At 44.5% G+C, this 72,089-nt stretch overlaps 4 protein-coding genes across 4 annotated transcripts in view; 1 reads left to right on the top strand and 3 right to left on the bottom strand.

Annotated features, from left to right (window-relative positions):
* Positions 1-10,801, top strand: part of gmds (GDP-mannose 4,6-dehydratase) — a 140,307-nt gene extending 129,506 nt beyond the window's left edge. Inside the window, exons 10-11 of the mRNA XM_035177347.2 lie at positions 9,076-9,144; positions 10,272-10,801. Of these exons, the coding sequence (XP_035033238.1) occupies positions 9,076-9,144; positions 10,272-10,334 (132 nt within the window). The 3' untranslated portion in view covers positions 10,335-10,801. The remainder of the gene's footprint in view (positions 1-9,075; positions 9,145-10,271) is intronic.
* Positions 10,802-16,249: 5,448 nt separating this feature from the next.
* Positions 16,250-18,358, bottom strand: LOC118120646 (forkhead box C1-A). The gene has a single exon (XM_035175771.2). The coding sequence runs from the start codon at positions 18,071-18,073 to the stop codon at positions 16,667-16,669; it is 1,407 nt and encodes a 468-aa protein (XP_035031662.1). The 5' UTR covers positions 18,074-18,358; the 3' UTR covers positions 16,250-16,666.
* Positions 18,359-27,740: 9,382 nt separating this feature from the next.
* On the bottom strand, positions 27,741-31,562 carry foxf2b (forkhead box F2b). The gene is made up of 2 exons (XM_035176781.1): positions 30,122-31,562; positions 27,741-28,405 (listed from the first exon to the last, which is right to left on the bottom strand). The coding sequence occupies exons 1-2, from the start codon at positions 31,095-31,097 to the stop codon at positions 28,233-28,235; spliced, it is 1,149 nt and encodes a 382-aa protein (XP_035032672.1). The 5' UTR covers positions 31,098-31,562; the 3' UTR covers positions 27,741-28,232.
* A 4,351-nt stretch (positions 31,563-35,913) lies between these two features.
* Positions 35,914-37,504, bottom strand: foxq1b (forkhead box Q1b). The gene has a single exon (XM_035175746.2). The coding sequence runs from the start codon at positions 37,335-37,337 to the stop codon at positions 36,447-36,449; it is 891 nt and encodes a 296-aa protein (XP_035031637.2). The 5' UTR covers positions 37,338-37,504; the 3' UTR covers positions 35,914-36,446.
* Between the last annotated feature and the right edge of the window lie 34,585 nt (positions 37,505-72,089).

Raw genomic sequence — 72,089 nt, 5'->3', positions numbered from 1 at the left:
TTTGACTTAATCTTAACAGTATTTTTAAAGACGGAACAAGAAGTCGATCAATCATCATCATCGACCTGAACACTGAGGCTCGGTGTCGAGGCCCAGACCCTCACTTCTTTACTGAGATTGGACAACAATTAAGATAAGACCACATGAGATTTTCCTCTCTCTCTCTCTCACTTTCACTCATTTACTCCCCCCATCTCTCTCTCTCTCTCTCTCTCTCTTCTCTCCCTCTCTCTCTCCCTTCCTGCCTTTTTCTATTCCACTCATTCTCTTCCTCTCTCTTTCTTATTCTCGCTCTCTCACACTCATTCACTTTCGTTCTCTCTCTCTCTTCTCTCCCTCTCCCTCTCTCCCTCCCTCTCTCTCTGACTCTCTCTTTGTAGTGTGATTGTAAAGAATGTTGTTTAAAGAAGGGAAATTATATTCCCCTTTGATGTCTGCTGACATCACACACACACACACACACACACACACACACACACACACACACACACACCTGTATTGCACAAAGCGCTGCTTCATCCAAACTTTATTATACGAACACGCAAACAGACTAAACACACATTTCACTTTTCACTGGAAGTGACTCAACTGCTCAGTTTCAGTTTGACCTCAGTGGAAGTGAACAGTCACCTGAGTGCAGTCTATCCTTCTCTCTATCTCCTCCTCTCTCCATCTCTCTCTCTCTCCCCCCCCCTCTCTACCTATCTATCTATCGTTCTCTCTATCTCCTCCTCTCTCCATCCCTCTCTCTCTCTCTCTCTCTCTCTCTCTCCCTCTCTCTCCCTCAGTCTGCAGCTTTCTGCTGACTCCAGGAATTATGATCTGTTTCCCGTCCGCAGGAATAATAGAATAGAAGGGAGGGGGAGAGTGGGTCGGCAACAGCTCTGTGGAACAGTAGTAAGGAGTCCAGCTCCACTGTGGTTACACTCGGTGTGTGTCTGTGTGTGTGTGTGTGTGTGTGTGTGTGTCTGTGTGTGTGTGTGCACAAATGCATTTATATCCAGATGTGTGATTTTCCCTCTTTATTTCCATAAACTTCACACATTAAAAGATTACCCTTGGACGTGAACACACACACCGACTCACAGAAACATGACTGTAACTTCGATTAAAGGCCATAAAACCACGGCCTCCTCCCGTTATCTTGACAGTTCGCGCCTCACGTATACAAGCGGGCGGCGGGCGGCGGGCGGCGGATCGCTCTCTCTCCCCGACGCGCTGCCAGAGCCTCTGGGCACTTAACACTATCGGCAGTGAGATCCAGCGGCTCGAGTGTGTTTCGAGTGTGCGTGGAGTGTGTCCTCAGCCGCGTAAATATTTATCACATGGCTCCCCCAGGAATTTTAATGAGCACTGATGGAGGGCAATCGACACGGCTGAGCCCAGAGGAGAGAGAGAGAGAAGGAGGGAGAGAAGGAGAGAGGAGGGAGAGAAGGAGAGAGGAGAGGAGGTGAAGTGACAGGCTGTGATGTTTTGGGTTTTTAAATATCACAACTGACTTTTACTGTTTTCCTGTGGAGATTCACATCTTCCTGCTTTTCTGCTAATTGTTTCCTGTTGTTTCCAATCTCTGTGTGCGTGTGTGCGTGTGTGTGCGTGTGTGTGCGTGTGTGCGTGTGTGTGCGTGTGTGTGTGTGTGTGCGTGTTGCCACCTTTGGTCCTTTTGCAAATGGAGTTTACTCTTCTTAGAGTTTAGGCTGGCATACACGTTTGTGTTTTCTACGTGTGTGTGTGCGTGTGCGTGTCTGTGTGTGTGTGTGCGTGTGCGTGTCTGTGTGCAGTGTGTGTGTGTTGAGTGTACATACTCATCAGGGTGACAGGGCCACCCTTTAGAGGTCACTTAACACATTGTGTGCTGGCCAAGCTGCGTGGGGAGTCAGGGAAGGAAACCTGAGCTATAACTCACACAGCACTCCCTCTCTCTCTCTTTCTCAACACACACACACACACACACACACACACACACACACTGCGCCTGACCTCTGACCTCTGGTTGTAAATGGCAAATGACTGTCTTGGATTCCTACAGACACAGCAGCTCACAACTCACTGAAATGTACCTAAGTGATGCTCAATGAAAAAAGAGTGACACAAGGGCATGCACACAGTTGACCTTTGACCCCCATCATCGGCCCAGATTAGAATCAAACCCACACGAGTTAATTCCAGATTCTCCCAGGATTCGTAAAAGAAGCAGAAAATATCAGGTTTAATCTCAAATGGTGAAAAATATGTCAAACATTTCCCATAAAAGTTAGTTTCCTAACTTAAAAGTGGTTTAATGACATTCAACAATTTTAACTCATTCCAGTATCATTCATATAAAACTACAAATGTCCTTTTATTATCAAGCTGAGTAAACATGTTGCCAACGCATTGATTTAATAAATACAACTGAAATATGATGAGTAATAAATTGAATTAGTATTACTCATTTTATTAGTATTGAATCCAGTTGAGCTGCCAAAAGAATAAGTGACGGAAAATTATAGATCCAAAAGTTTATTCTGTCTACTAGAAAATAGAACAATAATAAAGTCTTATATTATTACAAAATCTTATATTATATTTTTTTATCATGTGAAACTCTTTGTCTTAGTGAAAACTCGTCGGGTTTCTTGTGATTAGTCCAGAGCAGAGTTTTGGATCCTGTCCATCACTTTGAGAGACGCTGCGCTGCCTCAAATTCAAAATACCTTCATTGCCACGGTCATATTTATGTCTTATAATAATGCAGAGTATTTGTGATAACAGACAGACCACGGAATGCACATTACACATAACCGCACAGGTCTCTGATTTCACCCCCACCTCCTCCGCACGTCCCTCCTGAAGCGGAGTTGTGTGCTCTAAAGGAAGTGATAAGTCGGGCGGAGGTGCGTTAGAAACTCACCAGTGACAGATCTGTGACTCCGGGACGAGGAAGCACTCTCCCTCTCTCTCTCTCTCTCTCTCTCTCTCTCTCTCTCTCTCTCTCTCTCTCTCTCTCTCTCCCTCTCTCTCTCTCCCTCTCCCTCTCTCTCCCTCTCCCTCCCTCTCTCCTCTCCCCTCTCTCTCTCTTTTCTTACTTTTCTTGTTTCTCTTCTTTCACCTCGACGCGCTCACAAACCAGGTGTCAGGGACATTTTGTGAATTTGGCCATGAAAGCTTTTGAAAACAAAATAAAACTGTACGTGTTTTGTTTTTAAGAAGATATTTAAATTTATTAACTTCTTAAAAGGCTTCGTGCTGCTTCAACTCGTTAAGTCTCTATCGTTCTAATTACACAATGTTTTCCTGTGTCAGAGAAAACAAGAGACCACAGTCTGCTGCAGTCGTTCGAGCCTCTGCCTTTCTAGTCGTCGTCCTTGTCCTCTTTAAAGCCTGTAGCTCATAATACTGTAACAGTAATTAACCTTGATCTGTGTCTCAGACTGGAAAGTCCTTGAAAAGTCCTTGAAGTTGACGTTTAAGACGTTGTGGGAAACGCTGATGTCCCTGCTGACAGACAGCAGATATTTTTTGTCTCCTCCTCACGTCCCCATCGCTCTCGTAATAGTAATTCATCCTGGGTATAAAAAGCGCAGGAACGGGGCGGAGCTCCTCCATCAAAACTTCAGCGAGGTCAAAGGTGGGCACATCTGGGTCTGGTCGGAACATCTGGGTCTGCTGGGGACACAGAGGCCGTGGGCTCCAGACTCTCGCTGCGTTCTCGGCCGCTTTATCAGATTTACTTTGAAGTCTCTGCAGCCTCATGTCCACTACTGTACAAATACCAGAGACGCTACTGGACTTCCAAAACCACATCACAGTCTCCCAGCGTGCAACCCTCAGAGAGATGAGAGAGAGGACAGAATTGTTTTTGCTTCGGAGAGTCTCTTGATCTGTCTCCCGTATACGAGGGTTCCCAGAAAAACGGAAAAACAAATGTAATTAAGGGACAGTGAGCTTTTTTTTTTTATTATTTCCTTCTACGTGTCCTCACATACGACTTAGCGTGTGCTGGTGTTTACGTGCGGCTACATGTCTGTGTGCGTGCCCTTGTGTGTTCGGGGGGTCAGCCTCGGTGTGGCGTGTGATTTATTGAAAGGCCTCGCAGTGATACCAGAATTCCTTTGCGTTAAATGCCTGCTCCGAGCGCCTTTTTACTGCCTGTGTGCTTTATGGAGCATGATCGCACTCTATTTGTCTCTCGCTCTTACATTTCCAAGGATTATTTTTTATGGCCTCTCGTCTTTATTAGAGTGGAGAGCGTCGGGAGAAGGGAAAAGACGGGAGATGTGGGAAAGGACATCGCACGTCCTCGGAGAGCGGGTCTAGAAAACGATTCTATTCTTTAACGTTCTTCTATAAGTGCAAGAACCGTGTAGTTACAGCAGCTGCAGTCCGAGAGTTTCAAATAGATTTTTTTTAAATAAAATCATAAAACAATTTAAAATACCTATTTCAGAATATTTTCGTAAATAAACTAAATTTGTATAAACAGAATATTATCAACAAAATCTCTGAGGTCACAAAAACTAAACTTAAGGTTGAAATAATAAAAGAATTGAATTAATTAAAGAGAAATTATAAGAGAGAGGGAAATAACCTAATTCAAATTTAAAATTAACCTTGTGGCAGATTTCAGTTCTTCATCAGACTCGTTGCTGATCTGTTTTCTGCTGGATGAGTGATTCTAGTCCTTCTCCCTCTGAAAGACCCAAGACCTTCACCTCAGACCTAGTTTTCTTAGATTGGTTAAAACAGTATCCAGTAACTGTCTGATGTCATCATCCCATTGATGCATTCAGTGTCTCCATTGATGATGCGTGATAGAACCATCTCCGTGCTGTGGAGGGTGTCCTCCTCCTCAGCTGCTTCCTTTTGTGTTCCAGCTCCAGTTTTCCAGCCTGAAACTCGTCAGACGCTCAGTCCTCATCCGACTTTGCAGACTCTTCTCGTTGAGTTTCTGTGTTTCATTGCGTCCTCGTAGCGTCTCGTCGGGCTTTGGAATTATGTTTTTTTGATAATCCCTGAGATTAGAATACCATCACAAAAAGAAAACACTTGTTGACGTGACTGTGGTCGACACCAGGAGCTGGACCCTTTCTGTGTTCTCTGCTTTTCTGGATTCATCCAGCTTTGATCGACTGTTGTCTCTCGTTCATCCTGCAACACGGCGTCAAATGTTCATCTTGTTCATATCGTCTGTTTGACTTGTTTAATGTTCAGGAGGCGACGGACACATTTTGTCACGGCCAAGTTTTCAGTTTTCTTCCACCAGTTGTTATTGTCAGCGCTACATATTTTCAGACAGAGGCCGAGCGCTGCTTTAAACAGGATGTACCAAAACGTTCGGTTTGGTTCCAAATCGGATCCATATGAAGATTATATTGTGCCCCCATCTGTTAGTAGTTCACGTTGAATTATTCGCTACATGCTCTGTTTGGGGTGAGTTCACTTGGCCGCCGAACGCTCTTGTTAGCAGTTTGGAAGCAGATTTTATTCCAGCGCTGAGCTGCCCTGCAGACGGATTTGTGAGGGTGAGATCGTCCGTCACCTGCAGAAATCCTGGGTTGAGAAAGACCAGGCGCAGGATTAACTTCCTGGATGCTGAACCCGTGTGGTTTGTTGCAACGACGACAGACTTAGCAGGCGAGCGTCCGATTTCAACAGATGTTCTCCTGCCAAGTTCAGGTGGAGATGGCCAGGCACGACGACGACGAGGAGGATGATGATGATACAAGACGCAGGCCTTCGTGCCTCCAGTTAGCGTTCTGTGTCTGACGCTGGTGCCAGAAAGATGCCAGCGCAGATACCAGAGCTCCTCTGGTTTGGAAATACCTTGATATTGGAAAGTTCATGCGGTTAAACTTTGTTCCATAGTTCTCGACATTGATTTCTCTGTGTCTTGGCTCAGCTTCGACTGGGCTGGTGATTTCATGCCTTTTATTGGAAAAGGATAAAGTCCAGTTTAGTTCCTGCGTGTGGCTTTAGCTTCGAGAGTTTGTCAGCTGCCCACTGATTGGTCAGTTGAGAGTCTGGTCTGAGCCTCGGGGACGTGTTGACCCTCACTCGTCCCCTCGTCCTTTAACGTCCACAAGCGCAGCTCAGAGTTTGTTTGACTTCATACACTTTATATATATGAACGCAGACAGAATCCAAACAAAGGCTCCTTCAGGGCTCTTTTCACTGCTCTGCAGCGCAGCCAACTTTTCATGCATGTCCCCCCCCCCTTTCCATTTTTGGCCTCTGCCTCCTAGAGGCTCATATCAGGTAGGAAACTGAGCCTCTAATCAATAATAGATGTATAGAGAACATGTCCCAGCTTCACACGAATCAGAATCCAGATTATTAACTTCAGATCAAACTCTGTGTTCGTGACAAAGCCAGTTGTTGTTTTAATTCTCAAAACCTGCAACCAAATTGTTCCCAGTGACTCCAGTAAATATGGTTATAAAACAAGTGGATTATTTAATATAATTGTGGGGTAAGTCGCTCCATGATAATTACATTCAGTCAGATAATAAATTACGTCTCGTTGCTGAAGGTAATTAGTCTGAAAATGTTTCCAGTTATAGCTCCGGAGCCAAAAAGCATGAATATGAGTAATGTACAGAGCTGCTCACATGAGAAGGAGCTGTTTGTCCTGCTGGTGCAGACGCAGGAGAAAGAAACGAGCTGCTGCTTTCATCTGCCCGTCTGCATGGGAGCCGTGTGAGCCTCACAATACAAAGACTGCTCGCCCCGGAAATGAACCAGGTCTCCAGCTCTGGCTCGGGGAGACCAGAGTGAGCGGCGTCGCACACGGAACCGGCCTGTGCTTGTTCACGATGTGTGTGTTCAGTGTTTCAGGCCTTTGTGTGTAATCAGACGAGTGTGATTAAAGCGCCGTGGAGCCTCGGTGCGATGTGGGTCCCTGCTCTCTAACAGGCTGAACTATGCCAGGGCTGCTGAGAGCGTTCCTCTGTAATAAGATCACCCACACAAGACATTTTCAAGAGGTCCAGCGTCAGATAAAACCACTTCTCTGAGCTCTTTATCGCCCCCAGTGTATTTTCTCCTGGGCTGTTTTTTATAGTTTGGGTCAGACGTCCTAGTTCCAGTTAATGGAAATCTGGTGTGTTTTTAACTTTATGCCAGGAACCCTGGGGAAGACCCCTTCTCTATTTTAACAAGACACTGCCCCAGTGTACTGGGTCCATAAAGAAACGTGACTGGTCTGCAACACCCCTGACCAGGACCCTGACCAGGACCCTGACCAGGACCCTGACCCTGACCAGGACCCTGACCAGGACCTGACCCTGACCAGGACCCTGACCAGGACCCTGTTCAGCACCTATGGGATGAACTGGAACGCAGACTGGGAGCCAGACATCAGTGTTGGACCCTCCAAAGCTCTTGTAGCTGAGTTGGAGCACGGAGTCTGTTGTGGCAGCAGATCCACACAAACCTCAAGATTTTAGCTTTCTTGTTGATTTGGCAAAAAACCTCCCGCGGTAACGCTGATCACGTAATCGCTATAAAACAAGTGGAAGTGACAAGTTTATCGAGATGTCTGACTTTCTGAGGGTTGTGTGGACCTGTAGTTGTTTGGACTTGTTTGGCAGGCGCTCACATTACGTGCCGTGTGCACATGCACTGGATCTTCGTCATCTGCCAAAGTCTGTCCAAAATGTGCATGTGTTGTTTCCTGTGAATTCCTGGTGCATGTGCACACCAGTTACACTTCAGTCCAGTTCAGCCCAGTATGTGTTAGTGGGTAAGACAATGTAGTTGATGGAAAAAGACAATCAAGGCTTTGAAGTATATGAGGATGATCGTTTTCTTTAATAGATAATTCATCCATTTCCTCCTTTATCTTTACTCTGAGGGTCACAGGAGGAGCTGGAGCCAATCCCAGCTGACATTGGGCGGAGGGGATTCACACTGGACAATAACTCTTAATATAATTAAAATTCTTAAACGTTACACATGTTGATGCATGTGTGTAGTCGTGGGCAGGGAGGGCGGACTCAGCCTCTGACGATGCATCTAATGGCGACAGCAGGAAACAAACGTGTGAGAAATTAGATTTAATATCAGGAATATGCTGGTTTCTGGTTTATATGTTCAAGTTTCCACAAACTGAGTTGCGTGTGTGTCCACCTCCCTTCGGTCGTGTGAATGATCTGAACCTCCGTGCAGAGAGAAAACACGGCCGGCACAGCAGGCCCAGTGTGAACGGTGCAGCAGAAAAGAGACATAAATAACAGTTGAAGTCTCTGTTTACCTTCCACAGAGGGATTTCCTCTGGTGGTGAAATTAGCTTCAGGATTAAGGAACATACAGTATCAGCTAATTGAAAAAAAAGGAGACTCTTCAGTATCGTGTTTCACCGCAGTGTTTTATTAGACCTCCGGAGGCCAACACATGTGTTTCTGACACAAACTGATGCATGAAAGATGAAAAAAAAAAATCCCCAGAAATACAGAGATGGAAATAGAACCAGCAGAAGGAGCCAGTGGAGGAAAGAAAGACTTTAAAAACACGGAGGACGTACGAGGAAAGATTTTTGCTTTCTCCTCCTCCTCCGGCTCTTTGGTGGTCTGAGGCCGGGTCTCATGGATCCTGAACCCGGTGCAAAACACAACAGGGGAAATGAGTGAGGGGGTGGAGGGTGCGGGGTGGGGTTTGGTGGGGGTCCTGGGGTGGGGGGTGGAGTGGGGGGTTACACCACCAGAGTCCCACAATTCATCATACTCTGGCACCGACGGGGGCCGTCTGGACAGATCGGTGGTGGGGAGCCGAGAGCGGGGATTGATGGCCAGTGAGACTCTGTGACCTCCCAGTTCCCCGAGAGGGGAGATACCTGTGTGTGTGTGTGTGTGTGTGTGTCTGTGTGTGTCTGTGTGTGTGAGACAGAGAGTAATCCCCCATGCCCTGCACCCTGTTGAAGACATCAAGTTCGGACATTGAGTTGAATCCAATGCTTGTTTACATCAGTAACAAATCAGCTGCTGCAGGATTCTCCTCCAGATCAGACATGACAGATGATTTGTTTTTCTTTCTCCCACCTCTCTCTCTCTCTCTCTCTCCCTCTCCCTCTCCCTCTCTTTCCTTTCTCTCTAACAGGAATACCTACAAGGTGACAGCACCAAAGCGTTTGAGAAGTTTGGTTGGAAGCCGAAAATCACTTTCGAGGTGAGCGTCACGTCGGATGAACACACACCTGGTGGCTCTGCAGGAAGTTTAACACCAGTGTTGAACATGTGAATAGTTTCACACCCACGTAGAGATGTGATGAAATATGAGGATAGAACACAGAGGATAGAAGTGAAGGTTTACTCATGAGGACGTAGAGGTGTCGGTATGTTGTTATGTATTTACAGGACATATTCAGAGAGCGGCTGTGATGATCACACTGATTTTTTTATTATTAAATCCAACATAACAAATAGGGAAAACGACCACAGAGGCCAATGTAATTCATAGAAAACCAACGTGTTCAGTTTCAGACTATTTTTTATTAGTTCCATTGAAATTACTCCTTTTGTTTAAAGCTCCAAACTAGATTTTATTAAATCTAATAAAAAAACACACACACAGAATAGAGAGATTACTGTTATACTATATGTTATAATATGGTAAATGTTAAAAATCAAAACTGTTAATTGTGTTCCACTGATATTACAATAATTAATAATAATGTCAGAAACCTTTGTTACCAAATTTGTATCTGATGATATTGTGACTAAAGCTGAAATGTATTTCCCCTGTTACCTGAGTTTCTGTCTCAGATATTAATATATATTACTTTACTTAATATTCTTCCAATGGAAGCTGAAGTTCTTAACCTCCTGGAGTCCGACATGTTGATAAACTAGTGTCAAAGTGATCATTTGAGAGAAAGACGCCAAACATTGGAAAGTTAAACACTTTTTAATGTGGTAAATAAATGTTGAAATAAAAAAAGCATTTAAAAACAGCAGATAGAGTCCAGGTCTCCTGAGGGTTAAACTTTTAAATGTGACGAAACCGGATCAACTTGGTTTGAAATCCTCATCGCCGAGTCTCTAACTGACCTCAATGAACCGGTGTGACACCAGAACACAGAGACACCAGTGAGACACCAGTGAGACACCAGTGAGACACCAGTGAGACACCAGTGAGATACCAGTGAGACACCAGTGAGATACAAGTGAGGTTATGAGTTTCACAGTGAAAGTTTCTCTCATCAACGTCAATGTAAACACAAACTGCTGAATTCACCTCTGCTGGTTACTTGTGGCTGAACTCTGACCTGTGATTCCCCCGCTGTGTCGCTGCAGGAGCTGGTGAAGGAGATGGTGACGTCCGACATCGAGCTGATGAAGAAGAACCCCACAGCCTGAGTGGGGTGGGGGTGTGGGGGGGGCTCCGTCCTGCAGGGAGGAAGCGCTGTAGCACTCCAGTGTCCTGAGTTTCAGTGTCCTGAATTCAGTGCCCTGAATTTCTACCTTCCCTGGCTTTTCCCCAAATGAAATGATCTGGGGTTTTTTTTTTAATCTTCACGAAGAGGTTTGATCGAACCCTTCGTTGCCTTCGTCCTCGTTTCTCCCTCGTGAATATGATTGATTTGGTTTTACTGACACACAGCGAAGAGGCCTTACATTCCACCGTATACTGTACATGTCTGTGTGGTTATTTATGCTTTTATGATTTCTGTTGTTTTTTTTTTTTATCGTGGTCCGACTTGATTTTAATATTCTGTCTTTTTAGAAGGTGAACATGAAGAACATATTTGATCTTTGATCGGAGAATGTGAATCCATGGGTTTTTATTACTGAAGCCGTCGGTGCAATAAAGAGATTTTCACATATCGGTCACTTGGTGTTTTTTTTTATTTCCACACAAAGCGGTGATGAAGACGAGTTCGTGTGTGTGTGTGTGTGTGTGTGTGTGTGTGTGTGTGTGTGTGTGTGTGTGTGTGTGTGTGTGTGTGTGTGTGTGTGTGTGTGTGTGTGTGTGTGTGTGTGTTTTGAGGTGGCGGCTCCTGCTTCTTCTTTGTTTGTGTGTTTTTGTTTCTTCAGAGCAGCAGAAGAAGAAAGCTGCAAAAAAACATCCTGCAGGTGTGTGTGTTTGTTTGTGTGTGTGTGTGTGTGTGTGTCTAGGTTGTGTAGAGGTCGTCTGGCTCAGCTCTCTCTCTCTCTCTCTCTCTCTCTCTCTCTCTCTCTCTCTCTCTCTCTCTCTCCTCCCTCCCTCCCTCCCTCCCTCCAGCTTTCCAGGTTTTTTATTTTTTTCTCCCCTCGAGCACACTGGCCTCTTTTATTCGACAGGAAGTGCGTGTTCCTCGGGCTCCGGACTCCAACAGACCCGCTTTCAGACGCTTCTGGTCTCGGCGGCTCCTGGAGTTTGAGGCCGTTAAACGCGGAGCAGACGCGGACACGAGCCGCCTCAGGTCCCGGTGACAGTTTCCATCTCTTACACAAGTCGTTTAAACACGCTCGCTTTTATTTCTCTTTAATATAATAACACTGAGTCAGTGCAGTGAAACTTCAACGATAACATCTGTGGTAATTTATCTGCAGTTAAATTAAAAAAAAAACAGATAATTAATATAATGTTTGCATGACAATATTCCTCTTTATTAGATTTATCAAACATGTTTCTGCAAAGTTATGTTTTTAAATAGTCGTTTAATTTATCTTTATGATGCAGTTTTAATTCCCTGCATCCTGTTGGATTATTAATAATATAATATGCACCTATAAAAATGGTCTGTAACCTACGAATCTTATTAGGTCTGAAACCCTGAATAATATAATATGCATGATGAAATACATTTATTCTTTTGGCAGTATTCATAAGTATTCTGGTGAAGTTACCACAGCTGAACGATGTATTCAGATAATTTAGTAGATTAAAAGTAAAAGAACCACAAAATCAAATACTCTGATAAAAGTACAAATTGTATTTACTCCTGTTCGCTGTGTTTTATAATTGTTTTGATGCGTTTTTAAGTTTATATTAATACAATATGAAGCTGATTTTATCTTATTTAATTAATAATGTTTTATTTCGAACAAAGCATCGTTTTTTCTTTCTACATATGAACTTACAAATCACAGCGTTTCCACGTGAACATGCCGGAGCTGGAAAATATAGAAACATCTAATAAAACTAGAAGTAATCGTCTACTCCGCAGTACTCCAGTAAATATACTCAGTTACTTACAGGTAGAATCACGTGATGATATTTTTTTCTGTCTGAGATTTTAGACACGAAACTTTTGGGACATTTCAAAAAAACAAGAAATTGTTTCTGTTTCTGTGATGGTGTTTGTGGAGATCAGCGTCTGGGCCGCAGAATGAGAACCAGATGTGGACACGCACACACACACAGACACACACACACACACTAACAGACACACACACAGGTGCAGCGTGAAGCCCTCAGCAACAATTAGGCTGTGATCGGGTTGAGCTGTTGGCGCGCGGAGGAAGAACAGAAACGAGGATCTGCTGCGTGAAGAGGAAAAGTTCGGAGCAGCTAAACAAACACGTGGAGAGGATTAAACGGGTCCGAGCTCAGGAGGTGGAGCAGATTCACGGAGACGCCAGGAGACACCAGGAGACACCAGGAGACACGAGACCGTTTCTGTTCATATGTGCATAGACGATGAGAAGGGAGGGGGGTTCGAATCCCATCTGGATGAGACAGAAGAGAATCTGAGGATTTAACAGTTTAACACGCTTCACTTTCATCAGCATCAATACACATTATAATCTTAAATAACTTCATATATATATTTATGTTTTTATTCCACTGGTGCTGGATGCTGTGGTTTGTTCTGGGGAAACGTGGACGCAGATTAAATCATTCACAAATACGAAAATAGCAATAATTCAGTTACAAATAATAATAATAAAAAGAATAATAATTCAGGCTGTGGAGTTTTAGACTGAATTCAAATGTAATACGTACAGTTTAAACGTTTCTTTAAAAATGATAATGATAAGATGAGTTCCATCTTATGGATTAAAATATATTGAGGAAGTTACAAATGTTTTTTTAATAATATAAATAATGATCCAAGCAGATACAAGTTTTCTGAGACGCATCAATCAAATCTTCTTCTACAATATTTTACTCATCGTTAAATCTTTAATTGGTTTAATGTGCAAACAGGATCAAGGATTTAACTCATCGTGGAAGTCACACAGACACACGCACAGCACACACACACACACAGACACACACACGCACAGGAGGCACACAACCCAGACAGCAACATGTCGCTGCCAGAATCCAGCGAAATTAAAGAGCAGGCGTTGGGATCTCAGTCATCGCTCCAGTCTGCAGGGATTAAACTCTCGAGACACACACACACACCACAACACAACACGTACACGTACACGTACACAACAAACAGACACACACACACAACACGGGCCAGATTGTGTGAGAAAGTGACAGTTTGGTCTGAAGGTGTTAATTTTAACGAACCTCTGATTTTTTGTGTTTAACTCTTCAGGCCTTCAGTTTTTAAATTCAATATGTTCTCTTAAAATGAGTCTAAAGTCATATAATAATATCTAATACACATTTATGGCGAATTTAATTCAGGTTAACAGGATTTTAGAGGAGATGTGTTCTTTGTAAAAATCGCTAATTTGGGCAAATTGATTTCTTCGATTTGGTTCCAGCTCCAGAAATTGGCTAAAAATTAAATATAACACAGAAGCTGCTTCTGTTTTAATAAAATGTGAAATATCAAATAACAAGGGGCCGTAAACTGCTTCTGTTTTAATCAAGTTAAATTCAGTGGAATCTGTTTGTTGGAGCATTTAAAAGAAATAAGAACTGAATCGCACAGATCCTCATGTGAGAATTCAAAGTCTCTCCTGAAGCTCCCGGATGTTTCCAGGTGTTTCCAGGTGTTTCCCTGCAGAAGCTCCTCCGCCTGTCAATCACCGCAAACAGCCGCTGGGAGCTCGAGTTTCTTTACAACTCGGAACATCCTCATGAGTCTGTTCAACATCATGCGGTGGATTCTCCGAGTGCAGCGGTCCCTCCGGGCGGAGTCTGCTCTAGCTCTGATCTCAATTAGGACTGGTACGCGAGTAATTCCTTAATTGTGCGTTTTGATGACGCTTTAGTGGAGTTTTACAGCTGATTGGCGGCGTGACGAGGTTTGTTGGACTCGTTCCGTCCCTTTACGCACCGGGAGGGCTTCGGTCCCCCGGGCTGCAGCGCTGCGCAGGCCCGGTGGAGGAGCTCTGGGTGAGACAGGCCCGGTGGAGGAGCTCTGGAGGAGACAGGCCCGGTGGAGGAGCTGCAGGCCCGGTGGAGGAGCTCTGGAGGAGACAGGCCCGGTGGAGGAGCTGCAGGCCCGGTGGAGCAGCAGCTCTGGATGAGGCTGTTCCAGGCTCTGCTGCAGACCGGGTGGAGGAGCAGCTCTGGATGAGGAGGTGTCAGACTCTGCTTCAGGCTCCTTTTTGCGTCTTTTCCTGAAGTGCATTGTTGACATCCTCTCCTCTGACCTCCTCCACCTCCTCCACCACCTCCTCCTGTCTCGTCCTTTATGATGAAAAATGATTCGCAGCCCACAGTGAAACTTCCTTCCTGACACCGAGTGGAGCATCAATCACGAAGACGTTTGCTTAGAAGCAACAATCTTCATTTCTATGATCATATATAATAATATATATATATATAAGAAGAAGGTGGATTTAATCTAACGCGTTGATCTTGTGTGTTTTAATGATTCTGAGATGAATCCTCAGGAGAAGCTGCAGCAGAGACGCACACAGATTGTACGTTGATATGAGTGTTTGCTCATTGAAATCTCAAACCCCTGAAACACACACACACAGACACACACACACACACACACACACACACACACACACACACACACACACACACACACACACACACACACACACACACACACACAGCCTGCGTCAGTGCGCAGGTTGAGGCCGAGACGCTTCCAGAGCTCGAGCATTAAATGAAAGAAATATAAATTAATTAGTTTATTGTTAATAAAAAATCAAACGGTCCAATTTAGGGAAAACAAACAGACTCTTAATAATCTGTTTATTATTATTATTATTGTCATTATTATTAGTATTAGTTGTTGTTGTATTTACTGTATTCAGGAGAGGTTTAGGTTTAATTCTGATTGGACGCGTACTTCAATATTTTTTACGATTATTCACTTTGTAAAATATTATATTCAGCGTTATTTTAAATCGCAAATAATCATGAAAATCTATATTTTACTGGCTGATTGTTTGATGTTAAATAATCATAAAAACTCTTGTGTTATAATCACGTATGTTTCAGGTGATAAATCATCTGTAAAATGTATTTTCATCGATCAATAAATAATCTGAATCTCTGAAACTGCGAATCTGCACTTCAACTAAATACTTAAGAATAAAAAAAAAAACATTTTAACAACGTACATTAAAAAAAACAAAAGCCTGATGATGAAGAGTTTAAATCTTAATAAAAATGTGGATTTTTATTTATTTTTATCTTTTATTTATTTATTTTTAGTTTTTTAGTGGGGGGGTCTTACGTCACCAAGGAATAAACAAACATCAGCAGCCATGTTTCATCACACTGCTCCTCATCTTCATCATCTTCACCATCTTCACCAGGACCGTCAGTGTCCTCAACATCCACAACCTCCTCCTCCTTCATCCCTCCATCCAAACCCTCCCTCACGCACACACACACACACGCACACACACACACACACACACGGTTGTAATGACTGATTTGTTTTGCTGACTGGCTCCTTCAGTTCCTTCATTCCGCTGCCACACGTGTATTTATTTACTGAGCTGAAAATCAAGTCTCCAGCTTCTCAGTGAAAGTTTGAAACAGAAAAGGAGCATGAATCATCCCCCCCACCCCACCCCCCCACACACACACACTCTTATTTCAGATCTAACCTCACTGGGCAGGACGCAAATACCCTGACACCCTAAAATAAAACATCTCTTCTTCAACCACATATTCACGTGAGCCTTTGATTCTTCTGTTATTTGGTTGTTTTTGTACTTTTACACTTTGAAAAATCCAAATTATGAGAATTAAAATACCTTGATGAAGGAGTAACGCCACTAAAACTGCATCTCGTGCGTATTTTCCCCAAAATGTACTATTTTTTTTTTCAGTTCTTCATTTTTAAACCATTTAGCAACTGAGAATAATTTCAAAAATCAAACGTATTTGATTATTCTTCATCATCAGCCTCTGTTTGTACCGACACGCTTCTTCAAAGATCCCCTGAGCTAATAAACCACTCCAATTAAAATCCAATAGACGGCACTTTATTAAAGAAACAGTTGTAATGCCTTCAAAATGGGTTTTTTAAACAAATGAGACAAGATGAATAAAATACAGGCTACAGGGTTCCCCTCTATTTCTATACAAGGACAAATAAAGGCACAATCAGAAAACTGGAAAACGTTAAAGTGTTTGGTCCTCAACATCCAACCACTCCCCCTTTTTCTCCTAAAAAATAAATTACTATATTAGATTTAATTTACAGTCACAACGAGCTGCTGCTGTTTGACACTTCTTGAAAAACTAAATCTCAAAGTGAGAGGGAAGGAAACTTACGTGTCTGTGGAGTAACGACAACAGATCGATCTCTGTCCGCGGAGGCAAAGACCAAAGGTACAAAAAATATAGAAAATATATATTAGAGTTATTTTCGTAGTGTTCAGAATTTGCTGCAGTCATAAACAAAAGCTCCCGAGGTGCGGTACAGGGACTGGCCGGACGGGAAGGCCATCTGACAGCTATTATTCCCGTTCACCGGGGAGCCGTTCAGCCCAATCCGCTGGGACTCGAACATCTCCCGCACGGAGTGAAAGTTCTGCTGCTGCGCCGGGTACCCCGGGCTCAAGTGGCTCAGGTCCCCGTACCAGGACGCGATCCGGCCCTGGTGCGCGTGGTGGCCGTCCTGGCCCGCCTGGTTCACGTTGCTGTGCCCGAGCGGGGACGCGCTGGTCGTGGTGATGCAATAGTCGGGCAGCGCCTCCTCCACGGTGGTGGACGGGGCCAGGTGGCCGCCGGTGGATCGATCCCCCGCGTACAGGCTCATGGCTTGCATGTTGCAGTGATAGGTCGCGTTGGAGTTGGAGGAGAGGACGTTCTGGTTGCAGGTCGTGGAGCCGTAGGTCTGGTTGGGGGAGTAGTTGAGCGACAGCGACGGGGTGATACCTGTCCGGGGGGAGGCGATGAGAGGGGGCGACAGCTCGGCCTGCGGAGATCCCCGCAGGGAGGTCATGATGTTGTCCACGCTGAAGCCCTGCGCCGGGGCCTGGCCGTGGTGGTGGTGCTCGGGTCCGTCCATGCTGAGGGAGCGGGTGGAGGGCACGCTGTGCGGGCTGCCGGTGGACATGCTGCTGCTGCTGCTGTCCGGGCTCTCGATCTTGGGCACGGTGCTCAGGGACGGGGACTCGGCCTGCGGCGGCGTGGAGCTCCCGTTCTCAGTCTTTATATCCTGGATGCGCACCGGCTGAGCGCCCTGCGCCGGCGGCTCCTGCTCCCGGCCCGGGGTGCGGGAGGACGGGTCCTTCCCCGGCCTCTCGTCCTTGTCCTTCTGCACGTCCTTCTTCTTGAATCTCCTCCGGCGCCGCAGGAAGCTGCCGTTCTCAAACATGTTGTAGGAGTCCGGGTCCAGGGTCCAGTAGCTGCCCTTACCGGGCTTCTTGTCGTCCCGGGGCACTTTGACAAAGCACTCGTTGAGGGACAGGTTGTGCCGTATGCTGTTCTGCCAGCCCTGCTTGTTGTCCCGGTAGAACGGGAACCTCTCCATGATAAACTGATAAATCCCGTTCAGGGTGACCTTCTTCTCCGGTGAGTTCTGGATCGCCATGGTGATGAGGGCGATGTAGCTGTACGGAGGTTTGACCATGTCCTTCGGCTGGTGCTGCGGGGTGTACGGTCCGTACGCGCGGGCCATGCTGGCCGGGTACTGGTCGTGGGCCGCATGGGAGTACATGCTCATGGGCGCAGGCATCCCGGTGTATCCACCACCGGCCCGGTAGTAGCTCTGGTCGCTGCTGATGTACGGTACGACTCCCAAAGAGTTGGGGCTGGAGACGGAGTAGCGCGCCTGCATCCTGCGCAATGCGTAAAACCTCTCCAAACTGCGTCCCCCCGACGAAACTCACAGCCTGTGGCCGCGCGGCGACTCCGTCAAAGGTCTGAGTCGGTTCTTTACGGTGCGGAGCTCCTTGTTCGAGCCACAGCTCGCCACGGTGAACCGGAGAGAGCGCTCGCGGCCGCACTGAGCCTTTGGGAAACGGAGGAGGCTGAAAGTGAAGCTGGAGGAGCGCGAGTGACTCTACACCGCGAGCAACTTTTTTTTTACCCTTCACATGTATTCCTCCCTTTTGGCTGCTGCGGCTGCTCCTCCCAGAAAGTGTGCGCCATCATCCAATTGGAGGACGAAATGAACCTGTGGAAAAGCTGCGCGTCGATAAAAGTTACTACACCACCCCCCCACCTCCTCCTCCTCCTCTTCTTCTCCTCCTCTTCTCCTCCTCCTCCTCCTCATCAGTTTAAACATGAGTTATTAAAGCGCTGTAGAGGGTGTGCCCAAATGGCTGAAAAATACAGGCCTAAACTTAATGACACTACCAAAGACTGTTTAATACTTTAAAGTTTATCTTATCGAGATCTACAATATAAGTTTATTTATTTATTTGAAATCGAGAAAGTGAGATTATCATGGGGTGGAAACATCTGAACAAATTGGTCCCCCCCCCCCCCTCTCCGTCCCTGAACCATTAGAGCTCATGCGTAAAAGTGGAAATGATCCAAAATGGCGCAAACTAAAAAAAGGTCATTCTGTGATTTCTGTCGCCTTCAGGCCTTCGTGGGAATTTGGGGGATTTTCCTAAATTAAAGTTTCACACCTGCGTGATTCAAACCTCGTCTCCGTCATTAGAGCCGAGGGTCCAACGATCAGGATCCACAGAGAGCGACGAGGCCGCGGAGTGAGAGAAACCTCAGAATCAACAGATGGACATGAAAGAGCCCCCCCAACTGTGCGTGTGTGTGTGTGTGTGTGTCTGTGTGTGTGTGGACTCATTAAAGGTTAAATGGAGATCATTTGGCTGCTGGGTGAGAAGAACCGGGACCTCGAGGTGACGCTTTTTAATTTGAACTCGTCCAAATGTCTTTCACACGGATCGTGCGGGTGCGAACGAGCATCAAAGCGTCACGTGTTGATTCCAGAGAAGAGAAAAACCAACACGAGGAGAAACGAAGGTCAGAAAACACCACAGAGGTTTAATGTATTTAACCAAACAGAGAAACACAAACTGTTGTTTTATATAATCATGTCTCTCGGGTAGATGATCAGTTTATTATCAATCCGAGAAACGTCCAGTTGAATAAAATAAAAACAACAGGACACGTTTAAAAACAACTGTGAAGCTTTTACTCTTGTTTTTATTTCACGGATTTGATTTCAAGAAAACGTTCAGATGCTTTTTATTAATTTAACTTGTCGCTCACGTTTAATTTAAATTCTAATTGTGTCTAAAAAAACGTTTGAACAGACTCGTTTGCTCCATAATAATTTAATTGAATTTACAAAAAGAATGAATAAGTGTTTTATCTTCAGGAGATTATATATGTGTGTGTTTTCCAGCCACGGATTAAAGGAGATATAAATAGAAAACACCTTTTTGTAATTTAAGTAATGTAGAATTTAAATTAAGAGAGTGAACCTGGTCCCAAGAGAGTTTAAGAGATTTAATAAATTTATGTTTATTTCATTTTCATTTTCCTTCAAATCCACAAATTGAGTCAAAAACGAACAAACATGTTTGATGAATCTCTTTTTTGAACAAAAGTGAAAAACTTTACAGTTAAAATCTTGAGACGTTGTAAAGTAAAACAAACAGTTTTTTCACTGAGTAAATGTTTAAATGTTTATTTGTATTAAGTCACTTTAATAAGAGCTCGTGGAATTCTTAGAAATAAATCAGGTTCAAATCAGTAAAATGTATAAATCCAGGCTCGTTGAAATAATTTAAATATCACGAGAAGAGAGAAGATGAGAATTAAAGACGAGATAAGAAAGTGATGATCTGTGACGAGCTGATGTCTCACCTGAGTGTCTCCACTCCGCTCTTTGTTGTGTGATTTACATGTGTTACCACTGAGGAGGAGGAAGAGGAGGAGGAGGAGGAGGAGCAGGAGGAGCAGGAGGAAGAGCAGGAGGCCGGGCTGAGTCACCTGTGAGGTCCGGGCTGTTCTGCTGCGGCCATGACTGACCACTGCCCCCTGCTGACTGGAGCAGCTGCAGCATCCCGGAGGTAACTGACCCACAGGCTCATAAACCAAATTAATAAAACCTGATTCAATATTTCAATCATATTTCTTTTAGACTTTATTCAGATATTTGCAGTGAAGGTGTTTGACTCGTGAGAATCTCTGAGAACAAGAGAAACTCAGAGAAAAGCTCGAATATTTTAAACCAAATTCAAAAAACAAAACTTCTTCATGTTTAAATGTTAAATAAATGTCCCGGTGATGTTTCATTGCTATAAATTAACTTAATCTAAAACAGAGACACGTGAACAACGCGTTGTTTTAACGCACGACACACTCCTGCCCCCTAGCGGCCTGTGCGTAAAAGCGCACGATGGATCCATGGATGGAGACGTTTAAATAAATAGATGAAAGATTGAATAAATATAAAATATCATGAATAATACTATAGTAAGAATAAAATAAATCAATTAAGCAAATGATAGAAATTTCATTTAGTCTCATTAACTCTCCAGTTTTATCTGAGTGGCGTTTGGATTCACTTCTTCATGTTCGTGAGATTCCAGCTGCAAAGTGTTTCCTCTTTATTTGATCTTTATACATCATGAAAACTTAATTCAGTTCATATAAAAGAACGACAACAGATCTACGGACAAATCAATGCTCTGAAAAGGTTTGTTCAGGTTTTAATGTTAGGATGCAGTTTGTCAAAGAACAAGAGAAAAGCTCCAGAAACAGGGAAACACATTCAAACTAATAAGATAAGAAGTGGTAATAGAATGAAGCAGTTCAAAGGGAATTCAGGTGGAGCATTCTGAGCATGTGTGTATTGTATTTTCTTTCCAATGATATTTTCATTGTGTAAAGGAGCAATGACACAAAGAAACATCAAGAATATCCACAAATATTAAAGAAATAATCCAAAACATGTATTTCAGAAAGATGAGGTCAAATAAAATGCAACAGTTCATCCCGAGCAGATTTAATATCATTTACATCTGAAGCATGAAAACCTCCTCAGCACATTTTCACATGTACAGTTTCCTCAGGGTCCAAACACAACAGCATTCACCACAAGTCATGACAACACATCAGAAAACACACAATCACAACACAACAACTTTAGATGTTTTCTGAAATGTTGAGTTTGACCCTTCAGGCCACCGTAGAAAACTGTCCAGTCTTTGATTAAAGGATTTTACACAAACATGTTGAGGAGAATCAGAAGGAAATGATATTTCAGTATCACAGCTCATATATATATATATAATACTCATATATAAACTCAGATAAGGACACTGGTAACGATTCATTACTGGTAACGATTCATCACTTTCAAATTTGTTATTAACAGAAACTAAATGTTAATTTAAACTAAATCTATTAAGATTTTAGTTTTTCAAAAGATTCATAAAACTCACTTCATATGTTTTTCAATTCTACTTATCAGCAACATCATCTTCATCTTCCACTTAATCTTCCACTTAATCTTCATCTTCATCACTGAATGTGAAGTCATCCCTTGAGTCCTGTTATTTAACTCACAACCTGACAGTAAGTAGTGTTACAGCGCCCCCTGTTGTCACAGTGATGCACATGCACCAACAGGAGAGTAAAGGATGGAAACCATGAATTTATGAGCAACCCTCACATCTTAAAACTTATACTAATACTAATACTACTGCTACTACTTCTGCTTCTGCTACTACTCCTACTACTTATACTACTACTAATACCATCAATAAGCATACTAATGAATATTTCCCTGTGTTTAAACTGGTGCCTCTTTACATTCTTCTCTTCTCCTGTGGGATTGTGTGAAGTTCCCCGGAGGCCCTTCACTGTGTCGTGGACAGTGTTTACATTAACAACCTAATTAAACACAGACAGATTCCTAAAATATCCCCGGTCGTCAGCGGTCGTTCAACCAAACGAGCACATTGCTGCTGCTCCTCAAATAAATAGCTGCCAATCATCCATGTGCAGCACATTAATCTGCTGTCTGCTTCCCTGGCTGCGTCGGGGGGTGACGGGGGGGGGAAGCGTCTCGAGGCCCCGGAGCTGCTCGAGGCCCCGGAGCTGCTCACAGTGTGGCAGCTCTTTAAAAACAGAGTCAGAAACCTGGTGCTGGAGTCTGAGCTGGTTCTGGATCAGTCTTATCTCCGCTCGTCTGTCGGCTGGTTCCAGTGAAATACAGATTCAAGCAGACGAGCTCAAAGTTTCACATCGATTCCACTCGTGTTCAACGACCTGACGGGAAAACTTCACATTCTGTTTGTTGGGTTTAACATCTGTATTATTTAACAGTTTAATATCCTCAACACGTTTTAACAGTTTAGTTTAAATTCATCGTTTTTGAGTCAAGATACAATAAAATCAGAAAAACAATTCAAACACTAAATATGCTTCTAAATAACAGACATCGTGTTTAATAAAGTATAAAAACTCTGATATTGGATTTGTCTGTTTCTCATATAGAAGAAACATTTACATGATTAAATAATGTGCAATGATCATAACCAATGACATTTAATGATAATAACTTATAATAGATTCTGTGCATCATTTATTTCAGCTGTTGTAGACGGTTTATTATACATTAAATATATTCTTACTCAGTTTCTTTCCACATCAGCTAATATTTCAGATTCTAATTAACTTAACTCTGTTTATCTGTCGTTCCTTCTCTCTCTCTCTCTCTCTCTCCCTCTCCTCTCTCTCTCTCTCTCTCTCTCTCTCTCTCTCTCTCTCTCTCTCTCTCTCCCTCCCTCTCTCTCTCTCCCTCTCCCTCCCTCTCTCTCTCTCTCTCTCTCTCCCTCTCTCCCTCTCTCTCTCTCTCTCTCTCTCTCTCTCTCTCTCTCTCTCTCTCTCCTCTCTCTCTCTCTCTCTCTCTCTCTCTCTCCCTCTCTCTATCTCTCTCTCTCTCTCTCCCTCCCTCTCTCTCTCTCTCTCCCTCTCTCCCTCTCTCTCCCTCTCTCTCTCTCTCTCTCTCTCTCTCTCTCTCTCTCTCTCTCTCTCTCCTGTGTTGGTCTGTTCTGCTCCTTTTAGCGAACTTGCTTCCAGTTGCACCAGTGAACGTCCTGTTTAACCTGAGGCCACTGAGCAGCTCCAGTGGAGCAGCTGGGGGACAACATGCATTGCTCATGGGCACATCGGTGGTGCACTTATCCAGATGTAACCTGTTAACCTGTCCAAAATCCAACATTCAGGAAGCCACTGCCAGTTTAGTAGATTTTTAAAGATACCTAAACATTGGACCAGGTTCAGTCTCTGTTTGCAAACATGCAGCAACTTATTCATCATTAAAACGTCCGTCAGGACTCGCTCCTCACAGACAGGACACAGACAGGACACAGACAGGACACAGACAGGACACAGACCCCGAGACAATATCAGCAGTTTGATAGAGAGCTCAGACATGGAGAGTAAACACAGCTTCATGTCCGGCTTTGGGAGGAGTCTTCATCAGCTCCACCTCTGAGGGAGGAGGAGGAGGAGGAGGAGGAGGAGGAGGAGGAGGAGAGCATCATCACACATGAAGTGAAAGAGAGGAGCAGCACAGAAATAAACAACAGCATGAAAATATCCTGGACACGTTTGGCTCCTCCTGGTGGTGACGTCGTCCAGAGGCAGAATCTGTCCCTGCTGTCATTCATTACTGCTCCGCCTCTTTTCTATTAACATCACACATGAATCAGAAACGTCTCAAACATGAAAACAGAACGACGCAAACTATAATATATAAAATAATTTGTGTGACGTGGACTTAGATTTAATTACTTTAGTCCATGTCCCATCTGCTAACATGGAGGAGGCGGGGTTAATGACCTATGGAGGGGGGATCCAGATGTTTTGGCTTCACTCTCACGTCGTCCATCTTTGTTTATGGTCACTGGGTCTGTGTGAACTTGCTGCTGTTTTATTTTAACATGATCAACATCTTAGTAAAGTAGATTCTATTATACTATTATATTATTTTATACATAACACTTGATCAGACTTTTAACTCTGAACCATGAATGAAGAAGAAGAAGAAAAGTTACTAATATAACTTTCACATCATCTGTGAACCACCGACCAATAATCACGTCTGGACCAAACCAACCTGCTGAAAACAAAGGGGTGTTTCTTCTCGGACCTCAAACACTAGTTTCTGATGATTTTATATTTTTAACTTTCTGTCCAAACTTTGGTTTTGGATCAAACTAAATATGTTGAATGTTTGATTTTTCTTCATCACCTTCACCGTTTGTTTGTTGGTCGAGATTATGTAAAAAGTACTGAAGTGATTTCATTGACAGACAAACACACGGATCCAGGATTTATGATTTATGAATTATGAATTATGATAAAGGAGTTTTTTGGGGGGCATTTTCACCAATTTCTCAGAAAATAATTCATGGATTTGATTCAAGGAATCATATTTTGTGGTCTGATATTTTTGAGCAATTTGATCAAAACTAAAATCTGGATGAAGTGGATTGGACGTGAAGTGGTTTTCACTGTCACCTCACAGCAAGAAGGTTCCTGGTTTGAATCCCGGTTTCCTTTCTAAGTGGGGTTTGCTCTCCTGGTGTTTGTTTCTCCGGGTTCTTCGACCTCTTCACAGTCGAACACGAGCAGATCTGTGCTTTGGTTGATTGACGACTCTAGATTGTGATCGTGTGTGTGACTGGTGTTTTGTGTCAAGGTTGAACCCCCAACCCGTTAAGTGGTATAGATGATGGATGTAGTGGATTTAAAATGTGGCTTCACAACAGGACTGTCACACGCTCGTTCTAGTCGTCTGTTCTCTTTTACACTCACTTGTTCTAAGCTTTGACTCTGTGTCTGCTTATAGGAAATAATTCAGTGAGTTATAGAAACTGCTTCAGTTTGAATCCTGAAGTTCACGAGTTCTCTACTCAGGTTTATTTACGTGTACAAACAGAAAACAGGTTTAATCAGGTTTTTATGGTTGAATCCAAAGGCACATTTGTTAGTGTACAGCAGCTTCTACACTGAAAAAATAAAACTGTGAAGTTAAATTATTACTTCAATTGGTGAAACACACGAGAATTAAGTTTTTAGTTTTCAAATTAAAGTTATAAAATGTGTTGATTCAACCTGTGAACTTCTAAATGTTAGAAATTGAAGTAATTGTTTTAGTTGTGTTCCTCAGACTTCAGTGATCACTGTGGGTGGAGACACCTCTTTATACTCTGCTCTGTGTAACCCGTCCGGCCACTAGATGGCGCAACACTCCACTATATTGAAAGGTCACTAAAATCCTGTCATGGAAATTCCAGCTGCTGCAGAATCACTTTGACTTTTCATCACGCTGGGCTGCGTTCAGGAAAAAACTGTGACTTCCTGTGACTTCACATGAATCAAACTATGTGAGTGTCAGTGTGCGACTGCTTCTTCTTCTTCTTCTTCTTCTTCTTCTTCTTCTTCTTCTTCTTCTTCTTCTTCTTCTTCTTCTTCTTCTTCTTCTTCCTCTTCCTCTTCCTCTTCCCCTCCCTCTTCTTCTTCTTCTCTCTCTGCATCATCAGCCCCATCATATAAACATGTGTTGTCACAGCTATAGGCCCCTGATTCTCAACCTGAACGTTGCTTACGAGCAGTTTACAGAAGTGATGCTGTGGAAACGATCTGTTCAACGGTTTCATGCCAAATCTTCGTAATGCAGCCACACATCTGGCTTTGTCAAGGACAGATGTGACGTGTAACACATGAAATCAGGCCCTCGACCTCTCACTTCATGTTCACGCTTTAAAATCTAACGTGGAGGTGAAAACACAGAGAAATGCTGCGATAACAGATATGAAACATCTCAGCCGAAGCCTTTTTCTCCAGCTACAGAGGATCCAAAGCCAGTATCCAGAGGAACTGTGTTGATGCCCTGATAAGAAGCTGCTCCTGCCACAGCCCAGAGTCCTGAGGGATGCTGCGTTTGAGTCACAACCAGAAACCACGTAGACAAAACCTGCAGCCGCCCAAAGTCTGCTGTGTGTTTGTGTGACGAGGCAGCTCTTCTGTTTACCGCTCTAAAAATATCTCTGTTGCTCTTCCAGGGACGCAGGCCTCTGTCGTCTCACTTGTTTACATGTGGCGTCCTCCAATGTTTTGCAGCCTCAGACGTGCACATGTGCAGAAGAGGAGCTTCTTCTGTGTCAGACTGGGGCTGAGGTCAGACGTGCACAGTGTGGAAGTATTCACAGTGAGTCAAATCATATATATTTAAATTAAAAAAGCCTCTTTTAAAGGAGTTTCCCGAGATCAGCCTGTTGATCTTAGCTTCTAGTTTATTCTCACCCGTCAACCCCCCAGTGGAAAGTAACTAACTACATTTGGAGGAGTACTTGTTACTTGAGTATTTCCCTGTTATTCGACTTTAAACATCTTTTATTCCACCAGGTTTCAGACGGTAATATTGTCTGTTTCAATCCATCACATTTATTTGACAGCAGTTTCTTTGCAGAGTAAAAAACAAAAGCAGCTGATAACTAACAAATCCTCGTCCGCAAATTAAACTCATTTAAAAACGTTTAGATGCTATAATCAGTAATGACAATCTATTAATATAATAAACAATAGATCATAACATGTAAAACACACAGGGCTCATTCTGCTGCATTGAATTCATTTTAATTTTGATACTTTAAGTTTCTACTAATTTAGATTTTTAAATTCAAGGGTTTGACTTCAGCTGCATATTTTATTCATTTCTAATTTACTTTGACTCAATTAAATTAGTCATCATAATTTACTTAACAATTTTTCTACAATAATAATAATCACCGCTGCATATTAAAACAAAACCCGTACATGTCACTGTTTTAAATCCTCTCTGAAATTATGAATTTGATAGTAAAATGTTTCTTCAATTGAAAAGTAAGATTCAAGGAGGTTGTCATATTGTTTATGTGTCTTTGTTATTGAATAATAATAATTATAATTATAATTATAAACCTGACCACCAGAGGAGGGAGATCTATTCAGATCGATTATTTAAGTAAAAGTTGCATTACTGCAAAAAAAACTACAGGTTCTTGTTTAAGCATTAATACTTAATACTTCATGAAAGTATTGACTCGTGCAACATTGTCAAAGTTACACTATTTTATATTATTTCATCTCTTTAAGCATTTTAAATTGCAGCTGTTTTACAGGAGAGAACTTTAAAGTTTAGTTTTGTCGATAATCGTGTCAGAAAAATACAAACTGATCCTAAGTGTTGTACAGAATCTAAAATCTTAATGTGCAAATGTTGTCAAAAAGATGAGTTTAAGTTTAAAGCAGAAGAAAATGGAAATAGTCAAATAAAATACAACAACCCCCCCAAATGAGTAAATGCACTCAGTTGTTTTCCACCAATGTGTAAAGAGCCAGATGTGCAAAAATAAACGTGTTTTTATGATATTTAATCTCAATATCACCTGTTTTTTTTGAGATGCTAAATGAATTTCAAGTTTCCCACATAACAGACATGTATTTGTATGGAAGCACAAAAGTCTGAATTTAGCCTAAAATATATATCAGCTTTATTGAATCATTTTACAAGACAAAAAGAAACCAAGTTGGCAAAGGGTTATACAATAAGTGCAGGTTTGTTGCAGTTCATGTTAGCCTCAAGCGTCGTGTGTGTCGTTATAGAATCAGAGTTACATAGAATACAAAGTGTTTGCACGTGTTACAGGAGCAAACACAATTTTTTAAGAAGTCGTGTTTGTGGAACTTCTGTTGAAGGCACAGTGGTTTTTCTTCTTCTTCTTCTTCTTCAGTTAAAGGCCTCGGGTGGTTTCTTCATTCGTTTCCTTACAAGATGCAAAAAAAAAAGTTTTTTCTCAAAAAGTGCGACCAAGAGAGAAAAAGAGACTTTGGGCCGCGAGGAGGAGGAAACAAACACATCCTGCTGCGAAGCCTCCGACATTACAAATGTTCTGGTGACGACCTGCAGTTTGACTGTGGCCGTCGTTTCTTTCCTCGTGGAGAGACGCGCGCGCGCGCGCTCACATGACGCACGGTTTGATGTCCTGGCACACGCTCTGGGGGTGGTGGTGGTGGTGGTGGTGGTAGTAGGAGCCACCGGCCGAGGGGTGGAAGGACGAGATGCCGTTAAAGTTCAACACGAAATCTTTCCTGTCGCACACCGACGAGTGGCTCTGGTAGCGTGGGATCCCCACTGCAGGAGAACAGAGGGGGAGGTCAGATACATGGAATCACTCTGGAGACATTTACACACACGTGATCAGTCGAGTGTTTGAGATTTAAGCATCTTGAATTAAATGATTCTGCTGAGAAACAGCGTGGAAGGTTTGTTTTAGCTCCAAAAAATATGTTTTTACATGTAAAACATCTTCAAAATCCAAACCAGCCTTTTCCATAAACTGATTTTACCTTTTTCCAACTGCTGCTCCTCATATATTTAGATTTGTGAATAAGGAATTTAACTAAATTCTTTAAAAAACTGCCTCTCAAAGGCTTTAAAATGAACAAACTTGATTCTAGCTTGAGGCCTCGTTTTGCTCAATTTATTATTATTTATAAAAGCACAAGTAAGTCCCCACTTATAGATTCATTTACAGTTGAAATGTTGTTTTTCTGAACGTCAATAGAAACTTTTAATAACATTTATTTGGATATTTGACTCCTCTGCAGCTTCCATTAGGCGACAGAGCAATAAACCAGCAGTGAACCAGTATTTTAAAGGCCAGTGCACCTTCCTTCAGCTGCTCCTCTAAACCCTGAGGGTCATACTTTACATTTTCACAGATTTACAGGCTCAGTAATCTGTGAGTAATTCCCCCCACAGTCTGAGGGAAGTGTGTTTGAATGGGATTCAGTGGCCGTGGCTCTGTGTGTCTGTAAATGAGCCTCTCTTTCCACAGACAGAAAAATAAATGGGAGGCTGCGGCTGCGTCAAGGTCATAAGGGCTCCAGATGTGACGGTGTTTTTCAGGGGGGAAGACAGCGTGGCTTTATCCTGCGGGGCCAGGGGCTCGCTGCACCCCCCCACCCATCCACCCACCCACCCTGCATTGCACCCCCGTCCCACAAGACAACGCTCCTGACACCGCCACTGACCGTGCACTGCACCGTCCAACACGCTTCACCCTCCGCGCACAGGCTCAATTAGGACGCTGCGTAAAGTCGCGCCAGGCCTCTGGGCTCTGGTCTGTGGCGGTTACGCGCCGGTGCAGCTCCTCCGCCGGTGTGGTCCGACCTGCGCAGTCTTTGTTTGGTTAACCTCTGGGACCCTGTCGGGCTCCAGCGTGGCTCTTTGCTCGCCTCGGTGAAATCCCCAGACTTCAGTAAAGCCTCCGCGTGTTGTGTTAAAGGAAACGAGCGTGAAGCAGGGAGGTGGATCCATGTTCTCTCTTAATCTAATAATTCCTCCACTGGATGGTGATTTACGACTTTCTGCAAACTGTGCATTAAATTAACGTATTTTACTTCCAGCCAGTTAGAAAGTTGGTTTTTATATTGGGCCTGAAAATCATTTAGAAAAGTGACGCGTTGCTTAATAATCCAACAAACACTCGATGCAACTTTATCATTCAATATAATTAATTAAAAAGTACTTAAGTGATTTTATAATAAATATGGGAAATCAAATTAAAATGTATAATTTAAATGAAGTAGGGTCGATCAAATTTGGAAATTTATTTTTGCTAATTGCCACGTGAATGGAGCCTTTGAAATCCCATTTAATATAATTTATATTATTATTATATTTAAATATGTACTTATATACTTATTATATATTATATATAACATATATAACCCTGCTGCAGATAGACACCACCGTGTTGCATCTGCCTCGTAAAGGTGGATAAACATTCATGTGTCTGTAGATTTGTATTTGCTGTCAGGATGCGGCGGATCCCGGATCAGTTACCTGATATGTCGCTGGAGTGGCTGTCCCTGCCGTTCTGGTGGAGGTAACTCTGCTCCAGGGAGTACGCCGACATGCCGGAGTGTAAACCGGAGGATGCGGGGCTGCTGGAGGCCAGAGGCTGCTGCTTGATGTACGGGGACCCGCCGGAGGACGCCCAGTGCGCGGATGTGCTGGCGTACGGGGAGTGGCCGTCCAGCGCGCTGGCCATGGCCGGAGAGGACGGTACGGGGCTGCTGCTGCTGTCCGGTCCATACTCCCCGTTGGACGGCACGGGACAGCTCGCCATGTACGTGGAGCCGGGGCTCGGGGACATGTGGGGGACGTGGTGGCCGCCGCTGAGCCCGTCGTACCCCCCGGCCATGGAGTTGCTCATCATGTCCAAGTTGTAGCTGTTGCCGTGGCAGGCGAGGGTCGCAGAGGGAGCCTGGAAGTCGAAGCTCTGCGGGAGGATGGAGGTGCCGAAGCCGATGCCGTTCATCATCCGGTACATGGGCTTCAGAGCCTGACATTTCCTCCTGAAGCCTCTGGGTCTGCGCCGAAACGAGCCCTCCTCGAACATGAACTCACTGCCCGGGTCGATGGTCCAGTAGTGGCCCTTCCCCGGCCGGCCCAGGCCTTTGGGCAGCTTGATGAAGCACTCGTTTAGGGAGAGATTGTGCCGGACTGAGTTCTTCCAGCCCTGATACGAGCCCCTGAAGAAGGGGAAGCGAGCCTGGAGGAACTGGTAGATCTCGCTGAGTGTCAGTCGCTTGGTGGGGGAGCTCTGGATCGCCATCACGATGAGAGCGATGTAGGAGTACGGCGGCTTCTCCGGTCGCCTTAAACCAGAGGTCGTCTTTTTCCCTTTGGCGGCGGTGGACGAACTTTCTGTGGCGGCTTGTGAGCTCAGCATGGCGGGGTGCAGGACGCCGGACACCGGGCTGGATCTCAGAGGAGGCGGAGGGTCCAGCTGTTGCTGCGGGGTCTCGGTCGTCATGTCTGACGTACGACCGGCGTGTAGAGGAGAGAGGGAGGGAGACGAGAGGAGCGGGGAGATGTTTCAGAGGAGAAATATGTCGATCCGGCGGTTCCGTGTCCTTGCAAGTGAGCGTCACACCACCAGTGGTCCTCAGAATCCCAGAGCAAAATGGAGTGAAATCTGTCTCCAGTTACGCACGACTCTCCCGTTACGCACGGTGCTCCCCTGACGCATGAAGAACGCACGGCGGGTACGCACTGACAGGGAGAGAGGAAGAGGAAGAGAGAGTGGGGGGAGCTGGATATTCACTGGAGACTCAGTGTCCGGGACTTGGGCTCGTCACAGCGGCCGCACTGGGCATCACAGTGGCGCTAAGTGGTGCTATGTGGCGCGCCGGGTGGCCATCACCCGCCCACCAATCGCTCAAGTGCAGGGGACACGAAAACCCCTCGACTTATTGCGTCCAGCCAAACAAAGCTCCACCGCCTATCATTTCATAAATCTCTCTTCCCCCCCTGCGTGAGACCCCCACCCCTTCTCCCCGTCCGCACTCTCCCTGCAGTCAGTGACGAATACAGCCCCCTCCCCCCTCCCTCCTCACCCTCACCCTCCTGCCAAATCTGGCCCGAGTCCACTTACCGTCCTCAGCAGCGTCGGAGCCCCACAGTTCTCTCCTCTCCTTGTCGTCTTTCCTCCCCTCCCACTCCCTCGCTCCAAGTTCGGGCTACACGCAATTAAGCCATCTATCAAACCTCCCCAGACATCCCAATCAACAGCGCCACACGCCAGCCAGCCTCCCACTACCTCCTCCCTTTGATTCTACACGTATGAAGCTGGGATTTCTGCTCCATGTGCGTAAAAAGACGCAGCCTCTGCACATGAGACCCTCAACTCGCTGGGTTTCTGCTGCAGACGCATGAAAAAAGGCCCCATCTTGTATTATTTGTATTGTTTCTGCTCATGATTTCCTCCTAAACGGGTCCAGAGGATAACAAAAACAAACTGTCGCGGTGCCGGGCCGGGGCAGAGGAGTGAGAGCGATGGAGAGGTGGTGGTGGTCTTTACCGTGCGTGTATGGAGCGAGGGGGGTGGGGGGGAGAGGGGGTGGGGGGGTGGGGGCCGCGCTGAGTAAATGACTTTGACATGAGTGGAAGCAGGCTTTTTCCATCAAGCCCGGCCCTGGATACCACACACAGCGCGCCAGTGTCAGCTTACCGCCCCGGGCCAGAGCCGGTCCCATGGGCCCCACGTTCATTAGAGAGAGAAAAGCGAAATTAGGCGCGCGGGCGTCGACAGTTTCCTCCCCTATGGAGACATCACACACAGATTTGTCCGACATGATGGAGTTATATATCCCATAAAGATAATATCAACATCCGTGCTGCGACGGAGCGCAGATCTCTGGGATTCGAAGGACATAGAAAACACGTTTTTCTGGCTGTAAACTTTAAACCGTAAACCGCGCGCTTTTTTATTATTTCCCTTTTTTATTAATTTGTATTCGTGCATATTTTTTAATATAATGTAATTTCTTATAGATTATATTTTGATGCTTTCCTTTCCACCAGCTGAGTGGATTCTGGGGGATACAATAAAAACACAACACAATAAAATTCAAACTTTGCAGGTTAAGATCAAATCCATATTTTTAATATTCCATTCCTCCTCCTCCTCGAATGTGTGTGTGTGTGTGTGTGTGTGTGTGTGTGTGTGTGTGTGTGTGTGTGTGTGTGTGTGTGTGTGTGTGTGTGTGTGTGAGTGTTGGCCGTCACTGCCTTTTTTTTAAAGTTGCGCCACAGCCCGGAGTATTTTCCCAAACAATAACCAGCAACAATAACCTTTTGCACTTTGCACAACAAAGGATGTGCGGATAAAATCATTTTTCCACCGCGACACACTGAGCCGCGCGGAGGAGCCGAGCGGACCCAGAAATTTCCTGCGACATCAGAAACCTGTGCCCCCCCGCTGGGACCAGGATGCCTCGGCGCGCAGGGGGAATCTTTGTTCTGGAGCCGCTTTGAAGACGCGGCGCTCCGGCGGCTTTTTACGCATCGAGATTATACGAGCTCCCAATTTAGCCTTTTGGAAAAAACAGAATCAAGCGCTCCGCCGCCACCACGGAGGCGTCAGGGGTGTTTGTGATCGAGTCCCGGCTGGAGGCCCCATAATCAGGCCTTCTGTTTGTTTTCATGTTTGGCCTCAGATTACTGTTTATCCCCATTAAATATTAGATGGATTAGATTTGTGAGAAAATGCTCGTCGGCCTGCCTGACCTCGGGTAACCTGCTCCTGGCCTTTTGGAAATAAAACTGTCGTCACCTACATTATATCACACGTTAATAAAATAAAATCAGTAAATAATATATACTGCACAATAATTGATTCCTATTGATTATTTTTTTTTAAATTGCATCAACAAATAATTCTGAACAAACTGTTCCTCAAATAATCCAACAACATTATTAATCAAGATATTTAAACCTATAACGAGGTTGTTTTTATATGCTTTTAATCTCCCTCATTTATTAAATGGACCCAGAATAAACCAAATACATTAACTACAACAATAACAAACTGTGTGTTCACATCACTTTAACGCTAATCTAATATTATGTTGGCTGCCGGGCTGTTCTCCCTGCTCCGCCTGGGCTTCCTGTGGCGGTGCCGGCAGCTTTGGAGCTGGCTCTCCGGGCTCCGGGAGGTCAGGCGCGGTTCAGTCTGCAGGAGTGACAGACTGTTTGGACTTCCTAACATTGTGCCTGCCCTAAAAGTTTGCTCTCATAACAAGGAGTCGGTCTCGCTCCGCCTCGGGACGGGCCTGGAGCTGCTCCTCTGAGGCTGCACGACGCGCACAGGCCTCGGGGAAACACGCAGAGGGGGACGTGGAGTTTACACAGGGGTAAAAGATGCGCGTGCTGACGGTGAGGATGCTGCAGGCAGGACCGGAAACACGTGACAGCCCCACGCACACACAGGTGTGTTGTTCTGCTGTTTCACCTGCAGGTCGCAGCATTGTCCCTGGAAACAGGAGCGAGTCTCACCTGTCACCTGTTGTCTCAGCTACACACAGACACACACAGACACACACACACACACACACACACACACACACACACACACACACACACACACACACACACACACACACACACACACACACACACCAGTCTGCTGCAGCTGTGATGTTCAACTCAGTGAATCAGTCTGTTAATTATCAGAGTTTCATTAAATTAGATGTTCACAGTTCGCACGGATCAGCTCCAACATCACAACACGTTTATTTCTGACTGAGTTTAGCCACAAAACTGTGAGAAATGAATTCAAAATATATCTTAAATCAAAAATAACTGATGGTTTCAAACCAGACCACAGACACACACCCATCAGCCACAGCATTTAAACCAGTGAGGCCTTTACCTCTTGTAACGTTGGGTCTGCTTCTATCCTAAATTAGAAAATATTTTAAATAATGATAAAAAATTAACTATAACTCAGTGTCACACGTTCTTCTTTATCTGTACAGTCAAAATAACTTGATATTTTTCTGTAGAGTTACTTAATTTAATCCTCAGTAAATCATTGACATCTGTCTTTATTTTCAGAACAGCTTTTATTTTGTAATCTCATTTTGATGGGGAATTCTAATCTTCTCTTAAAATCCCATTAACATTAGTTTAGTATTTAATTGGGGAAACAATTCTTGGTTATGTCACATTAAAAATATAAAATAAATACATATACACCCAAGTCATTGTAGATTATTACGAGAATAAAGAATTCTACATTTTCAGATGCAGTTAATCCATAATAAATATAAATGTATGTGCAGATCACAAGATGGTTTTATTAATAGTTTTCTCGTGTGCATGAGGAACATCTGGTCACGCGCCTGCTGAGGCGGGGGTCTGTGTTTCAGGACCGTGGAGAGCAGCTGGACCCACCCTCCGGACACGAGCCTGCAGCACTGTGTGCGCGCACAGAGACAATATACAGGGTGTGCGCGTGCGTGTGAAGATGTGGCCACAGTGGGGCTGTGTGTTTTTGTCGAAGGGACAAATTACTGAATTCATCACTTAATCATTTTAATGGTATTTTTTAAACTATAACAGTATTAATGTCAATGAGTCATCCATGTAGAATAAAATCTAAATATAATAACACGATATGATTTAGTAAAGTCTCCATTTCTCTGAGCTCCTCTGGATTGATAATTATTATTTAATAAAACATTAGATTTTCTTTTTCTGTCAGATTTTATTTGTAGAGTCAAACATGACATTTGAAATGCAGCCACATGTAACGTTTAAGAAATGAAGCTGAATATTTTCCCCACTGCATCTGTGCTTCTTATAAATCCACCTGCATTTTTATTCATTTATCAAAAACTGCACAGCCCAAATACAAATATCACAATTTGATGCACCGGATTATAAAGTAGTTTATTGTACTTTAGCAGATTAGAACGAAGAAACAACACGATAACAATTAACATAAACATCACATCATAGCAATTTATAATTTACTCTGTTATTTTATTGTGCCGTCTTTTATTTAAACCATTTTCTTAAGCAACACATTTTAAATATAAGAAATGAGGCGATTTCTAATACATACGTTTAAATGTATTATTTCTATGATGATGATAATGATTTTTGTTTTTTAAAAGATTACGAGACAAGTATATATTTTCCTGTTTATCCTTTCAGACGGTAAAATCCACCTTTGGAGTGTCTGCTGTGGAGCAGGTGTGTAAAGCTCACACATCTGCACATCTCCACATCTGCTTCTATCAAACACCTTCTGTTCACGTCTGCAATGAAACACTCAGTCAACATCAGGGTCCCATCGTTTTGTTTTTTATTCATAGAAAATACCAGGCATGCATGAATCAATCTCAGTAAAGAGCAGGACATCTTTCCATGCGGTTCTAGTGCAGCCACGTGACTCTCAGCGCAGCTCAGTCAATATTTTGTATATTTATATTTATATGTACAACAGTATTTTATACAGCAGGTCATATACAAAACATGGAAATATAAATAGATGAATAGTTTTAGGTTTGAACTCGGCACAGGGCTGCCGCGTCATACAGTAGAAATGACCAATGAACCATGGAGAGGACACACACACACACAGACACACACACACACAAACACACGCACACACACAGAGGAATGTCCTGTGATGTCATCAGTCACCACACACATAGATCGATATTAACATGTTTTTCGCTCCTCTCCAGAAAGACGCACGTGACGGCACAGACACGGCCCCACGCGCTGGAACAGCTGAAGCACTGGAAGTTAAGACCCATTAGAAGTGCACGTCACGGTTCAACACACAGGTCTGACGTCAGTCCGCAGCCTTTCATGACAGCAGGGAGTCTATATGGAAACATCGCGCCCTGTTGGGCACCCTGAACGCGGCCTCGGCTCCGCCCAGGCCCGGTGCCGTGTGCTGGAAGTATGTGAGCGCGTCCCTGCCGGGCCCCGTGCCGCCGGACGCCGCTTCGGACAGGTACAGGTGCTGTGCCGGGTAGTTCAGAGGATACGGCAGCACATGGGCCCCTGGGGGCCAGTAGAGCCGGTGGCCGTGGGGGTCCAGCTCAACGTGGCATTCCTCCCTGCGTTTGAAAGGTGTGCTGAGGATGCTGTCGATGGCGAAGGAGCTGGAGAACTTGGCCCCCACCCTCTCCTCCGGGCCGGGGAGGCGGGTGTCCTCGCTCAGGATGTCCGGGCTCTCCTGCTCCTGCTTGGGGCCCCTCTTGGCGATGCGCTTCCTCCTGCGGCGGAACACCCCATCGGCGAAGGTGTACTCGCTGTGCGGGTTGAGCATCCAGTAGTTGTCCTTGCCCCAGGGCCGGGAGGGGTCCCGCAGCACCTTGAGGAAGCAGTCGTTGAGTGACAGGTTGTGGCGCACGGAGTTCCTCCAGCCGGTGTAGCTGCCGCGGAAGAACGGGAACTTCTTCATCAGGTAGTCGTTGATCTCTGCCAGGGTGAGGCGGCCGCTGCCGGACTCCCGGATGGCCATGGCGATGAGGGCGATGTAGGAGTAAGGGGGCTTGGGTCTGCGGGTGTACGGCTTCCCCTTGGCGCCGTCGCCTCCCTGGATGACAGGTGCCGGGCTGTTGGCCACGCAGTCCCCGTCCGAGCCGAGCTCGTCCCCGGACAGAGGAGACGGGACTCCCCCCTCTGCGTCCATACACAACTCCAGCGGCTTCTGCACGAAGTGGTGCGCGGAGAAAACCTCAAGTTTCATGATTCCCCAGTAGAGAAGGTGGCTCTGCTCCCTGGAGTGTCTCCTCTGGGGGAGCGCAGCAGCAGAGCAGGTGTAGCGGTCCTTGGATCAGTGGAGGCTGGTGTGGAGCGCGGCGGGCACCCTGAGCCTCTGTGGAGCAGCAGTGCGCAGATCTGTCTCCGGAGACACGCTCCTCTTGCTATAATATAATGCCTCGGAAGGGGACGGCCCACAGGCGGGGTTAGCAGCCGAATCCATTCAAGCGATTGAGTGATGTAGTCTATATGTTTACAGTTGGACGGTGAAAAGAAGAGAGGGGGCGGCTATTAGAGTAATTAACCTGTCAAGACTGTCTGACGGATGAATAGATGAATAGATAGATAGATAGATAGATAGATAGATAGATAGATAGATAGATAGATAGATAGATAGATAGATAGATAGATAGATAGATAGATAGATAGATAGATAGATAGATAGATAGATAGATAGATAGATAGATAGATAGATAGATAGATAGATAGATAGATAGATGGATGGATGGATGGATGGATGGATGGATAGATAGATAGATAGATAGATAGATAGATAGATAGATAGATAGATAGATAGATAGATAGATAGATAGATAGATAGATAAAAAACTGTGTAAAACCTTCTTCTCTTTACTCGTTTATGGAAACAGAAAAGTTAGATTTGACACTTTTACGCACAGCAGCAAACTTTTCCTGAAGCGCCTCCCGAGTCTCAGTCGTTGGGTAAACACAGGTCAGACACACAGAAATCATAGAAAACTGATAAGTGAAAGAGGATGTGATGTTTTCAACCGGTTTCTTCCTTCCACCGGTGGAACGGAGAAGTAACGCGGGCGCGATGCAAGCTCCGGGGTTGAGGGAGAGGACTCAGGTAGAGAATAAAGGAAAACGTTGCCAAAGAGGTCACATGAAGTTCAGACACTTGGACCATTGCACCTGCATGCAAAGAGCAACCGGAGAGACAGGACAGAAAACAGGTATTTCACTGTGTTAGAAGCAGTGATGCAAATGAGAAGAGAGGGAGGCTGCCTCTCAGAATGTGTGCGGATTAGACGCAAAGCAGATTCAGTAATAATAATCATAATTTTCTATATTTCTTCTTGGTTGGAATATAGGTTCTACTTTGGATTTAGCTCGTATTTCTCAGATTTTATGGTCGAGTCCTTTTAGTCATAAATCTTTCCAATGAGGAAACAGGCATTGAATCAGTGCACCAGGGTCCTGCCACAGCATTTCCATTAGATCCAGTCCAAACCTCACACTGGTTAGAGGGAGCCAGGGCCGGAACAAGAGATTTCATGGTCCTAAGCTGCAGTTCCTCTACTTTGAAATGGAGTGGGGGGTGTTTTCCTGGTGAGGCACTGAGGGATTCAGATGTCACCATGAACTGAGACAACTTATTATCTGCACCTACTTATTATTTATTTATTTTGTCAACCAAAAGTCAACCAATAGTCATCTTTTAATTAAATGTCCAAATGCTATTTAGTGCCACGTGTCCCTCAGTGAAGTCATGTTGAAATGCTTCATGGCCGAAAAAACAATTTAGTCAAATGACTTTCTAGTTTGTAATCAACCCACAAAAGTTTCACAACAAAAGTGTACCGGTAATGAAATAATTTGAAAGTTTTCTCCTTTAAATCGACGAGTAAAATGAAGTCACAAAAGTCAAAAATAAGACTTCACACCGGAGCGCACCCTGCTGGCAGCTCAGTGCAGCTACACACGCGTCAGCTCCACGAACGGGTTTTTACGTAAACTCCTGAGCCCGACACCTGTAAACCAAATATCTGTTTGTTCCACTGACTCTGCTCCTGTCAACACCGTTCAGCTCCTTGAAGACACAGAAAGAGAGCGGAGAGTTACTGTGAGTTACGAGCCTGGCTTCAGGCCAGAAATAATCATTAAACTGTCTTCTGCGGCACTCCTCCTCCTCCTCCTCCTCCTCCTCCTCCTGCTGCTCGGACCTCACTGGGACCCGGGTGTTGTAACTTACTGTACGTTCAGCTCTGTGCTCACATTCATGTAGGTAAACACAAAAGATTCATTACGACCCTGTAACACATTTTGAGATGGATGCTAAACCAAAACCACATGAAAGGAGTAAGGAGTAAATTCATCAGAATTTCATAACGATGCCATTCGACATTAGATAACGTCGCTTATAAACCAACTGCTGCCTGCCAGTCTGCGCAGCGCTGATAGGAATCTGTGTTTGGCATCCCGAGGGCTTTGTGTATCTACAGTACGTTTGACATTTTTATCACCTAATTATCACCTTGGCTATATGCATGACAGGCATGATTAAAGCGGTCACAGTACCCTGAGCTGTTTGTATGTCTGTGTGAGTGTGTGAAAGCGACAGAATTTGGACGGTAAGTTGGCTAATTACGTGCACATGGACTTAATCAGCGTCCGTCTGTCTTTTTTTTACCCAATAGTTTAATGAACGGCCTGATGACGGCTCGTCTTTCTCAAGGGACCCTGTCAGATTTGTTCGTGTCGAACTCTGAGTCAGAAATGGAACAAATCTGTGTGTTTGATGGAAAAAGTTATGTTGTCTCATTGAGTCAGTTTGTAAATGTACATTCTGACCAATCAGTGGGTACAAATATTCACAATCATACCGGCGTTTGTGTTAAAACTGCATCTTAAACGATCTCCAGACGAGCGCATGGTAAATAATATGCGTCCATATCGACACACCTGAAAACATCAGTATCACATGACTAGTTGTAGGAATCTATTGTTGATGTAGGATCTGTTGGCAGCTGCTGTTTGGTTGTTCTAAATAAATTACAGATGAATCTCCACTGAACACGTTCTGTTGAGGTTCCACTGGGTAGATGTGAAAACTCTGGGAACAGCTCTTCTAGTCGGGCCTTGAATTAAAACTGTTCACAGCTGGAGCACGGCCCTGGGACATGTTTGGATTTTCACTGTAGATATTTGATGAGTGTGAGATTTTACTGTCTTTATTCAGGGGCCCAGACGGTCTTCCAGCAGCTTTCCACTGAACTGGTGTTTCATTGATCCAGTGAAGGACCGAACCCTGAACTCAACCCAAACCACGTGATGAGTCAATGAAAAATGGGCTGTGGCTGAGGGGGTAGAGCGGACGTCCTCCAAACACAAGGTCAGTGGTTGGAGTCAGTTGCCCCTTCTCATAGAGAAAGTGCTGCATGTGAATGGCCAAAACAACCCTGCACTGTGAAGAGTCTATGAAAATACAGATCATTTACCATTCAGACTTTTAAATGGAGTTTGTTTTAAGGAAATTCTTCTGGAAATCAATAACTGCTGATTAAGTGGAGAAACTCAACCCTCAGGAATCATCCCAGAACCGTAGTTTCCCTATAATTAGTTTCACATCCTGAACAGTAGTTTTTTACATTAGGAAATGTTTTAAAAACACCAAAAAGTACTTAAGATAAATGGTCACAAATAAAATGCTGGCGGAAAATTTGTGAATAGCTAATAGTCAATTTGATTCCGTGTTTAATCTGTTTCCAAAAAATATTGGATATTGGTTTTAACTGTCGAATGTAAACTTGCTCGCGGTTACTGAAAAACCCCAAATTCAAACTTTCCTGCTTTCAGGACGAGAGAGAACATGAACCTCAGTCTTGTCCTCAACCTCAACCTCCGGGCCTCTGGGCCTCTGGGCCTCTGGGGCCAGACTCAGTCGTGATGGCTGAAGAGATGTCAGAGAAACCAAAGGTCGTCTAATCCCGTTTAGATTCTGCGTCTCACTGGGACGACGCTGCAGCAGCTGGAGAGTTTAAACCAAAAATGTTTTTGTTGAAACTCAGGAAGACGACTGCTGTGAGCCTAAACCTGGAGCTGGGGAAAGAAGCAGCATGTGCGCTATCATTATCGCCGCCACTGTACAATACACGAGAGAACTCCGCTCCGCTGGGCCTGTGTGTGTGTTTTCTTCTTCACAGCAGTGGGATGAGGTTGTATTTGATTTCAGGTACGCTGCCAACACGGCTACACACACCTGTGCTGGAGTGATTCTGTGTGAAAGGCAGCACACCTGTGTTTTCCTTTCTTTATCTCCCACATGGCAATTTGAAATCAGAAGTGGAAAGACCATTTCCCCGCAGGCGTTCAGTGAAGTCTGGCATTATCATTTCTCCCCCAGATCCTTGGATCAAGGCCTATTTCAGATCATTTGAGAAGGTCAGGATCAGATTTTACCTCTGGGTTCTGGTGGAAGATGATATTCCGTGTGTAACGTGATGAAACTGCTTTAATTGTGAGTTCATCGGGGTCAGAGGAGTCTTCGCTGCTTCACGGTAACAGCAAAGAAACACGCGGCGCTTATAAAACCTGTTAACGTGTCTAAAATTGGCACTCGGTTGTTTTAGCTCGCCCGTTGGGATTTAAAGTGTCTCCTTTGAGCTGCAGGAGAAATCTCTTTTAAGTGCTGACATGAATGGAATTCCAGTAATGTAAATTCGTCGGGTGAATCCTTCACAGCTCCAGAAATAGCCCCACCTCTGCGGCGGTCTGCGCTCACACGCTAACCCTTGTCTGCGTGTCTCTGGGTGACTTCTTACCTGTATCTCATCTCTGTTTGCTTTCTTCTCTGTGAGTGAAGGGTGTCCAGCCCCCATGTCTTTGTATAAACAAAGTGCCGGCTGTGTGTGACAGGGAGGAATAGCAACAAGAGGCGCTGGCGTGGCTGAGATTCCCAAGATTCCCTGCAGCAGATTCGGTCTGGGACAGAGGCCGCTGATGGTAGACATGCTTCGTCTGGGCCTTAGAGAGTTGTGCAGTGTGTCCAGACTAAGAGTCCGACATTCCACATCAATTCCTCTCATTCCGCAGTCGGCACCATTAGAGGGGTTTGTGTTTTCTGCAGCTGTGTGGGTGTGAAAGTGTGAGACTGCACATGTGCGTCGGCAGAATGGAAGACGTACGCATTCCATCTAGTTTATTCTTCGACTGTGATTACTGTAATTACCCAACAATGCGTCCCTCCAAACGTTTGCTGCCTGCTTAGTTGAGCGTCGGTGGAATCATACCTTTGTGTTTTGCAAGATAAATAGTGGGGGGGGGCATGTGGCCCATATAATCAGGGACACACCTGAACACTTTACGGTGACAAACAAAAAGTTCCCACGATGCAGTTTTCGAAACACAACGCGAGAAGTTTCCATGAGGGATGAACTCATTGGCAACGGCGGCGTTAAAAAAAATAAAGTATGGTGAGATACCTGCTACAGGCAGAGACACACATACAGTACATGCAGTGACTCACACACGTCTCATAACAGTTTTTATAGGTGTAAATCTTCTCTGCTTCTGTCAGTGATTAATAAATGAAATCTGATAAACTGAAGCAGCATATATCCTGCAGTCGTTTGGCAGACGCTCGTTGCTATTTTGGGTTCTGCTACATTCTTACCTGAGGTGTTCACACCCTGCCAGACCAACGGGGAAAAAAATAGATACATATAAATAAATGGAGCCAACAGGGGTGTAATTAAAGTAATTAAGGAGAGAGGTGAAGTGCAGGTGAAGTGCAGGTGAGAAGCAGCCTGGTACTGCCAGCTCCTAAATCACATGCAAAGGCAGTGATGTAACTCCGGGTCCCCCTGGATCTGCTTCCCTCCGTACACGCCATGTTTCACTGTTCTTAGCAGTGGCGTGCAAAGACGAGTGGGGACTTTCATCCTGTTGACGTTTAAAGCTGATTCAACAATATATCTTGGTGCCAGTCTCCAAGTGCTCCTCTGTTCTGTCCCCTCCCATCAGCCATTGACTCCAGGCCAGACCAGGCCGTGCCGAACTGGTCCATCGAACTTGCCGCCTGCTTGTCAAAGGTGCAGCTTCTCTCCCAAATCCCCCTTTGATTGACACTTATCAATCTGAGTGAGCCTCTGGTCAGCCAGAGCTTTTGTTGGTGCAGGTTCCAGTGTGGTGGGCGTGCGTCTCATCATCCGGAGGCGACATTTGAAGGCTGATGGCGTAACCACTGTGTTGCTAGATTGTACTAGATTGCAAATGAGTGCGTCTTTCCATTCTTGAGCAATGAAGGATCCTTCCCGGGGGAAACCAATCCCAGGATTCATGGCACGTTGGCACGCTAACATTGGCACGCTAACAAACTACACCTGCAGCCGAGACCTAATCAGTGCAACCGCAGCTCAGAGAAGCTAACAATGTGACGGTGAGGGCAGGACGAGGGCCGACCGTCTCATTTCAGTTCGTCCAGGTCAACTCATTCTATGAAGAACGTCCCCCATCACACGTATCCTTGTAGCCCTGTGGTCTTCAAGTGACACCTCTGGACCCCAAGTACCCTGACCCCAAAGTGACCTCAGAGATCTATGTTGGCCTTGGGTCAGACACTAGGATTGACCTGTATTTTGGACACAGCCTACCCCATGGACCCCCCACACCACTTCTTTAAAGCACACTTCTGTGCATGAGCAGAAGCCTTTTTTATTCCTGACATTCTGCACAGTCATCTGACACCTCGAGTGTCTTTTGTTGGACTTTTCAAACCCTCAGATCAGATGGTGGTCTGCAGTCTGCAGGATCTTAGACACAACCTCAAGAAGCAGGTCTTTAGTGCACCCCCTTAACCCTGCCCAGTAAAATGTTACTGTCGGTGCATGTCTGTCAATGAGGCTCCGCCATGCAGGCAGCACGGGCCCGATCTCAGCCCTATCTGCTGTTATCGTCCATTTCAACTCTTCACACGCTAGGGTTCCCTCACATGCCGAGCTGGGAGGCATCGAGGGAGCTTGGGTGGGGAGGAGGGGGGGGTTAGAGAAGAAAGAGGAGCAATGATTGATCTCAGCCAGAGACACCTCGCTTTATCGCTGCAGCTGATAGGACCTACCTCCATTCAGCAGCGCTGTAGGCTGTTTTTGTGTAAGCATAAACACGGAGCCAAATCAGTACCTGGGCCGCGCTGTTTACCTGGCAGCCGTTCAGCCCTTTTCTGTCTAAACTTGAAATAGGATCCAAACACTCTACTCACGCATAGTGGTTTGCACGAGATGCTTCGCCTGCCTCTCAACCTACCGCGGGGCTCCGCAGCGCTATTTTTGCACCGTCTGAACCTTAACTGCCCCTCTTGTGCCTTTGATTGGGAGGTGGAACATCTCGCTCGAGGGGCTTCCACTGCAAACATAGCACAGAACCTGAGCCGTTACCAGGGAATCATCCCACAGACGCTCCCAGCGCACACCTGACTGATTGATAACAGTCGACTGTGGGTTATATTTAGATTCGTTACTTTTCAACCAGTGTGTACAGTGCTACCACAATTAAAAGAACTGTCCCAGGCCTATACTTAAAATCTTTTTATATGTGAGCATTTTTATAGAGAACATTACTTTGAATGTAATATGAGGTCATGTTTTAGGTTTTCTGCCTGAGGCCCAGTAGCTTGCAAGAGAAGTTGAATTGAGTTTAATGCATCAAAGGGGTTTTCTTCTTTTAAAGCAACTTTATTCAACTACTTAGTTTAACGTCTCCTGAGCTGATTTTTAAACTACAACTACAAGAATATTTCAGGTTTCCAACCTCCTTTAGACTTTTGTGAATATTTCTGGGTCCATTTTATTCTGAAACCTCTTTTCGTCCAGATGAGCCGACGCCCACGTTCGCCCACGTTCGCCTCCTGATTGGCTCTTATCAGTTCAACTCAATTACAATTGTTGAATGTCACATGGATAATGAATTGCAACACTTACTGTCAGTAACTGTTCCACTTCATCATCTGTGCAGGAGGAAAAATACCTGCTCTTACTGGTGTTCTCTGCAGCTACGCGTAGTTTAAACCAGTGTTCATCAATGTTGTGATGTGTTTTCTCATGCGGAGCTGAAACGATGTTTTTAAATTGAAACCAAACGAGTGTCGATGCAGTTGTGTTGAGTTTATTCCTCACAATGAAGTCTGATAAAGTTGATCCCTCATTTCAACACAGGGTCTTTTCCTTTGTGTGGATACTCTGCACTTGAGTGTGTGTCTCTACAGCAACATGTCGGTCTGTCATGTGTAGTCCAGACTTGTCTTGAACTGTAAAGAAACCTCTGAATGGACTATTAAGAAAAAATGGAATACAAACACCTAGAAGTGATGACGCCAAAGTGGAGAAAATCTGGAATAACCCTTCATTCCCACTGGAGTCTCACATGCAGCGTTCTCTGTTTAATTTGTTGGATTTGTTTTCTTCTAATCTCTGTAGACTTTACATGGCTCACTGAAAGCACGATTAGGAACCCGGGCTCCTGCACAGGCAGATGTTACTGTTTGTTGTAAGAGCTATTAGATATTGATTTGGTAATAATTCCTAAATGAATATCATTAAGGATCGGAAGTTTGATTGGGGGATACGATCCTAATCTCCTCCAGCTGGCCGTGGGGTTGTAATGTGTCCTGCCTCCGCTCCGGCATTGATCCACCGGAGCAAACAGCAGCTGCCTGGCTGCACGACAAAACCACAGCAACAATCTGGTATTAAACGTGTCCGATGGTGTAAAATCTCCAAGAGGAGAACACGTCTGACAGAATTATATCATGCAGAGACTTCAAGAACTTACAATAAGAAACGTAAACTGCATTACGGGCTGAGAGCAGAAGTTTAAATTGTAGGATTGTCCTGCATTATTCAAAAAGTTCATTTCAAAGGACTAAGTGGATGTTATTTCATCTTTTTATCACTTAACCCTAACCCTAACCCACAATAATGTTATAATAGCACAAGCTTTGCCTATGTCACCACTACAGCCTTTGTAAAAAATATCCACATAAAGAGCAATTACAACCATTTTGGGACGTATTTCTCGAGGCTTATTCCTCTGAGCTTGTTTTAATATGGAAACATGAGGTCAAGCACGTTCAGTAGCTGCATGAGGAGCGGGCGTCACACAGCTGCTCCCTAGGAATCAAACCTTTGACTCAGATAGACGTGTGTTGACCTTGTTTATTCTCAACCCATCTCTTCTGTGTTTTTAAATCTGGATGTCGACACCCTGGAGGATCAGGCTGAGAATTAACAGGCAGTGTTTGTCCTGAGGGTAAATTCTTTGTTGGTTTTATTCTCTTTTAAGGGATTTGTTGATGAGATTAAACGTTTGAAATGTCAAAGCTCTCCAGCTGGTTTGAATGCCACCACGTATGCAAGAGGTTGATGTTTAGCTGTTTAAACTGTTTAGACAAATGTCAGAATGATTTTTTGGCAACTCTCCCGCAGGAGCTGGAAATAGATCCGGCCATCGATTGTCCGCGCTTTAAGGTTTGTCAACTCCCCCTGCGTGCCACAGAAACAGGTTTGGCCATCGGGGCGTCCAGCTGGAAACTGGGATGGGCGGTCGTGAGTATGTGGCGCGGTGGAACAGTGGAAATACACGATCGGCTCATGCAGCAGTGTGATTCCACGTCAAACGGCCTCGACAGTCAGAGACACAGAGCTGAGAGTGTTGCAGCTCACGGAGGCGTTGGGGGAATAAACAGAATCTCGTGTCACTGAATCGTGTGCCTCGGCTACATTGGACTCCAACCATCTCCAATTATGCCACAAAGATGAAAAAAAAAACCATAATTGCTTCAGCCGTGGAGCTCGTTCATGTCAGGAGATGTGTCGCTGCTCTGATTTAACTTTCTCCGCGAGGCGTTGTGAGAAAAACAGGCGGTGACTATTTATACAGCCACACACCTGATCAGGCATCCGTCCAAACAAAAGGTCTCGAACCCAGCCCTTTGCGTGCCTATCCAGCCCAGACATCTGATTAATTATAGTGTGGCCGTTAAAGGCAAAGAAAAACTAGCTGATGAAAAGTCAGCGAGTCTGCAGGCTCAACCTGCCCAAACAGCATCATGCGTGTTAGCTTGTAAAAACCCTCCGTCCTGCACCCCCCGCCTCCCTCCTCCTCCTCCTCCTCCTCTCTATGTCTTTCCTTCCACACATGCCTCCCCCTGACTCCCCCTCTCTCCGCCTCCCACCTCTGCTCCGGGCCCATTCGTGCAGACAAGGTAAAACATCTCCCTCGCTGTGTCAGAGCCCCGCAGGTGGGCCCCGCGTGCTCAGGTAGATAATATCACTGTTACTATAGACCGTGTTTGGGTTAGCTCGAAAACACTTTTCACAGCAGCAGCAAAACAAAGTGCTGCGCGGTGCGTGATAACAGCAGAGGCTGCTCCCTACAAATTAACCTGTGGAAACACTTTGCTCTCGCACGGAACACACACACGAAGACCTGCTCCACCTCCCTTTTTCTACTCTGGTTTTTTTTTGATTGTTTTTTTTTTTTACAAATCAAAGTTTACACGATGTTCCCCTGGGAGTCGTTTCATGAGATTTCTGAAGATTTAGGACATTTGTGTTGTATGTAATCCACCAAAGGAGTCCCGTTAATCCAAAGCAGTGAAATAAGCCTTTAATGTCCCGCTGCTTGTAGGACAGAGCCGAGCGGCCTCATGTCCATATTGAAAGCATTGGGGCTGATTGGACAAGTGACTCTGTTTCTAATCTGCATACTGCCTGTGCACTAGACTTCACAAATGGACTTTCTTTAAACAAAGGAGGCATGAATAGCTCGAATGTGCTCAGGGCCAGAAGCAGGGATGGCTTCCATAAACAGATCACCCAGGTGGTCCATGTGTGAGAGGGGGGAGGAGGCCTGCCGCTGCAGCCCCACGTCTTCTCATTTCTGCAGCTCCGCGCCCGAGCTCCTGCCGAGGCCACGAGGATCGCAGTATCACTTAGAGCCGTCTGGAACATCGTGTTTCAAGCACAAGGAAATTAAAGAATGCTGACTTTATTTTTCTGAGGACCAGCACATGATTTTTCGCAGCACACAAAACGTATCAGAATTTCAACTCGGCCTTGTGGATTTTTTATCAAAGTCAGAAGACACATAACGAGCAAACGCGGATGCTTTCGAGAGGATCATGTGAATTGGATTTGCAGTGAGATTGTTGTTATCACAGCTTGACGGAGGAGCGAGGACTTTGTTGCCTCTGTAGCTCGACAACATTAGTCATGTGGAGCGTGAAGAACCTGTTCGGAGTCAGAACCACCTCCGGTTTCCTAGACTCGGTGTTTACGGGCTTTGTCTATTGATTTCTTTACATGTCCAGTGTCCACTTTCTGTCCCGTTCTCCTCTGTCCGTCCCTCTTTCCCAATGTTTGTATCAGAATCATTTTGTTTTCTGATTGTACGTCTGTCCTCATGCTTCTGAAAACGATATCTCAAGAACAACGTGAGGAAATTTCTTCAAATTTGGTACAAACATTAACTTGGACTCAAAGATGAACTGATTAGAATTTACTTTCAGGTCAAGGTCACTGTGACCTCACACAACAATTTTTTTGACTTTGTGAGCGTGTTAGTTTAAGAAAACTACTTTCAAATTTGGTACAGAAGTTTCCTGAGACTCACAGATGAACTGATTAGATTTGGGAGGTCAAAGGTCAAAGATCAAGTCCACTGTGACCTTAAGAAACATGGTTTTGACCTCTTGAACATGTAATGTCAAGTCTGCCTTCAAGGAGTTCGTTCACTTTTTGACCCGTTAGATTTCAGTGGTCAAAGGTCATAGTGACCTCATATGAATCTGAAATGGTTTTAGACCGAATGTAAATTCTATTTTCTATAGATTCTAGAATTAAGTTACAATTGAATAATGTTATATTTACTGTACCACCAACATAGTCCATTAACTAGGGCTCGATAATAATAACACTTCTTCCTTGGGTCATGTTCCACTTGTCCACAAACTTTCATGGAAATCTGTCCAGAGGTTTTCGAGTAATCCTGCAAACAAACAACCTCCTTTGCAGAGAAGCTAAATGGGTTTAAATTCTTCTTCTCAAATTGAAACAATACTGAGGACAAATAAAGACCTGGACTTTAATCAATAGATACAAAATTCCCACTGTAAATCACGCTGGTCTGTAAAAGTGTCTCAGACCCACATGTCTGCACATTGTTGTCAAATGAAAAACATAATTCAATTTTGGGATTTGGCAACAAAGTCGATTCTCTTATCTCGAACATCGAGTCTTTGTCGACTGTTGTTAATGTGATTGTGAGGAAATGTCGCAGCTTCTCCCGGAGTGTCCACAGAAACAGACCTTCTGTTGTGTGATTATCATTTTAAGATACTTTCCTGGAGTGTTTCCTGTATTTCATGGCACTTTTATTCTGCTGCTCCGTCACATTTCAGAGGGAAACGTTGTACTTTTCATTCCTCTCATATATTTTAAGAGATGAAGTTTCACATTTGAGGAACTTTCAGATTGAAGTTGAACAGGAAATGTAGGGAAACAGATCAGGGAAAGTCTTCTGAAAACAATTTTCTCCCAGATTGTCTCATTTGCTGTTTTAGGTCATAAAGAGGCAGCAAAATTAAAAGAAGACCGTTTCATAACCAGTTAAAAAACTGCTCGCAGGGACTTTAATTACAGGGTTGGTGGTTCAATCCCCAGCTCATCCTGTCCATATGTGGATGTTTCCTTGAGACGCAGGACATAACATCTTCATTACACTGCAGGGATCACATGGTTTTTATTTATAGCACATCTTCTTTCTCAGTTGACGTCTTCGTCTCCTACGTGTCTGTCTTTGTCAGTTTAGTGTCTGTCGCGTGTTAGAAACGTCATTGACACGTCCACCGAAGTTTTTACCCGGTGGTCGTCCGGAGCGTCTCACCTGGACATGTGTGTTCTCACAAACAGCCGCTGTGGATGAACTCAGGAGAAGATCCAGAGTTCAGTGCAGCTTTAGAGTCGTCGACTGCTCAAATCCAGTGAACCAGTCAGTTACTGGTTTGTACTGGTTCCACAGTGATGTTCTTATAAGAGGGGGTGGCCTGGGTCTGGGTTGGGTGTTTTCTTTTTTGTTTTTCTTTTTGCTTTCTCTATTTCCTTAGTAGTATTTTATTAATATGATTCGTATAATTGTGTGTTTTTCTGTTAATAATTCCATTTTTTGAGAGACAAAAAAGTACCTCTGACTTTTACGCATGGAGACGATCACAGGTCAAACATGTTTTGCCTGAGTTTCTCTGTAGTAGAACTGCAGGACTGTACCTGTTTCTGCTTCATAGTAAAAGTATAATAGAGCTGCTGCAGAGACACAGAGACAAAGAGCCGCACCACAACAGCTCAGGTGGAAAAATACATTCCTCACACCTACACACACGTAACATGACGAATGTCTCCCTCGTCCCCGGGACAGGTGAGCGTTCGCACCAACAATACGAGACGCCTCTGTGTTTTGTGCAATGTTTAGATAGCATTTTACATAACCAGCGTGTTTCTGTGGCCTCTGCTATCGCAGGTCGAGCGTGTTCCTGCTGTGATGAGGCCTCTAAGTCTGTTATCTTATCATGCTGACCCCAGGCATTGTGAGGGTGGGGGGGGGGCTTGGTGTGCTCGCCAATGTTTTATGTACAGTGAGCGTGACTGATCACCTGTCACATGCGGCCGGGTCGCTCGCTCAACGTGTCCAAACACACTTGTGCCATTAGCCGCTCGCCCTTGTTTTTCTGAAATAGGGATTAGCGTGAGGTATGAGGAAATATAGTGACTGACAGTTTGTGACTCTGAGGGGTAACCCAGCCATTGTTTCACAACGCTCAGCAGTGTCAGGTAATAGCTGTGAGTCACTGTCGAGACTATGCCATCGCGTGTGTGTGCTATTAGAAAACTGGTTCCTCTGAAATGTTGTTTTGACAGATATCAATAGCGCAGGGATCACCAGATACTGGGGGTTCCCTCCGCGCTCGCAGACAAAGCTCGTTTCTGATTTCCAGGCTCTTATTCCCGTCGTGGGTTTGGTGTGCGGGCTCGGGCCGATGAATCAGGTCTGACGCTGCTCACGTGGGTTGGGACAGAGGCTCAGGAGGACATGTTTGTCCGAGTTCCCACAGGAGTTTCTGTTATTGTTTTGGTTCTACTCTCTGACTGCAGCTCTAAAAATAACACAAAGCCCATAATTATGGTTTTAACCTTAAGCCCCCCCCCCCTCCTTCTCCACTCACTCCTATTCTCCTGTTAGGCACCTGTGCTGATTTATGACATGTGTGTGTGTGTGTGTGTGTGAGAGTTGATTTACGGCGTGGCTGCTGTCACTCTCTCACATTTTGTGCAGGAATGCCGCTTGTGATGTCAGAAATATTCGATTTGACGGCGTTATGTGAAAACTTTGGCTGTCGGCATCGAGCGCTGCCCCTCCAACACAATGAGGAGAGTTTATTTATAGAGCTAATGTTGCGCTGGCATGCAAGGTGCGGCGCTGAGGAGAAATTGTCACCTCTGTGAAATCCTCTCCCCAAACGCCTCGGGCCACGTTGACAGTAAATTAAACAACCAAACCTTCGGCTTCAGATTAAAAACACTCGGCAGCCAAAGTATCGTCGGGTTAACCGGTTCACTATCTTAGTTCAACATGTTGGCAAGATGATATTCACTAATTGACACTTTACACAAAGTACAGAGACTGCTTGGTTGAGTGATTTATTTTGAAAGGCATGTGGTCATGACATGAATGCTGTTTAATATCCACAGACGCCAAGAATCTGTCTTTTTCACATCTTTGAATCTTGACTATCTGTAGCAGATATGGCAGAATTTTTCAAGAGACGTCGCTCAAAACCAAAACTCTCACCCTCATGCGCAAGAGAAAGAAGAAAACCTGCATCATTAGGATTCACAGTGGTGGTGAAGGTCACCCGGTTTATTTAACTTCTTTAAGTAAAAGTTACGACGCGCTGGTAACGCTCGATCAAAAGTCCGGCAACCACTTAAGTTATTAGAGCTGAGATCCGTATCATAAAAACCATGAGAGCACATTATATTAGATCGAGGGGAGAAACCTTGTGGTCGTGGACTTCATGCTTCTCAGCGACAGCAGCGGAAACAGGTCAGGTGACTTCAGTGGGTGTTTCTCCATGATTATCCAATCTGGCCTCCTGATACAGATCTGTGAGCAGCTAATATAATATCAATAAACTTCAGTTATAAAGCACTTTTCTTAACCATGTTACCAAGTGGCTTAACAGGAAGTGACAAAAACAAAAAAATTAAAACCCAGACGAGGCAGGTGACTCAGTGGAAATGACCGAAGCAAAAGAATAAAAGCAGAATAAAAGTTTTCAGAAAGTTCCCTTCGCTCACTTGCCATGAATCCTGTGTTGCTGTGTTTCCTGGTTGGGAAAACAAGTCAATACCACCCATATACAAAATCTGTTGCATGTTTCACTGGCCTGAGCTGCTGTAATGTTATTAACTTTAACATTCTGGTGAGTCTCAGCTCTTAAAGCTCCACCTCTTCAAAGCTGCTATCTAAAATAGTTGTGTTGTAGCTATAATGAAGTTTACAGGAGACAAATGCACAAATTCAAAAGGACAAACATGCAGAAAAATTCCAGGTTCGTGAAGTAATTTCCCCGGAGGAGGAAGGTTTCAGTCTCAGGATTCAACTTTAACATGTATGGAAGCCTAAGAAGTCCAAAAAGAAGTGTGAGTGATGGGTTTCCCCAGACTCCCCTGTGGTGTACACTATGTCTCCCTGTGATCAGTGATACCCAGTTCCATTGGATTTGGAAAGTTAAAAAAATGTAAATGTCCCTGTCGGTCAAACATGTCCCTCAGAGCTTTGTGCTCCAGCGTCAGCACCAGAGATGTAACAAGAGTCTTATCGCGTCTCTGCCTCTTCCCTCCTCCGCACTCTCAGCAGAGCAGCTCCGCCAGCGGCCGGCTGCTGCTCTATCAGCTCCCCCATCGCCGCTCTGTTTCTGCTGCAGCCAGATTATCACGCATGCGACAATAACGTGCCAGTGAATGCGGGCGTTCAGAGCCCTGGCACGCTCAGCGAGGCGTGTGACCTCACAGGGGGCGGGGCTGTAGATCTGATCTGACGGCGTGGAGCCACCGCAGCTCGGTCCAATCACCAATCAATCAGACACTCAGGTTGGTGTGTTTGTGACTGTGACGGGAACGTGTGACTCCCAGACACGTCTGATCACTCAAAGGAAACAACAAATACAAATGTTCATTCTTTTGACTCCCGAATAAAGTTTTGCACAAGAAAAATGTGAAGTTTCAGCTTTGTTCACTTTTTCTTGTTTCCCTCTTTTGCCAAACTTCTATTTATTAGCTGTTGATTTTGTACGGATTTCAAGAATGAACACAGCATCATGCACATGTTCACATATCTCAACATCTCATTTCTTATCCTGTCGGTGAGGATGGACCCACAGACCCCGAGAACTGAAAACACATCTGGATTCCCAGTGTGGTTTTCTAGATGTAATTTTCCGAGACAGTCATATTGTCCAAAACCTCCCAGGTTCTCCTCCCCAGCAGGTTCCTGAACCAGCTCAACTGGATCGACTCCAAGCTCCTTCCAACGTCATCACGTCTCTTCAGCTGCTTTCAGACTGAACTCCAGAGAACCTCCAGAGAACGTGTGGATGCAAATGTCCAAGTGAGAGCCCCAGAATGTCCGGAGGAGCCGATGTGAGGTGTCAATGAGCTGTAAATGAAAAAACAAGTGATATCCGCTGCAGAATTAATACAACGATCTGTCTGCTGCACAGCCCCTCGTGTTGTTGTGAGCGCGACTGGATCTCCTGCTGCGTTTGTTCATGTGAGAAAGGAAAACTCTGCGGGACCCAATTCTCCGGACATCCTCCGGAGGTCGTGTCTGAAAGCGGCTGAAGGCGGAGTCCAGCCGCCCTAATGGAGGAACTCATTAATACCACTTGTTGCCGCCATCTTGTTCTTTCAGTCACTAACCGCAGCTCGTATCCCTGGAACCCGGTCCTGTTACACTGTTGATAATTGACGGCGATGATAATGAGTCATGAGTAAAATATCACTTTACAGCTCAGCGTTCAGTGCTTATTACGAAGGGTTAGGTTGCTTATTATGTCGGCAATAAATAACACGAGGTGGTGATTTGAGAACGCAGCCAAGAATCAAACAGCTTTGAGCGACAGATTCACTTTGACTCCAACGTGGCTCCAGTCTATCAGTGAAACCAGCTCCTGAACTTCCTCGTACCGGGATCAGACGAGTCCAAGAGGACCCTCTAACTCGCAAACACTGTTCATATCTGCGGTCGGAGCCAGGAAATAAAGACATGAGATTAGGTAACTGCTGCTCCAGGACGAGCTGGGACTTCAAAGCTGGTCCCGCCTCTTATCACCGTACCACACAACCGAACTTTCTCTTTGTAACTGCATGAAACGTCCATGTGATCCGTTGCTGTTTGTTTTAGTTTCCTCGACACGGACAAACGTGTGAGAGCCAACGGAATCGGGAGGAAACACAGGTGAAGGAATGTTCTGGATAAAACACAGACGTCATTTGAGAAACAGCATGAAGACGGTAGAAGTTCAAATGTAGTTTAAAAAAACCCACTGAATAAGAAAAACAACAAACACTCTTCACGCAGTAAAACAGCTGCGTGAGAATCTTTTACACTTCATTTAATGAGCTGTGCTCTCGGATCAGATAAGACTTATCAGATCTGTGCTCAAGTCATTCTGTATAAACATCCAAGATAATCTGTGTGTGTGTGTGTGTGTGTGTGTGTGTGTGTGTGTGTGTGTGTGTACAGAAACTCCTAAGTGTGTAGAATATGTGGTTGCATGTTTACATAGTACAGATTTCAGAGCAGGAGCTCAGGTTTGAACCCAAACAGGGCAGTAAATTCAGACTGGCAGATTTCCGCGGGGCAGCCGGGCCTGTGATTGACGGGTTCTCCGCGCTCACCTGAGTCTCCCAGGTGATCCACGCGGTTCAGGCCAGGTGCCGTGTGCCTCCGCATCAGGGCGCACCGAGCATGTGCTAATCCTGCAGGTATTTGCACTAAATTCTACCTGAAGGGCAAATATCATGGAGCGGGAACCGTCTGGCTGCCTGTGTCAAGTCGGCAAAACAGCGAATTGTAAATCTTTCAATTCCTAAAATTAGATTTTCATTTGACTAAACTTAATTTCTAGAACATCTCTGAAACATCTCTCAAACTGGATTTATGTCCCATGAATGAAAATGTATCTGTGGCGGTAGTTATGAGGCCAAATTGCTTTATGAAACATCTTAAGGCCAGAACATGCAGTGTTTATGTGAATCGATGTCAATGTGGCGTTTTATAACTTGAAGATATTTTGATGGTTGTCTAGGACGTGATATTATTCAGGAAAGAACCCATTTAACTTTGGTACAGATCCAGGAACGTTCCTTCACTTTAATAAACAATGTGAGACGGGTGTTTTCTGCGTTTTTGTGAAAGAAATTACGCAGATCAAAACAGAAATCTAAGGTGTTTGTGTAGTTTGGTGCAGCTTGATTGAATTTAAAGGGACAGTTGGGCCTTGGTCTGAGTGACGCTCTAGTTTTTCTCATGTTATTTACCAAATATACTTCACAAAGTCAATATCACAGTATTTTTACTTTTGATTCTTTGTCTTTCCTGTGAAACAGTTTCAACAAGTGACTCATCCCGGAATCAGGGGCGTTCACTAAATTTGCGTCGTGCACTGTTGACGTCCGATCTTTGTTCAACGCGGCCACATTCCCAAAAAAGATTGCGCTGACGGTCATCGGTCTGATTCATCGTTAAATCTGCAGGTGAAAGAACCGCTGCTCTCTCCTGCTCCCCGTCATCGTCTCAACTGTCCCGGCCCCTGGTGAGACAAAAGACCTTCACGCCATTGGAGTTGCCATGTTCACACGCAACCACACACAGCACACCACAGTTGGTGGTGCCACCTCCATGCAGGCTGAGGCCGGTTGGCGGTGCCAGACATTCCTCCGTCCCGTCAACGGGCGACGTACGAGCGAAGCGGAGCGGAGCGGCCGCGTGACGCATGAGACGGAGACTCACCTGCTCCACTGGTTGATGTTATTGTTTTCTTTGAGGGCAGAGTGTGTTTCACAGCCAGGTTCAGAGAGTCGGACACACCTCAGCCAGCGTCTGGCACTTCAAGTATCAAGAGCCAAAAAGTCACTACTGAAGTCAGGCCTGTTTACTGATTAATTACTGCAGCGTTTACATAGATGGTGTTAAATATAAAATCTATAATCACTCTCTGTAAAGAGCTGGACACACTTAAATTAAAGTGTGTGTGTGTGTGTGTGTGTGTGTGTGTGTGAGAGAGAGAGTGTGAGAGTGTGTGTGTGTGTGTGTGTTCTCAAAGGAAGATTATCGGATCCTGATAAAAGGAAACTGGGGAGCACCTGCCAAAATACTGCTTACTTCGGTACACACCAAAATGAGTGTGTGTGTGTGTGTGTGTGTGTGTGTGTGTGTGTTTTGTTGTCTGCCAACCTGATAAGCAGATAAGATAAGTAACATGTAAGCAGAGCGGCGGCGGTAGCAGGCGAGTCACACGCCATGAGCTCCTCTTACGTCAAACGTCTGCTTCACCTTCAGCTCGTTTCCTACATGCGTCCAAACGCTGCAGCAGCAATGTGCCTGCGTGCATGCATCCTTCACATCAGTGTGTGTGTGTGTGTGTGTGTGTGAAGGCATGTGGTGTGTAGCATGAGAAACGCAGCAGGGGTTTAGCCCTGTCGCTCTGCAGAGAGGGGGCGGGGGGGCCAAGCTGTGATAACAAACTCCATTCACTTCAGAAATAACAACACGGCACTTAGAGTGAACCGCTGGCTCTTCCCCTCTGGGAGCCACTGATCTGCCTGAGCAAAGAGCTCCACTCATTTACTGTCATTAGCTGTTACATCACAGGATGGAGCCCCGGCTCGGCTATGAACTGGAATCGCTTATCTTCCCTTTTGAACTTTGCACAGACACACACACACACACAGACACACACACACACACACACACAGACACACACACACAGACACACCTGCCGTGCACACTCACACACAGACAGGAAGAAAAGAAACTGTCCGTACTTAGTCTGCGACTTAAATTTGCAAAAAGTAAAAGTACAAATCGACTTTCTTTCTATCCCATTGCACTCGTACCTCCAAGTGACCAAATTATATCATGAGACATTTCATACGCACAATAATCTGAAAAATATGTTTCTTAAAAAATTTTTTATGTTTGTTAAATTTTACATTTGACTTCACATAGTTTTTATACCTACTTAGGAAACCCAAACATTCTAAATTACATTTGTGAGCTGGATGCAACGTGATCTGTAATTTGCAAATGGTTTGAATGATGATAACCAGAATCTTGAAACTTGATCTTTGAGTCCCTGTGTAGTGCTGTCTCTCCATATTCAAAATTTCAAACTTTTAAAAAATTGGAAACTCGTCAATATTTGATCCACCATCTACAAAGAAGACTCTAGATTGCCGGTAGGTGTGAACATGAGGTGGTTTGTCTCTGTGTCCATCTCATGCCGACCCGTCCAAGGTGAGCCCCGCCTCTCGTCCAATGTCAGCTTTGTCCAAACCCTGCTCAGGTTGTGTGTCAGACGCTGGACGACGCACATGACCATGAGATCAAGTTTCTTAAAAATGTCCTAATTTTTCTAGAGGACTGAATGGAAACACAATGTTTGTTAACTTGTAAACATGAGGAAAAATAGGACGGATCCTGAGGCTCTGATTTTATTTTCATTTGAGTAAATCGATATTTCATCCTTAGAGAAATTCTTACATCCAGCACTGTGACAAACTGATCATCTGGATCATCTGGATCATCTGGAACACGTGGAGCCTCTGGAACACGTGGATCATCTGGAGAGCTATAAATATGAGTTTAAAAAGAAAATAACAACAATGAAGACATGACTTTTTGTTGGCTCGCTTGTTACCGCCAACATCTGCTCTGATTCTTTTTGTTGTTTCCCACGTTGACGTCTACAAAGCAGATGTGGAAATGTTGCAGGGGGATTAAAATATCCTCTTCATTCAAAGACCTGCGGAGCAAAACGTTGCTCTTCACCCGACAAACAAACACATCGTGCTTTTTCTCTCTTCTATAATTTGTCTGTCAGTGTTTTTCTTCTTTCCAAAGCCTCGGAGCAGGTCAGAGGTCGTCCGTCAGTCAGAGGTCGTCCGTCAGTCAGAGGTCGTCTGCCAGAAGAGCAATGACACTGTCACCGTAACGATGAAGGAAGATTAGCATCAGCCTGACCTCCGATGGTCGCTGCTGGAGTTCGGACTGCGACTGCTGTCAACACGGGGAGAAATCAAATGATACATAAATTCAATATCAGGCTATTTGATGCAAATTAATCCATCATTTCACCGTATGATATCATTGTCTGATTTCATAGAGACGTCATGATAACGTCATTACAGCCATATATTGTGTTTTCTATCTGTATAAGCTGTAGGTTGTGTCTAATATCTTATAGGATGCAGACATATAGAATACATAGAATAATGTTCTGATCAATGTGAGCTTTAGGTTTGTGTCTCTTTTATTTGTGGAGAAGTCTTGCTGTATTTTCACATGGGCTCATCCCAACAACGGGAACGTTTCCAGTAACATTCAGGCAAAGGGTGGAGCCGGCCACTCATTGGCAGTTTGTCCATAAACTTAGTTCATGAGCGCTAACTTTGCATTTTGACCTACACTAATATAACGTTTAGGATTTATTTAAAGAGCTAATTCTGCAACCCTTGTGCACGCGACATCAAATCATTGTGATGCATGTTCCTGTGATGCAGCCGGTTACATTGGTTTTATGGTCACGCAAGTTCGGAGAGTGCCAGACCCATTGTATCACGTGATGTGTAGGGGGCAGTATTTCCCCAAATGGTAAAAACTCAAGAAGAAGAAGGAACGAATGTCTTATTTTATGAGTGTGTTTCAAGTTACCGAGGATCTGTTGGTGTAGAGTTGTTGATTTGGGTTAAAAAGCTAAATTATTGAAGCTTAAAACATCACAACACCAGTCAAACATCTGGATCCAGCAGTTAGCATCAATCAACAGATCCTATCTCTCAACAACAGCTCAGATCAAATAGGGTTTTACTAATATACGATTCCCCGCCTTCCCCACGACTCTTTCCAAGCCGAGCTTTAATCTGTTGTGATGTAGTCGTGGAGCTGAACCCTCGAAGCTGCCTGTTAGGGTTAGGGCTAACCCTACCCTATTTACACCGTCCGTCAGCTCCTGGGAGACAAAACGCTTGTGAGCCGTCGCTCTTCGCTTCACATTCCTTCCAAAGAGCCTCTGACAGGGGGGGTGTTTAAAGGCACAGGTGAGTATGTGAGTGTGTGTCTGTCTGAACACAAACATTCACACACACACACACACACACACATGCACAGCGACTGTGTTGCTCACTCAGCTGCTCACACAGATGAAGTGTGACCTCATCACCTGTGTCTGCTCTCGTAATGATTTTCCAACCAGGCAGAGGCCTCGAGCTTCACAGAGCCTGAGAGTCTGTTTGTGTGTCTGTGAGAATGTGTGTTTACATCAGAGGATTCAAATCTTTAAATCTGAGAGAAACCCTGAATATCACTTACACTCCAGAAACTAGAATACGTCCACACACGAGAGCACGTACGTCCCACCGTCTTTCTTGGTTCTGGCCCCACCCCTCCACAAAACTTCAAGGAAATAGGTCAAGTACCTTTTCTGTAGTTCTGTCAACAAACTGGATTAAAACACAACCTCCTTGCTGTGACTCAACAAGTGATAAGTGATTATTAATAAGTTTAATAAACGTCACTTTTGAATCTCCTCCATGTTGTTTGTTGTTGCTGTCAGTTGTTTGTATGTCAGTAGCTAATTGGCTTTATCTCCTGACGTCTTTAGAACAAATGGAAATGCAGACGGTCTTTAGTCCTCTTTTAGTTCCTTGAAAAAAAGCAAATGTACTTCTGGTAGAAACACAGCTACAGCACGTTAATGATTAAATCTTCAGTCTGTAACTTTCAGCACGTTGTCGCTGATTGACACAGTTGCGTCTTTGACAGTTTATTATTTGCTTAATTGCTTAAATTACTCACTAATGTTTCATGGAATTAGGTGAATTTTGTGCCGTGAAAGTAATTAACGCTCTTTGTGTCTGACAGCTCCGGCTGAATAGACGTCTTCATGAGTGACTCTGGGGATTTAACGGCTTACAGCTGAGTTAGTGGAGGGCTCGGCTCGGCTTTTTAACGCTGTTGTTTTAAAATAGTTGAGTAATGTTGCCCCGAGGTTAAACAGCTAAAACACTCACACAAGGGGTTGGCACAGACAGAGATCACGGAATAACACATTTAATGTGTGTCAGACGGTGCATCCGTCCATCCATCTTTGTTCCAGGGTGTTGAAGACATCCTCTCCTTCATGGACAAGACCCACAGATACTTTGCCTCCTAGTCTGGGGGCAGCAGCTTACCCCAACCGCAGTAGATGTACGTAACCATTTGGCAGAATCCTCCATTTGGATAGTCTTTTAGGTCTATTGACGTTACCGAAGCTCACAGGTGCCTGAGGGAGGCTGTGTTCAACATCTGGCAGGGTCAGTCATGTGACAAGGGCAAAGGTCAAAGGTCTGTAGCGTTCCTTTGGCCCGTCCGGCCGCCGGCTCCGTCAGTGTCCTCAGGGGAAACACAGCAACTCAGATGAACCTTGACTGCTCACTGGACAAAGCAGCGGAAGGCAACGTTCAAACAGGCAGATCACCGAAACGTAGCCCTCGGATACATGCGCTTAAAAGTAAACGCAACGTCTGCAGACACACACAAACACACACACACACACACAAAAGCATCTTGGAGGGTGTTTGGCTTTAACCTCAGCGTGTCTCAGTAAACAGTGTTTTGAACTCGGGGTATGAAAGAAGAAGTTTATGCTCCTGTCGCTTGTTCTTTTTAAGCCCAACACCCCCAATACATATTTATCTAACAGCAGAAGACACTGAGAAATACACAAAAAACAGCCACGTGCACACACACGGCCTCTAAACGGCTCTGCTACACACTAGCAGAGCCACGAAATGACTCCAGTGTGCACAGATTACCTCTCTGTCAATGCAGGGAAGGTGGAATGGAAGGTTTTCCCCTCTCTGATTTTCGGGACCTTTTCTGGGGCTTTTAAGTAAACTAATCTTTGAGCAAATACCACAGGCTGTTTCTGAAGTCGGCGCATAATGGCAAGTCTTAATATATCCGAATAAGAGCAAACAGACCCAACAAGAGGCTCACTGGAAGTTTGGGATCAAAGCCCCGGGGCACAAAGGCAGAGATTTAGCATGTTAGAGTGATCGTCACTCTTTCACAGCCGAGTATTGTCTCTGTGTTGCTCTCCTCAAGTTCTTTGAATTCCTGCTCAGCGTCAAAACGCGTATTGTTATCCGTGGCTTTTACTGCCACAAACCCGTGTTCTTAAAAATCTCGACTCTGCCTTTCAGACTCCGCTCTATTGAGGGAAAGATTAAAAAAAGGGACGGGAGAAAAGAGCCGGGGAACATCAAACAGACTAACACTGCAGGTTCATGTTTTCCCTGCTCGCGTATTGTCGACAGACCTGACCGGGGTGTTGTGATTCCCAACGGCTTGAAAACACCTCTTTTCTGTGGTTGTGTTTTAAGTGGTTGTTGGGCCCAGTTGCCATGTATACTGGGCGTGTTCCAGGTGTATTTGTACAAGATGCAGAGTTTCTGTGTGCATAAGCAGGTTCTCTCCTCATCCCGGCTCCATTTCTGCCCCGTAAAAAAAAAACTGTTTGATGATTTTGGCATGGACGATCCCTTCGGTTTGTCATCGCGGATCCCGATGCAGAGCGCCGGAGTTGCACAACACAGCTTTTAAATTATTTTGTTTCCAAGGCAGCAGCCCTGGAGTTGTCGCCTCCCACATTACACTTAAACAAACAGGTTTCATTGTTGCGACGGGCCGATCGGTTCGAGCCCTGCGGCCGGTTTGATTTGGTTTGATTCATTAGAGACTATTACACTTTGCCTCCGTCTGATTGTATCTGATAAGCGCCTTCGGAGATCTCTGCCTCCGTCTCCCCATCGCAGGGAGGATTTAACCACGCTGGTGTTTGCACAGCACACCTGTGCAAAGAAGCTTTCGTGTTACAAGCACAGTTTTGCATTGCACATGAACTTTACTAATTGTTCTTATTCTTTGATGATCAAAAAACCTGTTGAGGTGCATTTTACTCCGAAAATTATGACTTCATCAACTTCAAATTGCTTCAGTTTTTGGACCAAACCTTCTGGTAAAAGGATGTTTTCATTGTTTTCATTATTCGGGTGTTTTCCACGTGCATGTTGTCGTAGCCATAGACTGTGTAGAAAGATGGACGTGGACTCCAGGTGTGGAAAGTGAAGCCAGTCGGCGATGCCACTGGTTTTAAAAGTTTCCTTTTCTGTAGAAGTCAACGAGAAAATGATTCAACTTCTCTCTTGACTTACTTTATAACGTCAGTAAACATTTTTCCAAGGAGTTTATGTCTCAATCTCTAGTTTCAAGTCCAATTTTTTAGGTTATGGTCCCATTTAGAGACAAATAGACCATAAAGCACCATAAGCATTGGTGTGGTGGTGCCTCGTGATTGACAGCTCGTAGCGTCTCATGCAGGTCGCAGCTGTAAACTCCACCCCCGGCTTCTCCAAATATGGTTACTGCTGGTTTCAAAGAAAGTATATTGCCAACTCCAAACTGCTCTCAAACCAATGGGGGACATCACGGTGGGTCGCCAGCTGATTTCAGCATCACACCAGGGACAGATCATCAAAAGTCATTTTTGCCTCCTGGGAAAATGTCTCGAGTGTTTTCTGCTTCGAAGGTCACTTTTAAGGAAGTTTCCAATTGGCCAACAACAAACTAAAGTCAACTCAACTCACTGTGCAGGTTGACGTGATCCTTGACAGCAAGTATGACTGCAATTCCATTGAAAATATGTGATTTTGGTCCAAAATGTCCCTTTTAGAAATGCTTATGTTTGACATGTGAAAACAGTGAGAACATCAAACTGTGCAGGTTTTATCTTAATTCATAGTTTTATGTGTGTCCTCGTTTTGCTTTGATAATTTTGGTTAAAACGGAAAACGAGGGATAAATCAATCTGAACGACTTCAATAACTGCTGCACTCCGGCAAATGTCAGTTACTAGGCGGATATTTGATTGAATACAGTCGTCAATATTTGACTCGTTGTTAACAAATCTCACGAGGAAAAAAAAAAAAAAGGGTGCCAACAATTAATTGATCTGCTGACAAGTATCGCCTGTTTCCAAAGCTTGATCTGCTGTATGATAGAGTGTGTCTTTGTCCCAAAACTATTAAAAACCCATCAATGAGCCACACCTGTGTACTGTACCACACACACACACACACAGAGACACACACACTGTAGTTTATTTTGACTGTATGCCACATATGCTTTCCAGGGGCTGTAAATCCTCAGAAGTGATTTAAATATTGAATGTGTATTTATCTGCAGCTGAAAGTAGTCGTCAGCAAACGTACGATTCGCTCCTGTTTAACTACTCTCTGCAAAGATAATAACTTTCCCTGCTGTTTCAGAAAGTTTTTGAAGTTTTTATTTAATGCAAAAATATTGGTGATCAGAGGAACACAACAGCAGCTAAATGCCACAATTGGGGAAGGAGGGTCAGTCTTGATTCTTGAGAGAACAAATAAAAACATTGTTTACTGTCGAAAAGGAAAATATAGAGATAAACAACTATTTAAGAAAAATAACTGAAAACTCCTGCTTCTCCCTGCTCTGGAATTTCTCTCCGTCTTAATGATCCTTTATTCTCACTTTGTTTTGGCACAATTTCCCAGATGAATTAGTTTCTTTGGTAACAAGCCCGGATCACAGCCTACTGTATATTTAAAGATTACACCGGAGGCTTGTTAAGTCTTTTGTTGGTGTAAGCGGAGGAGAGTGTTTAACTCTCGGTCCTGTCACATCTGCACCACCTGCATCTTTTCATCTCCACTCGTTCCCTCGGCTGCTCGGCGGAGTGGAGGCTGCGTCCTGGCACATGACCACGTGTCAGTTTTCCCGAGGTCAGGCTCAGGGATGCACGGCGGAGTGTGACGAGGCCGTGACTGTTGCAGCACGCCACGGGAGGTCATGAACTGCATTGGGGAAGATTTCAGACTGTTTCACAGGTCGGTTGTTGTGTCAGTGTTACTGTGTCTGTTGAACTTGTCAAAACAACAAACACAGAAACCAAAAGAACTTTTGAACTCTCCCAAGTTCAAAAGTTCCTCACCTGCATTCTGACTGGAGCAATGACCCGGGTACTGGTGGAGCGCAGCAGCCAGGGAGGTTATGTTTCCACCCACTGTCTGTTTCTTGTTTTTTTCGTGAGTTTGGCAACAACGGACAGATTAGCACTTGGTGGAAGGATGTGGTTCGGGTCAGGGACAGAGCCATTACACTTTGGTAGCCAGGGTTTACATTTCAAAAAGGACCATATGTGCCAGTGTAGAGAAGCAGAGAAGATATGATGTGTCAGACAGACAAACCTTATCTCACAGTCATGGTTGGTTGTTTGGTTGTTTGGTTAATGGGTTTGTTTGTTTGGTTGGTGAGGTTGGTGGGATTGGTTGGGTTTGGTTTGTCGGTTGGCTAGCTGGTTGTTTGATTGGTTTCTTTGTTTGGTTGGGTTGGGTTGTTTGATTAGTTGGTTCTTTGATTGGTTGGCTGACTGGTTGTTTCATTGCTTGGATAAGCTGGTTCCTGCAAAAACCACTGAACAGATTTACATGAAACCTGGTGAAGGGACGAGACACAAGGGGAACAACTCTGACTTTTCCTTTCTGCCCTAACTCACTGTAAATGTCATTTATGCCACTTTTACACTTTAAGGTTAATAGAAGAGGCCACAGAGACGGAAATTACAACCTCCCTGCTTTCTGAAACCAATGTTTTTGTTTGTATTTTGCCTCATTGACCGAGCTGCTGATTAATTTCCCTGAACAGTAATTTCCTCACTTCCTGGTAGCTGCAGGTTGCCACCACATAACAGCCTGTTGCCCTCGGTTTGCACCTGAACTGCCAGGTTACATCAGAGCGTCAGACAAACACATAAACAAACACACACACACTCATGCCTGCAAGAATGTAGCGTCCGCTGCCATGTGGTGACGAGTCGAAGCACGTCTGTGTGTTAAAGATGCATTTATTTAACCACGGAGAACCGGTGCAGATTGAGAACTCTCCCAGGGGTTCACAAAGGGTTCATCATCCTGTGTGTGCAAGCATGCATGTGTGTGACTGTGTTTAGCACCCTCTGCATGTGCGTGAGTGTGTGTGTGTGTGTGTGTGTGTGTCGTGTACACATATAAACATGTGAGCCACGGGATGATTATGCTGTCAACCGCTGCTGAGTCACACATCACATCTCTACCAAGTTAATTAGAGGTGGCACAGCATACCTGACTCTTCACACACGCATGCTCAACCACGTTGTACAGAAAGAAATTACAGAGGGAAAAAATGATATATATGTAGACAAATGATTTATCCATAAATAAACTTGCGTGCCATCCCTGTGTGCACTCGGCACCTTGACAGGGTTTTGACACTGTCGTCCGTTGTGCATGTGTGTACACACCTGCAGCGCTGCAGTTTCCTGCGAAGCCCCACGGCTGCTTACTGTGCCGCCATGTGATGCTGTATGTTAAATAGAAACGCCTATAAAGTCAAGTGAAGACAACCTATGCTTTATTTAGCAAACACTGCACGGTCCCCATGTTGGTTTTGTATTAACGTCCCTTTAGTGTTGTGGAGCAGGAAGACGTTGTTTGCAGTTGTAAGCAGGAAGTTGCTTCAAAAGTGTTCGTAATGAGACTGAAGATTTAATATTCTTCTGTTCGTACAGAGATTCAAATAATTCTGAACACAACATGGTTTTAGTCGCTGTTGCAACAATCTTTTCACTTCTCCTCCTCGTCTGTGCTTCCTCAGCCTCAGGTCCAGAGGTTCTGCGAGAAGCGTTCACCACTTACTTCAATCGTATTGGATTTGGCTCCAGAAGTGTTTTGTCCCCCCCCCACCCCTCTACCTGCATAGTGGTGAGTGGATAATGAGTGAATTTTCATTTTTGGGTGAACTATCCCTTTAAGCTCCCACTAGACGTTGGCCTGTTCACTATAATGATGCCTGATGACAACAGGCTTCTACAGCCAATGTCTTCCTAATTGAAATGTATTTGCAGACACTGACCCGTCTTTATTTACACCACGATAGGTAGTAAACCTACCTAGCGTGTCGAGTGCCCCCCTCATATTTCTCTTGACCTGATTCTAACGCTGTGTCCGCCCCCCCACGCCGACATGTATAGAAAATGTATCAGCAGCAGATTACATGAGTCCAATCACTTTGTCCCGCTGCCGGAGATCAGATGACAGGGTTTACAGTTTCCTGCGGGGGAGTTTTGCCCCCATTGGGCCGCTGTGTCGTTGCATAATAACCCCCTTGAGAGCCCACAACGCCCTGCAGTCATTGTCACAGACACCGAGTCACACCTACGAGGAATCTGCCACGACAAAGGACATTGATGTCTGTGCTTCATGTGGTGTCTGTGGATATAAAGCGTCGACGCTGTACCTGAGTGAAGAGTTCAGTTTTAACGATCACCCTGAGCAAGGTGGTCGTTAAAACTGAGACGGATCCCAAAAATAAACCCTGACTCAGGAAAACGCTCACGTCACTTCCCGGGAAACACAAACAGTTTCTTTTAGGTGCATTTCACATGTAATCAGAGTTTCAGGAGCATCTAACTCACTGCGTTTAATTATATTACAACACAACCTTTCAAACATATTTCATCAGGTTTAAACTTGATCTACAAATCACCACATCAGTGATACATGGATTTAGACTTTTGTGTTGGTGAGCACTTTCACCTCACAGCAGGAAGGTTGCCAGTTCGAATCCCAGCCTCGCCCGGGACTTTCTGTGTGGAGATTGCATGTTGTCCCCGTGTCTGCGTGGGTTTTCTCCTCGGAGACTCTGAATCATCAGTTGGTGTGAACGTGAGTGTAAATGGTTCGTCTCTGTACGTTGAACCCCCCCCCTCTCTCGCCCGATGTCTGCTGGGATTGACCCCCCCCCCCGCGACCCTCACAGGATAAGCGATATATAGGTAATTGATATCCAGACGGATAATAACTCGGGCGCCTGTGGCTCTGGAGGTGCAGCAGGTCGCCCACTAACCAGAGGGTCGACCAGTTGATCCCAGTCTCCCCTGTGCCGGCTGCCGAAGTGTCCTTTGGCAAGATACTGAACCCCAAACTGTGTGATCGGTGTGTGAGAGAGAAAGTGTTGCACATAAATGCACTGAATGAATGTGTGTGTGTGAATGGGTGAAGTGAGCTATATAAAATCTGACATTATACATTTAAAACAACTAGTAATTAGGGCAATAATACTTCAAAATAAATAGCTGGATTATTATTAATTAACAAAATCTTCAATTTAATAAAAGCAATTGTATTATTTCACAATGATATTATTATTTTGTAGATGTTTTTTTTCCTCGTGCTTTCACATTTTTAACAAAACCTCCTTTTCAACCGTTCAAATGGCTGTAATGTTATTTTGATAACAATAGAATTATGATTCGATACTGTATTTACATGTATTTACTGTATATATATATATATATATATATATATATATATACACATGTTACGTAGCAGAGGACCGTTCACAGAGTCCACATGTGCCGGTGACTGGACGCCATAATAACCCTGAGCTGATCGCCTGCTTTCTGAATTGTAAACTAAAGCGAGTGGAGGCTCTGTTTCACATTTCACATGTTCACTCACAAGATGCATTTTTCATAACTCCTCGACTCTAGTGTTCCCCGGGTGTGGATGGAAATACAGAGAACAGTCCACCTAGAATGTAAACAGCAGTTTCTCATTTCTCTGCCCTAATTTCAATGTAAACCAAACCAATCGCTCGCCCTGCTCGCACTCAAACCACCAAACTTGATGGTTTCTTGGTGTTCCTGGCCCCAGGCCTCCCATTTGGCACATCGTCCCACACTGTGTGGCTCATTACCGGAGGTCCCAGAGGAAAAGACGAGACACTGTAATGTGCTCTCTCCTCTGCTGGTCAGGTTCCCGCTCTGGAAAGCACAGAGCTGCTCTGTGATCTCTGTGTTTGTGAAGGTGCGGAGCGAGGTCTGCTCCCACGTAGTCACTGACAGCAGCTCAAGTTCAGACATAACTTTGTTCCAACTTAAGTGTTTATGGAACCACAACAAAGAACAGGAGTTCAGATCCCAACATCCACACGGGGAGCGAGACTTCAGTCTGCGTTCACGACGCCATTAATCCACCATGTCTTAGAAACACAGTTAAAGAGACACTGCACCTGAGCTGCAAATCTAAATATCACCTTTATTAACCCATTTATTAAAAATCTACATTCATGGGTTGATCGTGGCTCATAACGCCACCTAGTGTTTCAAACCGTCTTGCACCTTGCAGGGACAATTCTTTTACGTAGAGTCAACAGTTAGAGACGTCTTTACATCACCACATTTAAATATGTGAGGAAGTAAACACCCTCTAATCCAAGGTGGGACTTCACCAGCGACAGGTCGTGAGTGGGAAACTGGAGACCTGCGCTCATTTTTTAAATTTATACTGAAACTAAACCTCTAAACCACCAGATCGTCCTCCATTCAGAGACGTGTCCCATCCTCTCCAGACTCTCCACCGTCTCACACACACAACATTTAAACCCGCTGGACGAGACAGTCACCTGTGTGTGGTTCTCTCGGTTTGGGACGACCATGGTCTTGGACATCAGGGGCGAGACGCTGCTAAGCTATTTGACATTTCTATCCCAAATGTCTGCGTCCACAGACAGAGTTTGTATCGCTGGACAACTTAGATTACTTTTAGTAAGTTAAGTGGGATGTTGTGTGTGTGTGTGTGTACGGGAGGTTCTTAAGGCATTTTTGGAATTTCCAGGGAGAAACACTTTAGTCAAAACTGAAATTACACTTTAATATCAGGCATATAAAACCCAAACAACCCAATTCACAGTAAATCACTATAAAGAACTTGGGTTTAAAGTCACATACAAACCTTCTGATGGATTTACATGCAGTGCACATGGTGAAACTCAATCCTGCAGAGAGGGATTCACTGAACTTCTCACTCTGCTTCCTACACTCAGCTCCAGACAATAGGACTTCACTTGTCTCTGGGGACAGTGTTTAATGTGACACTCTCACAGACATAACCCACTTCACACGGCAACGCCACCAAGACCAGGATGTGGACGATTCCAGAAGACACCGAGTGAATCCAGGGCTTTTCTCTTGAGGAACAGTTTGTCTGATGCAGATCATTTCTGGGGGAAGATTCATGCTCCTGTGCAGAACTATAAATCTCTGCGGTGACGTTCGCCCGTATTTGATCAACTAAGCTCTAAAACAAACTGTTCCTGGATTACACAGCTATAAAACAATAAGCTGGTGATAGCATGAGCTGCATCGACAGCCGATTGAGCAATTCTTCCTCCTCGCCGTGTGTGTGTGTGTGTGTGTGTGTGTGTGTGTGTGTGTGTGTGTGTGTGTGTGTGTGTGTGTAGCCGCTGTGTCGGTCTGCAGGTCATCTGTGTCTTTGTCAGCGCTGATAGAGGCTTTCACAAGGCCACAAGCTGCCCTCTGCTTATTAGCCAATCCATAATGACAACCAGGTGGCGGAGGTTTGACACTGCACAGCCAAGAAACACACACACACACACACACACACACACACACACACACACACACACACACACACACACACACACACACACACACACACACACACACACACGCACGCACACACACAGCTACTGGCTCTGATAAGCTTACAGTGAAACTTGTATTGATTTACTGGCAGTGTTGTAAGTGAGTGTTAAATACAGATTTCAAATACAACAGATCTAAAAAGTTCAAATATATTACATTTTAAATAAAACCACATTCTTAATACACAGAAATGTTGTTTATAGACGTGATATGTTTCAGATTAAAGATACAAAAACAACCTATGAACATGTTTTACAGTAAAACAATCAGATTTATCCTGTGGTTACGATTTGCGTCAGCTTTATCGATTATGGATGATAAATGGTTTTAGTGTCTGTAAACAAATGAGCTTGTGGCCACACATGACAAAGTTCAGCACTTTTTCTTTTTACAACAGAAGTTTCTCAGCCTCTGCAGCCAAAAGTTCAAGTACAACTAAACAAGAGAAAGAGCTCAGGTGGAATTGTTTGAAATGTTACATGAGTTAAGATAGTAAATGTAAATAATGTTTTTTTTTAATCGTATATTTTACCTTTATTTACTTTTCCTTCTTGCTCTGATCCTGAGCCACACCCACAGTACACAGTGGGTCCGTGCCAGCAGATTTATTATGAGCATTCACTGTTTAATAAATAATATAATAAACAGTTCTGCATGGAAACTGAAAAACACACTCAGGTATTAAAACCATTCACGTTACAGACGTTCAGCAAAACACAATCATCAGCTCGTTCGTCCCGAAAACCAGAGATGTGACGATAACAGGTGAAAATATGACATATTCACCTGTTATGTAACATTAGCTAATGATTAAGTCTGAGCAACTTAAACAACCTTAGTTTATCAGGGTGGGAATACTGGTTGTGTATTCACTCATGCTGCTGGGTTAGTGTTGGGATAAGCTTTAAGAGTTCAGGTTCAGGTGAAGGGAAACGTACACATATACATCTGGACTGAAACACGTCACCGGAAATGGATCCACTGTTATAAACCTGACAGGACGTCGGTTTAAGACCTGAAGTATTTTAAGGATTGCAGAAGTATTCGGGTCTCGCATGAGAAGAAAAATGAGAAGAGGAAGATTTAAAGTCGTAAGGAAGAGAATAAAGTTGAACTAAATCTATTCATCCATTATCCATAAGGCTTATTTATCCCTTAAGGGCCATGGGGCAGCTGGAGCCAAACCCAGCGGACTGGGCCAGAGGTGGAGAACACGCTGGACAGGTCACCTGACCATCACAGGGCCAACGACCATTCACACCTATACACTCAATTTAGAGTTTTCAATTTACCCAACCCCTGATCTGCATGTTGCATGTTGGTGGAAACCAGAATACCTGCAGAAAACCCACAGAGACACGGGGAGAACATGCAAACTCCACATACTAAGACCCCGGATGAGCCGGATCAGATCAGACAAGATAAAACTTAATTGATCCCACACCGGAGAAATTGACTTTTCACTTTTCAGCAAGTTGCTCATCTAAATCCATTTGTGCTGCAGCTCTGATGCCCGAAACACCTTTGCTGTGTCTCCAGGTTGTTGGTTTAGAAACTTTGTTATTACCAAGAAAACAGTATGAATGTTGAAAAAGAAAACACCACGCTATGATGAACTTAACTAATTTAAACTGAATAATCAGGAGCATTTCAAGGGGCAGTGGGCCCCCGACAAAAGAGACCTGGAAGAGTAGAGTTAAATTGTCTTTTCTCTGGACTCAGCAACATAATCAGCCGTAATTGGAGATGATAAATAGTGAGTTAGATTTGTTTAACACAAGAATCTCAGATTTCTTTAATGACCCTAAAGTCACGTTTGTTGTTTACTGTGAAATGTTCTAAAACTGGTATAAACTTTGGTGGTTATTTACATTAACAGGCTACACAAATGTCATAATAATACACAATTCCAAATAACAAATGTTGAGCTGCTGAGCTACTTTATGTAGAAAACATGCTGGTTAAAAAGCATTTGATAATGTAAAATATGTCTGGGTGAAAATAACTAATGTGAATCCAACAGGAAATCAGCCGGAT

The sequence above is a fragment of the Hippoglossus stenolepis genome, chromosome 14, assembly GCF_022539355.2.
Source record: "Hippoglossus stenolepis isolate QCI-W04-F060 chromosome 14, HSTE1.2, whole genome shotgun sequence".
NCBI lineage: Eukaryota > Metazoa > Chordata > Actinopteri > Pleuronectiformes > Pleuronectidae > Hippoglossus > Hippoglossus stenolepis.
Note: the sequence above shows the minus strand (reverse complement) of the source record. Positions and strands in the feature narration are given on the sequence as shown.

Excerpts from the sequence above, each read along its gene's own strand:
- LOC118120646 (XM_035175771.2), bottom strand. The coding sequence starts at position 18,073 with ATGCAGGCGCGCTACTCCGTCTCCAGCCCCAACTCTTTGGGAGTCGTA.
- foxf2b (XM_035176781.1), bottom strand. The coding sequence starts at position 31,097 with ATGACGACCGAGACCCCGCAGCAACAGCTGGACCCTCCGCCTCCTCTG. Across the intron at positions 28,406-30,121 it reads CCACTCCAGCGACATATCAG|TGGGGATCCCACGCTACCAG; the intron begins GTAACTGATCCG and ends GTTCTCCTGCAG.
- foxq1b (XM_035175746.2), bottom strand. The coding sequence starts at position 37,337 with ATGAAACTTGAGGTTTTCTCCGCGCACCACTTCGTGCAGAAGCCGCTG.